At 46.0% G+C, this 71,654-nt stretch overlaps 4 protein-coding genes across 6 annotated transcripts; 2 read left to right on the forward strand and 2 right to left on the reverse strand.

Moving 5' to 3' along the window:
- Positions 1 to 13,112: 13,112 nt before the first annotated feature.
- LOC139832581 (sugar transport protein MST1-like) lies at positions 13,113 to 13,502 on the reverse strand. Its single transcript, XM_071822368.1, has one exon. It carries the CDS (start codon positions 13,500 to 13,502, stop codon positions 13,113 to 13,115), a length of 390 nt encoding a protein of 129 aa, XP_071678469.1.
- Positions 13,503 to 23,265: 9,763 nt separating this feature from the next.
- On the forward strand, positions 23,266 to 24,835 carry LOC127306640 (hydroxycinnamoyltransferase 4). Its single transcript, XM_051337301.2, has one exon. It carries the CDS (start codon positions 23,275 to 23,277, stop codon positions 24,586 to 24,588), a length of 1,314 nt encoding a protein of 437 aa, XP_051193261.1. The 5' UTR covers positions 23,266 to 23,274; the 3' UTR covers positions 24,589 to 24,835.
- Positions 24,836 to 29,203: 4,368 nt separating this feature from the next.
- Positions 29,204 to 35,821, forward strand: LOC127306637 (PH, RCC1 and FYVE domains-containing protein 1). 3 transcript variants are annotated; one of them, XR_007854760.2, is made up of 10 exons: positions 29,204 to 29,564; positions 29,993 to 30,079; positions 31,150 to 31,239; positions 31,342 to 31,428; positions 31,534 to 31,728; positions 32,148 to 34,193; positions 34,326 to 34,472; positions 34,565 to 34,962; positions 35,056 to 35,404; positions 35,507 to 35,821. XR_007854760.2 is itself a non-coding variant. In XM_051337298.2 (9 exons), exons 1-9 carry the CDS (start codon positions 29,514 to 29,516, stop codon positions 35,153 to 35,155), a joined length of 3,201 nt encoding a protein of 1,066 aa, XP_051193258.1. In that variant the 5' UTR covers positions 29,204 to 29,513; the 3' UTR covers positions 35,156 to 35,483. The 3 variants fall into 3 exon arrangements, 2 of the variants coding, with proteins under 2 accessions (XP_051193258.1, XP_051193259.1); XM_051337298.2 differs by lacking the exon at positions 35,507 to 35,821 and having other exon boundaries at positions 35,056 to 35,483; XM_051337299.2 differs by lacking the exons at positions 29,993 to 30,079; positions 35,507 to 35,821 and having other exon boundaries at positions 35,056 to 35,483.
- Positions 35,822 to 35,921: 100 nt separating this feature from the next.
- On the reverse strand, positions 35,922 to 38,760 carry LOC127306638 (uncharacterized). Its single transcript, XM_051337300.2, has 4 exons — positions 38,576 to 38,760; positions 38,231 to 38,426; positions 37,645 to 38,123; positions 35,922 to 37,115 (listed from the first exon to the last, which is right to left on the reverse strand). The coding sequence occupies exons 1-4, from the start codon at positions 38,588 to 38,590 to the stop codon at positions 36,417 to 36,419; spliced, it is 1,389 nt and encodes a 462-aa protein (XP_051193260.1). The 5' UTR covers positions 38,591 to 38,760; the 3' UTR covers positions 35,922 to 36,416.
- Between the last annotated feature and the right edge of the window lie 32,894 nt (positions 38,761 to 71,654).

Genomic DNA, 71,654 nt, shown 5'->3' on the forward strand with positions numbered 1-71,654 from the left:
TTTACCCATGATGGAGAATTTGCAGTGAACAATATCAATCCAAGTGAACTTCCAAATAAAGCTATGCTCCAAGCAACGGCGCTTTAAAAACAGTCTTGATGACCCACAAGTATAGGGGATCGCAGCGGTCTTCGTGGGTAGTATAACCCAATTTATTGATTCGACACAAGGGAGACAAAGAACACTTGGAAGCCTTAACAGCGGAGTTGTCAATTCAGCTGCACACTGAAACAGACTTGCTCGCAAGAGTTTATCGTGTAATGTGAGTTTTATAGCAGTAGCAGTAGTGAAATAACAGCAACAGAGTAACAAAGACAGCAGTAGTGATTATAGTAAACATCAGGATTAAAATACTGTAGGCACGGGGACGGATGACGGGCTTTGCATGGATGAGAGAAACTCATGTAACAATCATAGCAGGGCATTTGCAGATAATAATAAAACGGTGTCCAAGTACAAAGCAATCAATAGGCATGTGTTCCAATTATAGTCGTACGTGCTCGCAATGAGAAACTTGCACAACATCTTTTGTCCTACCAGCCGGTGGCAGCCGGGCCTCAAGGGAATCTACTGGATATTAAGGTACTCCTTTTAATAGAGTACCGGAGCAAAGCATTAACACTCCGTGAACACATGTGATCCTCACATCACTACCATCCCCTCTGGTTGTCCCGATTTCTGTCACTTCAGGGCCATCGGTTCCGGACAGCGACATGTGTATACAACTTGCAGGTAAGACCATAAACAATGAATATCATGATGAAACAATAACATGTTCAGATCTGAGATCATGGCACTCGGGCCCTAGTGACAAGCATTAAGCATAACAAGTTGCAACAATATCATCAAAGTACCAATTACGGACACTAGGCACTATGCCCTAACAATCTTATGCTATTACATGACCAATCTCATCCAATCCCTACCATCCCCTTCGGCCTACATCGGGGGAATTACTCACACATGGATGGGGAAGCATGGCTGGTTGATGGAGAGGCGTTGGCGGTGATGATGGCGATGATCTCCTCCAATTCCCCGTCTCGGCGGAGTGCCAGAACGGAGGCTTCTGGCTCCCGCGACGGAGTTTCGCGATGTGGCGGCATTCTGGAGGCTTTCTGGCGACTTCGACTTCTCCCCGTGCGTTTTTAGGTCGAAGGCATTATACAGTCCGAAGGAGGGCGTCGGAGGCCGGCCGAGGGGGCCACACCATAGGGCCGCGTGGGCCCCCCTAGGCCGCGCCGCCTTATGGTGTGGGGCCCTCGGGCCTCCACCTTACTTGTCCTTCTGGCTCCGTCAGTATTCTGGGAAAATAGGGCCTTCTGCATAAATTCCGAGGATTTTCCCGAAAGTTGGATTTCTGCACAAAAACGAGACACTGAACGATTCTGCACGAAAACAGCGTTAGTCCGTGTTAGATGCATCCAAAATACACAAATTAGAGGCAAAACAATAGCAAAAGTGTTCGGGAAAGTAGATACGTTTTGGACGTATCAGTCACCGGCGTCGTCGTCGTTCCAGTGCAGCGAAGAGGCAAGGGATGGGCTGGTCTGGTTGCTGATGCAATGGTGAAGCTGACGCGCTTGATCGTGGCGCGGCAGGGTCTCTGTGGTGATGGTGCGCTTGATGGGAGTGCTCAGGCCATGGCGGACGGTCGTCGTCGTGGTCGTCGCGCCTGGCGTTCCCGCGGGCCAATGAGCTTGTCCAGGCGGTTCAGGGACTTGTCCTGCGTCGACTGGCGCTGAGAGGAGTGGTCGAGGTGGCGCAGGGACGTGGGCGTCAGCGCGCTCTGGCGCGTCCAGGGTGAACGCCATGCGCGCTCTGGCGCGGCATGGGCGAGTTCTGGGCGTTGCTGGGCGCTCGTGTTCTGGCCGTTGCTGTGCGAGAGAGGGTCGTGGCTTGGACTGGGCAGCATCAGGTGAGTGTGAGGGAGGGGATTGACAAGGTGGTGCATGCTGGAATTGACCAGAGTGAGAGAGAGCATGAGAGAGGCATGCCATGCCACGGCATGGCACGTTTTTGTCAAGTGGGCATGCTCGAGTGCTTGGCAAGTTGATGAGAGGGTGCAGGGAGGTGAGAGGAAGCTCCAGTGCTGCAGGGTTGGCCAGAGTTGGACCAAGTCCAAGGTGAAAATTCAGTATGGGCAACAATCTTTACTCTGCCTGCAAGGTGTTTGTTGTAATGCCCGCAAGAAAAATAATTTCGAATTTTGCAAATCTTTTTGGTGGGTTGTAATCATATTTTAATTGGAGTAGAATGGTGGTGGTTTGGTTCAATTTGGAGTTGGTTTGCAAAATTTCACTTTGCATATGATCTTGCATATGCAACTTTGTTCCAACTTTGCTTGCTTGCCATTTGAATTTGAGACAGAGTTTGAGGTGGGTGTCTTGATCAAACTTGTAGTCCTTGATGAGATCTTGGAAGAGGTACAAAGAGTTGGCCAAGTGTAGAAAGAGAAAATTGAAAACCAGAGGCTCAAAGTGGGTATCTTGCTGAAATTTGCACAAGTGACCATAATCACATGTGAGCTCAAATTTGATTCAAATTTGATTTGAATTGAGTTTGATTGTTTCCAAAAGTGTTAAAAAGTGTTTAGTATCCATTTACAACTAATGGTGCAAACCAAATTGGTCTAGAGTAAAGATTTGCAAAAATGGCATAGGCCATAAGTGAGTGTGAAGTTGATTTTTAGAATTTCCTTTCTATTTTATTTTTATTTGACTTTCGATGATCAAGTGATCATTGCTAGGGTTTTAGAGTGAGAGTAACACATAAGCAAGCATCATGGCAAGAGCACACTCAAATAAATTAATAAGGTGAGCTATATGCATAGTCCTATATGATGAGAAAAAGTTTTTGTTGGCTCTGATTTTTGGATTCTTGAATTCTCTCTCTTGTTCCTTTTATTGAAAACTTGGGATGTTACAAACCCTTCCCCCTTACAAAAGATCTCGTCCCGAGATCTAGAGAAAACTAGGTACTAAAGAGATCTGGGTATTCCTTCTTCATGTCTTCCTCGCGTTCCCAAGTTGCTTCTTCTTCGGTGTGATTACTCCATTGTATCTTCAGGAACTTGATACTTCTGGTGCGGGTGGTCCTGAATGCTTCTTCAAGGATGCGAATCGGCACTTCGCGGTAGGTTAGATCCTTGTTGATATCAATGGCTCTGTGGTCGATGTTCTTGAACACTTCGGTCTTCTCCGGCACTTCTAGGCACTTCCGAAGCAGTGAGATGTGAAACACATTGTGCACGGCGGACATTTCTTCCGGTAGTTCAAGTTGATATGAAACTTCTCCTCGGCGACTCCGAATTTTGAATGGTCCGACATATCTGGGGGCGAGCTTTCCTTTGAGTTGGAATCTCTGCATTCCTTTGAGGGGTGAGACTTTGAGATACACAAAATCTCCGATGTCGAATGTCATCTCTCGGCGTCTCTTGTCGGCGTAGCTCTTCTGTCTTGACTGGGCGGTCTTGAGGTACTCGTGGATCTTGTGCACCTTCTCTTCGGCTTCGCGGAGAACATCGGGGCCGAAGACTTGACTATCTCCGACTTCCGACCAGTTCAGAGGGGTACGGCATTTCCTTCCGTACAGGGCTTCAAAGGGGGCCATCTGTAAGCTGGCTTGATAGCTATTGTTGTAGGAGAATTCTGCGTATGGTAGGCAGTCTTCCCATTTGGATCCATACTCTAGCACACAGGCTCTCAACATATCTTCCAGTATCTGGTTGACTCTCTCGGTCTGTCCGTCAGTCTGTGGGTGATAAGCTGTGCTGAAATTAAGACGGGTTCCTAGTCCTTCATGCACCTTCTGCCAGAATCTTGAGGTAAATTGAGATCCTCTATCTGACACAATTGACTTCGGTGTTCCGTGCAGGCTGACTATTCTGGATATGTATAACTCTGCGAGCTTTGGGCCTTGGTAGGTGGTCTTGACGGGGATGAAATGTGCAACTTTGGTCAACCTATCGATGACTACCCAAATGGAGTCATTTCCTCGGCTAGATTTGGGCAATCCTGTGATAAAGTCCATACCGACAGAATCCCACTTCCACTCAGGAATCTGTAAGGGTTGCAACAGTCCTGCGGGGTGTTGATGTTCTGCCTTGACTCGTTGACAGATATCACACTTGGTGATGTAGCTTCCTATCTCTCGCTTCATTCCGTGCCACCAGAATTGTTCCTTCAGGTCTTGGTACATCTTGGTTCCTCCGGGATGAATGGAATACAGTGTATCGTGAGCTTCCTTCAGAATGACTTGCTTTAACTCTGAATCTGACGGTACGCACAGGCGTTTGTTGTACCAAAGAACTCCTTCTTCATCTACGGTGAATCCTGGTGCCTTTCCTGCGGCTATCTGGTTCTTGATCCCGTCGATGCTGGCATTTCCCTTCTGGGCTTCCTTTATCTGGCTCATCAAGGTGGGTTGGAGCTCAATGCTGGCGAGGAATCCTTCGCTCACTAGCTCTAGTCTGAATTGTTCAAACTCTTGATACAAGCTTGGTTGCTCTATTGCGATCATGGAGTTTAACTGACACGGCAGTCTGCTCAAGGCATCCGCTACCACATTGGCCTTGCCGGGGTGGTAGTGAATTTCCATGTCGTAGTCTTTGATTAATTCAATCCATCGGCGCTGTCGCATATTCAGCTCCTTCTGGGTGAAAATGTACTTCAGGCTCTTGTGATCTGAATATATCTCGCATCGATTACCCATGAGGTAATGACGCCAAACCTTCAGGGCTAAAACTACGGCTGCTAACTCTAAGTCATGAGTTGGATAATTCTGTTCATGTTGCTTCAGTTGCCTTGATAGGTATGATATCACCTTGCCTCCTTGCATCAACACACATCCAAGACCAGTCTTGGATGCATCACAATAGACATCGAATGGCTTGGTGACATCAGGAATGATCAATATTGGGGTTGTGGTTAATCTGAGCTTGAGTAGCTGAAAGCTTTCTTCACATTTGTCATTCCAGTCAAATTTCCTGTCCTTCTTCAGCAGTTGAGTCATTGGTCTTGCGATGCTTGAAAATCCTTCAACGAATCGGCGGTAATATCCCGCTAATCCTAGAAAGGCTCGGACTTCAGTCTGGGTGGTTGGGGCTTTCCATTCCTCAACGGTTTTGATTTTAGCGGGATCTACAGCAATTCCTCCTGCAGACAAGATGTGTCCCAGGAATCCTACTTCTTTCAACCAAAACTCACATTTGCTAAACTTGGCGTACAACTTGTGCTGCCTCAGGGTTTCTAGGACCACTTCCAAATGTTGCTCATGTTCTTCTTCTGATTTGGAGTAGATAAGGATGTCGTCAATGAAGACAACGACAAACTTATCCAGGAATTCCATAAAGATCTTATTCATGAGATTCATGAAGTAAGCGGGGGCATTGGTCAGTCCAAAGGACATGACATTGTACTCATACAGTCCATATCTGGTGGTAAAGGCAGTCTTGGGAATATCTGTTGCTCGGATCTTCAGTTGATGGTAACCTGTCCTCAGATCAATCTTCGAGAATACTTGGGCACCGGTTAGCTGGTCAAACAGGTCTTCTATATTTGGCAAGGGATATTTGTTCTTGATGGTGACATCGTTAAGCTTACGATAATCCGTAACCAAACGAGTGGCACCGTCCTTTTTATCCACAAACAAAACTGGTGATCTCCAAGGCGACGCACTTGGTCGAATCAGACCCTTGTATAGCATATCATCCAGTTGCTTCTTCAGTTCCACTAACTCTGCGGGGTTCATGCTATAGGCTCTCTGGGCTATAGGTCCTGTTCCAGGGATTAACTCGATGATAAACTCGATATCCCGATCCGGGGGCATACCGGGTAGATCATCCGGAAACACATCAGGGTATCGACAAACGACCCTGATTTGATCCAGAGTTGGCTTGGCTACACTTTGGTTGCATGTGAAATTTCTTGGTAGCTTTTCAGACATGTGTTCTATTATTATTCCGGTGCTACTAGTCATGGTGATGGCCTTCTTGGCGCAGTCTATCAATCCATGATGTTTCGCCATCCAATCCATACCCAAGACTACTTCCAATCCTTTTGTTCCCAGAACAATCAAGTTTGCATAAAAGTCTATTTCATGAATTCTGATGGGTACATCTTTGCAAAATTTTCTAGCTTTAGTTGTTGATCCAGGTATTTGAACTATCATGACATGTTTCAAGCTGATTGGTTGAATCTTACTAGTGCACACAAAATCTTCTCAGAATTTAACGAATGCGATGCTCCAGAATCAAACAACACTCTTGCTGGTATTGAGTTAACAGAGAACATACCCAGCACCACGTCAGGTGCTTCCTGGGCTTCCTCGGCGTTCATGTGGTAGAGGCGACCCCCGCGGTTGTTCGGGTTGTTGGGGGCGAACTTCTTGCCGGTGGAGACACGGCGTTGGTGCTGAGCTGGTGGTGCGGGGTTGCCTGCGAGCTTGGCGAGCCTCTTGGGACACTCATTGGAATAATGCCCCACTACACCACACTCATAGCAAGTGATGGTGGTCTTGTCCTGCTTGTTCGCGACGGGGATTGCATTGCTCCCGGTCCTTGGTGCGGTGTTGGTGTTGTTATTGCTGTTGTTGTTGTTGGGGGCTCTCGGTGGAGCGCGGTTGTAGTAGTTGTTGTTGTTGTTGCTGTTGTTGTTGTTGTTGTAGTGGCCTCCTGGCCTCGAGTTTCCTCCACTCCGGTTCTGATAACCGGGGCGCGAGTTCTGCATCGGTGGCTTGTTGTTTCTCGGAGTGAAACCTCCGCTTGAGCTAGGGCGATACTTCTGGGGGTGGCTTGATCCACTTTGATTCATCATGCGGCGCTTGCGGTTCTCGCTGGCTTGGTGCAGTTTGCCCTCCATTTGGATGGCGGAGTCAATAAGGGCTTCGAGGTCGGCGAAGGGGATGTTGATCAACACAGTCTGCATCTCATCATGCAGTCCGTTCAGGAACCTTTCCTTCCTCTTCTCAGTAGTGTCGGTCTCATCCGGGGCGTACCTTGATAGTGTGAGAAACTTGTCGTTGTATTCCACCACGGACATCCGCCCTTGCTTCAGTTCACGGAATTCATCCCTCATCTTCTTTATCAGACCCGGGGGCACATGGTACTTGCTGAACTTGAGCTTGAAATCAGTCCAAGTCATAAACTGTCCCGCGTTCATGGCACGGGTGCTTGTCCACCAAGCTCTTGCTGGTCCTGCTAAGTAGTGCGTGGCAAACAGCACTTTCTCATTCTCTTCAACTCCAGCTACTTCTAGATTGTTCTCCATAGTTTGGAGCCAATCATCTGCATCAAGTGGTTCCTCAGTCTTGCTGAAAACTGGTGGGTTGGTATTCTGGAAGTTTTTGAGCTTTGATCCTGGATGATCATGATGGCCTTGATTGTTGTTGGCAAGCTGTTGAAGTGCTGCAAGGTTGGCTTGTCTTTCAGCTCTTTCGGCTTCTCTACCTTCCAGCATAGTTTGCAACATCTGCATCATTGCTTCTTGAGTCGCGTTGCGAACCGGAGGGGCCATCTGAGCATTGAGATAGATCATGAGATAAGAGGGAAATTCTCTATGGCTTGTTTTGTGTTTTTAGTTCAAAAAGTTTAAAACTTGAAGTCTTTTCATGATAACACAAACATACATTCATTCATGACAAACAACACACATTACAAGCTAACACACTAAGGGTTTTAAGAACCCTTCTTCTCCAAGCTACGATACATGGGGCGGGATACAACTCACACCTACGATAGTGCACTAAGTGATCTACTCCTCATCCTCATCCACATCTATGGCGACATGGTCATCTTCTCCAGCGTCGAGGAACTCGTAGTCTTCCTCCTCGGTGTTCTCGTCCTCCTCGAAGTCATCGTCATCACTCAGGAAGGCACTTCCTCCCTGAATGTCATCTCCATCTTCCTCCATCTTCTTCATCTGCTCCTCCTGGTCCTTGACAGTGGCCTCAAGCGCAGCTATCTTTGCGCGGAGGCGGGTGATGGTGGCATCCTTCTTTGCCCGCTGCTGGCGGAGAGTCTTGTGGTTGTTGTTGAGGAGCTTGATGGCTTCACCTTGCTCGATGATGTGGGCGTGAGTCTGGTTGGCGTACTCACGCGCGTGGTCGAGGTCCTGCTGAGTGTGGTACAGGATGAAGTCCAGGTGCTCCACATGGTGCTTCAGCTCCGGGTGGGGCGACATGTCCATGGGCTCTCCAGCAGAGTTACGCCTCGCGAGATGAGAAAAGCGAGGGCTCCTGAGTGCTTCCCCGCACATCCCGCACAAGCGTGCGAGTGCCCCCTGAAGGGCGCGGGCAAGTCCGTCCAGCCAGTTGCTCTCCCTGAAGGAGAAGAGGATCCTCTCAGAAGTGGGAGTCTCCATCTTGCCCCTCAAGTCAGCGGTGATGATCCACTGCAACTCGCCTCCTGACTGGTCATTGACCTGCACTCCATGGAACTCCGGGTGCGGGCGACCAAGGTGGTCGGAAAGGGCGTTGAGGTCATGCTCAAAGACCAAGCTTCCCCCATTCCCGAGCTGGTAAAACTTCGTGTTCATGGGCTCCATCTGAAAGTGAAGGATTAAGTTAGAGAAGTGAACAAGTGTGGCAAAATTTTAGTGATATTTCTAAGGAAGAGCATGACTTCTTTATTTTTCCAAAGAACTCAAAGAGAAGACAAAGACTAAGTTTTTCAGAAATACTTCATTCATTTTTGAAACTAATCTTTCAGAACGTCCATTTCTAACTAGGGTCTCCTAAGGTCAAACAATGGCTCTGATACCAACTTGTCAACACCCGGATTTTTAAGTCCGGATGCCTATTATGTCATACATCGCAATCCCAGGAAATTGTTGTTGCGAGGCATAATAGTTAAGTATCACAGTCATCATTCATTACAAACCATAATGTCTTACAAATTGGAATCACATGATCCATATTACACGAATAGTTGATCTGATGATCAACGAACAAACACAAGTTCATAGCGGAAGCGTAAGATACAAGGACTCTCTAGTCCACAGGCCAACGCTTGACGTTAGAAGCTCCTAGTTGTGGTAGACGTCCTGCTGATCGTCATCCTCGTACTGCTGCTCGGCTTCATAGTCTGGCCATTTGAATAGCCAGGAACAAAGCCGTGAGTACTTTACGTACTCGCAATCTAGTACTAATGTAAGTACTACCATTACTATTGAGAGTGTTCTAAGCTCTAAGTTTGTTTGCATAAAGCCAATTTTAGTTGATAAACAATTTAGTAAACAACTCCTCATGTGCTAACTAACTCAAGTGGGAACATTAGTGTCATTCCCACAACTCTGTTGTGATTCAAAATCAAAGTCACCGTTCAAGTTCAAGTTCAAATTCACCAGTCACATAGATATAAATTCTGATGACGGAAACAGTATGGCCTTTCCAATTGTCCATATCCGCGGACGCGGCTATTCGAATAGTTCTACACTCTGCAGAGGTTGCACACTTGTGCCACAACATTTGATTACATCCGTCAGGGATAAAACCCCGAATAATCGTAACTCAGTACGCGGATCATCAACCGTTAACCTTTCACTTACACACCCTAGTATAGGCACCTCTCCCCATGAGCTTGGCCTCCCGGTGAAAACCAACTGTTAACCTGGGAACTGCACAGGGTTTGGCCGTACAATTCACCTCAATTCACATCATTTCTCAACAACGGAGGCAGCCTCAAGCGTAACCCCTATGACGTGTGTTCAGAGGGAACCCATACTAAGACACGTAAATTTCCAGCTAAGCCTTACCCATAATCAGGTATTGTGGGGGTACTCAAATTGGAATGGTATCGCATCCAACTCAATCATCAGTTTTAGCCATTTCACCAAGTCAAATTCATGTCATATTCACCTTCAAAATCTTTCAATGGAAATGACTCATCATTCCAAGGTTTTCAACTTCATCATTTCATAAACACATGTTCCCATCTAGAGTAGTCATTTTTAATTTAGCACTAGCATCTAGGTATGAGGGGTGCTAAGTACTTGGCTTTGCTTCTAGGCTAACTTTGATACTCTTGTACTCATCCAATACTATCCAAGTGAATCATAAATCAAAAAGTACCTTGATAAAACAAAAGTAATTAAAACTTGTAAAGTAAAACTGGGAAATAGGATCATAAACATTAAGGAAATGGGGTAATGCCTTGCTCATGGTGAGCTTTGCACTTTGCAAGAGTATTATCTTGCCTTGGTTGGGGAATTGGTCAAAGTGGTCTTCTTCTCCTTGGAAGTAGACCTCCTCCTCCTCCTGGTACTCCTCGGTACTAGCGTCTAAAATACGAATACGGGGTACACAATCATCATACCAAACTAATTTACTAAACTAGACACACTCATGATCTACACACTTTAAACTAGCATCACACATTACTATTGAGTTGGTGGATGTGTTCTTCTTATCATTTAAGAAAAATAATTTCCTCTCATACTAATCTTAAATGTTATTTTTAATTATTCAGAGAAATAATTTCCTCTCATTATCTTATTAAGATTTAATTTCTCTTATGCATAATATGTGACCTAGGTTGACCCAGGTCAACCTCTTCACACTTACCATTTTGAGAAAAAGATTTAAATGAGGTGAGCACCTCATACCATTTAATTCTAGCATAACAAAGATTTAATATCACCAACAATTCCTATGAGACCTAAATGACCAGAGTCTCTACTTCATTTGGAATTGGTGGTGACAAGATTTAAATGAGGTAAATACTCCCATAAGATTTCTTAATAGTTTTGGACAATATCTTTGACTAGAAATAGCCATAAAGTCATTTAATTCAACTAGGCCATGATCATTCAAAGTAAGCATGGCATATTTTTGTAGAAACAATTAATATAAGTGAAATGTGAATTATAGGAGTTGGAATTAACTGAAAAGCATTTATGGTTGATTTTTAAGAATTATTCTAAGGCAGAAAAGTCCCTGCCTTGTTTATTTTGTCACTTTAATTCTACAACAGATCTAGGGTTCAAACCAGTGGCATTGTGTAGATAATTTCACAAGGTTTCCAAATATATAAAATTTGCAAAATTTGGCCTAGTAGATTTCTCCCTATTAAATTTCAAAGTTTGCATCAGATTGGGGTATTTCTCTATTTTTCAAATTTGAATTCAAACCGTGGGCTGGCGGGAGATCTTAACGGGCTAGGCAGAGAGGAAGGGAGTTGGGCCGGCCCAGCTTCGCAGCGGGCCAGCTGACAAGGTGGGAACCACCTGTCAGTGGGTTTCCACGCGCGAAGCGGTACGCGAAAGGAGGGCCGTGCGATTAGAATGGGATCGCACGGTGGAGGAGCGTCATCGTCGACGACGAGAGGTGCACTCACTGGCGGCGGTGGTAGGGGGTCGGAGCGGTCGTCGGAGCTCCGGCGAGCGTCGGAGTGGTGCGCCGCGTCATTGTCGAGGACGAGGATCTCCCTGGTAGCAGCGGCGTGTCCTGGGGTGGCCTCCTGCTCCGGCTTGCTACGTGTACTGGCGACGGCGGCGAGCTTGCGATTGGAGGTCTCCGGCGGCTAATCGGTGAAATTGAGGTGGCGAGGAGTGCTGTGAGGATGAGAGGGAGAGAATGGTGTGCTCAAATCGGTGGGAGAGGTCCTCCTTTTATAGGAGCGGGAGGTGGCCGCGGCGCTCAGCTAGGGTCACCGGCGTCGTCGTCGTTCCAGTGCAGCGAAGAGGCAAGGGATGGGCTGGTCTGGTTGCTGATGCAATGGTGAAGCTGACGCGCTTGATCGTGGCGCGGCAGGGTCTCTGTGGTGATGGTGCGCTTGATGGGAGTGCTCAGGCCATGGCGGACGGTCGTCGTCGTGGTCGTCGCGCCTGGCGTTCCCGCGGGCCAATGAGCTTGTCCAGGCGGTTCAGGGACTTGTCCTGCGTCGACTGGCACTGAGAGGAGGGGTCGAGGTGGCGCAGGGACGTGGGCGTCAGCGCGCTCTGGCGCGTCCAGGGTGAACGCCATGCGCGCTCTGGCGCGGCATGGGCGAGTTCTGGGCGTTGCTGGGCGCTCGTGTTCTGGCCGTTGCTGTGCGAGAGAGGGTCGTGGCTTGGATTGGGCAGCATCAGGTGAGTGTGAGGGAGGGGATTGACAAGGTGGTGCATGCTGGAATTGATCAGAGTGAGAGAGAGCATGAGAGAGGCATGCCATGCCACGGCATGGCACGTTTTTGTCAAGTGGGCATGCTCGAGTGCTTGGCAAGTTGATGAGAGGGTGCAGGGAGGTGAGAGGAAGCTCCATGCTGCAGGGTTGGCCAGAGTTGGACCAAGTCCAAGGTGAAAATTCAGTATGGGCAACAATCTTTACTCTGCCTGCAAGGTGTTTGTTGTAATGCCCGCAAGAAAAATAATTTCGAATTTTGCAAATCTTTTTGGTGGGTTGTAATCATATTTTAATTGGAGTAGAATGGTGGTGGTTTGGTTCAATTTGGAGTTGGTTTGCAAAATTTCATTTTGCATATGATCTTGCATATGCAACTTTGTTCCAACTTTGCTTGCTTGCCATTTGAATTTGAGACAGAGTTTGAGGTGGGTGTCTTGATCAAACTTTTAGTCCTTGATGAGATCTTGGAAGAGGTACAAAGAGTTGGCCAAGTGTAGAAAGAGAAAATTGAAAACCAGAGGCTCAAAGTGGGTATCTTGCTGAAATTTGCACAAGTGACCATAATCACATGTGAGCTCAAATTTGATTCAAATTTGATTTGAATTGAGTTTGATTGCTTCCAAAAGTGTTAAAAAGTGTTTAGTATCCATTTACAACTAATGGTGCAAACCAAATTGGTCTAGAGTAAAGATTTGCAAAAATGGCATAGGCCATAAGTGAGTGTGAAGTTGATTTTTAGAATTTCCTTTCTATTTTATTTTTATTTGACTTTGGATGATCAAGTGATCATTGCTAGGGTTTTAGAGTGAGAGTAACACATAAGCAAGCATCATGGCAAGAGCACACTCAAATAAATTAATAAGGTGAGCTATATGCATAGTTCTATATGATGAGAAAAAGTTTTTGTTGGCTCTGATTTTTGGATTCTTGAATTCTCTCTCTTGTTCCTTTTATTGAAAACTTGGGATGTTACAGTGCCGTACTTGCATGAAGGCGCAGAGCATGGGGAGGAATGACTACGTCTGCACGAACGTCAGGCCGAGGCCGATGGACACGTTCATGGCCTGCCCTGCCGACGACCACCCGAACCCGGCCGCGTGGACGCACGTCAACACCACCACCGCCACGCCGTACGGCCTCGCCATCGGCGCCTCGCCGCCCTTCCATGCAATCGCGACCTGGGCAATGATCATCTGCACGCCGCCGACCATGAACAACACCTTGCGGCCGTAGCGGTCGATGATGAGGGCGGAGAGCATCAGGGCCACCAGGTTCGTGGCGCCCAGTATGACGGCGCCCATCAGCGCCGCGTTGCTGCCGAACCCGACGGTGCGGAACACCAGCGACCGTAGGCATTGGGTCACGCCCGTCAGCTGCAACACGCGCGCCGCGCACACGATCGGCATGCGCACGCGCCGCCCGCGCCCGTAGGCATTGGGTCGAACACCCTGCGGGCGTGACCTGGCCGGCGCCGAGGCGGAGGGAGCGGCGCACCAGCGAGACGGTGTGGCTCCATTTTCGGCGATGCAGGGGACCTAGGCGGCCGCGGGCGAGGGGCGGGACAAGGAGGGAGCGGCGCACCAGCGAGCTGGCGCCGAGGCGGAGGGAGGAGAGGTACCTGCCGGCGCGCGCGGAGAGAGGCGGAGGGAGGGGAGGTACCTGCAGGTGCTGCGCGCGGACGACGGCAACGGCGACGACGTGGTGCTGATGACGGACGGCGACGATGGCGTGGTGTGCGCGACGGCGTGGACGTCCAACGGCGGCGCGATGGCGTGGTGTGCGACGGCGTGGACGAATTAAGGGCGAAGAAATGCGGCTGTGAATTGGGCAATTTTTGCCCGCGCGGCTAAGTGTAACAGAGGGGAACCCCTTTGGTACCGGTTGGTACCACCAACCGGTACGAAAGACCTTTCGTACCGGTTGGTGGTACCAACTGGTACCAAAGGGTTTTTTTTGTTTTTTGTTTTCTTTTACTGTTTTCTTTTCTTTTGCTGTTTCTTTTCTATTTCTTTTTTCTTTTCTGTTTCTTTTTTCTTTTCTTTTCTGTTTCTTTTTCTTTTCTTTTATGTTTCTTTTATTTTCTTTTTATTTTCTATTTCTTTTCTTTTCTATTTGTTTTCTATTTCTTTTTCTTTTTCTGTTTGTTTTCTTTTCTATTTCTTTTCTATATCCTTTTTATATTTCTTTTCTATTTATTTTTTTCTTTTCTGTTTCTTCTTTCTTTTCTGTTTCTTTTTCTTTTCTTTTGTGTTTCTTTTCTTTTCTTTTCTTTTTATTTTCTACGGAGTATTTCTTTTCTTTTCTATTTGTTTTCTATTTGTTTTTCTTTTTCCGTTTGTTTTCTTTTCTATTTCTTTTCTATTTCTTTTCTATATATTTTCTAATTCTTTTTCTATTTCTTTTCTATATATTTTCTATTTCTATTCTTTACTCCCGCCACGACGCCGTCCGCGCGGGAAACTTTCCCGCCACGTACGACGTCACGCGGGAAACTTTCCCGCCACGACGCCGCATGGGAGAAAAAATGCGGGAAAGAAAGGGCGGGAATAAAATTTTATTACGATTGAACTCGAAATAAAAGTACATAGCTAAACTGAAAATTAAGATACAGTGCCAGATTTGACCGTTGGAGTCATTCAGTCATACTTGTGCCTAGCCCTATAGTAGTCGCCACTGTAGTCGTCGTAGTCGCCGTCATCATCGTCGCTGGCATCGGGGTCGCAGTAGTCAAACCTCGGCGGGAGAGCACGCGTGGGCTGGGATTGAGGGTAGCGCAGGTGGGGGCCACGGTAGGCCATGACGCCCTGGAGAGTCCGGCCGCGCCACCACAGCCGACGGCCGGCCTCGTTGAAGTTCGAAGGAGGCGGGCCGCACTCCTCCTGCCTGGCAAGCGTCCTCTCACGCCGATTGATGAAGAAGCTTTCCCAAGTCGGGTTGTAGTCGGGATGCCACTGGGGATTCCTCCGCTGCTCTGGCGTGAGCTCGAAGTAGTAGTGGTTCGTGATGGCCATCTCGCGCGCCACACCTAGAGGGACAGGAGGGACCGGTACGCCTCCGACGCTTAGCAACCAGCCGGTCGGGACGCGGTAGCCCGGCGGGCAGGGGTAGTTCGAGGCGCAAAGCGCCTCCGCCTCCCGGGGGGTTAGAGATACGATGGAAGCCATGGGAGAGAATGATGAGGTTTGCAGATATGAGTCTAGATGTGATATGTAAATGGTGGCCAAGCCTACATATATATAGTGAAAAAATGGCGGGAAGACAGAGGCGGGAACCGGTGGAAAGCGCGGGAAGAAAATAGGCGGGAAGACAGAGGCAAACCTTTAGTACCGGTTGGTGGGTGCAACCGGTACTAAAGGTGTTTTTCTGTCATGTAACAAAACTGTCGGTGGGATAAGGACGCGTGGGTAACCTTTAGTACCGGTTGGTGGGTGCAACCGGTACTAAAGCTGTCGGCAGGAGAAGGACGCCCTGCTCGATGAGATAAAGTATGTAGCACACGACGCCCTGTCGGTGGGATAAGGACGCGTGGGTAACCTTTAGTACCGGTTGGTGGGTGCAACCGGTACTAAAGCTGTCGGCAGGATAAGGAGGCCCTGCTCGATGAGATAAAGTATGTAGCGCACGACGCCCTGTCGGAGGAAGAAGAAGACAAAGTAGAAGCGGCGCCGTGCCTATTAAAGGAGCATCGATACGCCATGGGAAGCAGCTCAACAAGCCAACATGGATGGAGAGTTTCATCACCATGGATGGAGGAAAGGGTTGGGAAATCTCCCGTGGCGGAACTTGTCGAAGATGCCCTTGGTGCACACGCCCTATGGCATCTTCGGAAGTTTCGCCTCGGAAAAATTTCCCTGCAAGCCCGTGAAAGACTCCATCTCCTCTAACAATGTTGGGGAAAGGGTTGGGAAATCTCCCGTGGCGGAACTTGTCGAAGATGCCCTTGGTGCACACGCCCTATGGCATCTTCGGAAGTTCCGCCTCGGAAAAATTTCCCTGCAAGCCCGTGAAAGACTCCATCTCCTCTAACAATGTTGGGGAAAGGGTTGGGAAATCTCCCGTGGCGGAACTTGTCGAAGATGCCCTTGGTGCACACGCCCTATGGCATCTACGGAAGTTCCGCCTCGGAAAAATTTCCCTGCAAGCCCGTGAAAGACTCCATCTCCTCTAACAATGTTGGGGAAAGGGTTGGGAAATCTCCCGTGGCGGAACTTGTCGAATATGCCCTTAATTGGTGCACATGCCATATATATGGCATATTCGGAAGTTCCGCCTCGGAAAATTTTCCCTGCAAGCCCGTGAAAGCTACTTAACTAGTAAAACAAGCCAACCATCTCCATTGTTAATATCTTACATACAATAACATCATTACACAAAAGTGATTTCCATATTGAGATACACAAGTTATGATCCCTATATGTAGCTAGCTAGTCTTCTGAGTTTTCTTCGTCTGTTTCCCTTTCTTCTTACTGCGATGCAACCATGGACAATCTTCATTGTTTAAGACGATTCTTGGGTCAATTTTTACCTTCAAGGGTGGAATATCGTCAAACTTATTATAATCTTCTGACATGTCTGTCTTGTCCTCTACTCCCACGATGTTTCTTTTTCCTGAAAGAACTATGTGCCGCTTTGGCTCATCGTATGATGTGTCCTCTTGCCTTTTTTTTTCTTTTCGGTTTGCTAGACATATCCTTCACATAAAAAACCTGAGCCACTTCACTGGCTAGGACGAATGGTTCGGTGTCGTACCCTAGATTCTTGAAACCCACTGTAGTCATTCCGTACTGCGGGTCTACCTGTACCCCGTTTTTCAGGTTGAACCATTTGCACCGGAACAAAGGGACCTTGAAATTAGGTCCATAGTCAAGTTCCCATATCTCCTCTATGTACCCATAATATGTGACCTTGTTCCCATTGCCATCTTCTGCATCAAAGCGGACACCACTGTTTTGGTTGGTGCTCTTTTTGTCTTGGGCGAAAGTGTAAAATGTGTTCCCATTAATCTCGTACCCTTGAAAAGTCGATATAGTAGAAGATGGTTGCTTGGCCAACAAGTACAGCTGCTCGTCATCGGTGACATTCATGAGACGTGTTTGCAACCAACCGCCGAAAGTCTTCATGTGTTCGCCATCAATCCAATCTTCACGTTGCTCCGGGTATTTAGAGCGTAAGATATCCTTGTGTTCCTCTTTGTACGGAGCCACCAAGATGGAATTATGTAGAACTGTGTAGTGTGCTTGAGTGAAAGAATGTCTGTCCATACACGTTGCTGATTTCTTTCCTAGCGTGCCTTTTCCACGCAGTCTCCCCTCATAGCGCGATTCAGGAACACCGATCGGCTTAAGGTCAGGAATAAAGTCAACACAAAACTCAAGGACCTCCTATATTCCATAGCCCTTGGAGATGCTTCCTTCTGGCCTAGCACGGTTATGAACGTACTTCTTTAAGACTCCCATGGATCTCTCAAAGGGGAACATGTTGTGTAGAAATACAGGACCGAGAACGCCAATCTCTTCGACCAGGTGAACTAGGAGATGTGTCATAATATTGAAGAAGGATGGTGGGAACACCAACTCAAAGCTGACTAGACATTGGACCACATCCTTCTGTAAATTTTGTAGAGTAAGTGGATTGATCACCTTCTGAGAAATTGCATTGAGGAACGCACATAGCTTCACAATGGGTACTCGAACATTTTCCGGCAGAAGCCCCCTCAATGCAACCGAAAGTAATTGTGTCATAATCACGTGGCAGTCATGAGACTTTAGGTTTTGAAACTTTTTCTCCGACATGTTTATTATTCCCTTTATATTCGACGAGAAGCCAGACGGGACCTTGATGCTACTCAGGACTTCAAAAAAGATCTCCTTCTCCTCTTTGGTAAGAGCGTAGCTGGCAGGACCTTGATACTTCTCTGGATTCAGGTTGTTTCCTTCGTGGATACTTTGCTGGTCCTGTCGTGCATCCGGTGTATCTTTTGTCTTCCCATACACGCCCAAGAAGTTTAGCAGGTTCACGCAAAGATTTTTCGTCACGTGCATCACGTCGATTGCAGAGTGAACCTCTAAGAATTTCCAGTAGGGTAGCTCCCAAAATATCGACTTCTTCTTCCATATGGGTACGTGTCCGTCAACATCATGTGGAATAGATTGTCCGCCGGGACCCTTTCCAAAGATCACTTTTAAATCTTTGACCATATCATATATAACTTCCCAGTAGGACGGGTAGGCTTCGTTCGGTTATCTGCCTCACCTCCGAAATGCTTTCCTCTCTTTCTTACGTGATGTTGTTTTGGAAGAAATCGACGATGCCCCAGGTACACATTCTTGTTTCCCAAATAATTACTGTCAGTCTCACCTAAACAGTGTGTGCATGCATTGTATCCCTTGTTTGACTGCACTGAAATGTTACCAAGAGCAGGCCAATCATTGATGGTTACAAATAACAACGCTCGTAGGTTAAATTCCTTTTGTTCGTGCTCATCCCACACAGGTACACCTTCGTCACGCCAGAACTCTAAAAGTTCTTCAACCAATGGCCTCAGGTACACATCAATGTCGTTGCCGGGTTGCTTCGGGCCCTGGATGAGCACTGGCATCATAATGAACTTCCGCTTCATGCACAACCAAGGAGGAAGGTTATAGATACATAGAGTCACTGGCCAGGTGCTATGACTGGAGCTCTGCTCCCCGAAAGGATTAAAGCCATCTGTACTTAGACCAAATCTTAAGTTCCTTGCGTCATCTGAAAATGACTTGAACTCTCTGTCGATTTTTCTCCACTGCGACCCGTCAGCGGGGTGTCTCAGCATCACATCTTTCTTACGGTCCTCTTTGTGCCATCGCAACAACTTGGCATGCTCTTTGTTCTGGAACAAACGTTTCAACCGTGGTATTATAGGAGCATACCACATCACCTTCGCAGGAACCCTCTTCCTGGGGGTGGACTCGCCCTCAACATCGCTAGGGTCATCTCGCCCTGATCTTATACCTCAATGCACTACATACCGGGCATGCATTCAAATTCTCGTACTCCCCGCGGTAGAGGATGCAGTCATTGATGCATGCATGTATCTTCTGCACCTCTAATCCTAGAGGGCAGACAATCTTCTTTGCTTCGTACGTGCTAGAGGGCAATACGTTCTCCCCTGGAAGCATCTTCTTTATTATTTTCAGCAACTTTTCAAATCCCTTGTCAGAAGTACCATTCTCTGCCTTCCACTGCAGCAATTCCAGCGTGGTACCCAACTTTTTCTGACCATTTTCGCAAATTGGGTACAACAGTTTGTTGTGATCCTCTAACATTTTCTCCAACTTCAACCTCTCCTTTTCATTTCCGCAGTTCATCTTCGCATCAAGAATGGCCCGACCCAAATCGTCATCCGGGTCATCAAAAATCGGCTCATCGAAAATGGGCTCTTCTTCAGCTTCGTCTTCCCCCATTCTACTATCACCGTCTTCAGTGAATAAGGGATAGTTGTCACTATCCTCTTCTTCTTCGTTGTCTTCCAATATAACCCCTCTTTCTCCGTGCTTGGTCCAACAATTATAGCTGGGCATGAAACCGTTCTCCAGCAGGTGGACGTGAAGGGTCTTCGAGGTAGAGTAATCCTTCATATTCTTACAGGAACTACATGGACAATACATGAAACCATTCGACCGCCTGTTTGCCTCAGCCACGTTGAGAAAATAATGCATGCCATTAATGAACTCGGGATGGCACCGGTCACCGTACATCCATTGTCGACTCATCTGCATTTTATATGTATATAAAAAATCATTAAGTACACAACATCGTGGATATATGAGTGACCAACTTAATTAATATTCAAGTTCATCACATAAAACTAATTGTTTTTATAAAAAAGAAGAGGGGCTCACCGAGGTGGTACCGTGCCGGCTAGGGGACGACGCTGGCGATCGACGGTGGTAAGGACGGGGATGATACTAATTAAAATCTACAAAACATACCATAATTTCAGCTCAAATTGCATATAAAAAAATAAAATCCCTAACTTAGGCATTTCATCGAACACCTTGCTTGCACTAGAAAAATAGTACGAGTTAAAACTACCAAAGAAATGAGCTAAATTAGGACCGCCGGAAGGAAGGATGATATTGCTAACCCTTGGATAGATGTATGCCGTTAATCTTGTTAAAATGGTGGAGAAAAATGAAGCTAATTGGAGTGTGAGAGGTGCAAAATATTTGGAAATGTGAGAGGAGGAGAAGGAGAATGAGATATGCAGGGGGTCGGGCGCGCGGCGGCGCGCTGATATAGGGCACATACCCTTTAGTACCGGTTCCTTACATGAACCGGTACTAAAGGTGCAACCCTGGCCCCATCATTGCCTGGAAACTGGGCTCAAACCATTTCATACCGGTTCGTAACACGAACCGGTATAAAAGGGTCTTAACGAACCGGTATTGATGTCCCACGCACGGAACCGGTATTAATGCCGCCTTTAGTACCGGTTCGTAAGGGAACCGGTACTAAAGGCTTAGATGGATGCTCCATTTTCTACTAGTGATACTCCATCCCTCTCATGGAATTTGTCTAAAGTTTGTGAAAATTTGGATGTATATATATATATGGATGTTATTTAGTGTCTAGGTACATCCGAAGCTTGACAAATTTCAGACAATTTTCGTGGACTGAGGGGCTATAAGACGTTTTAGACATTTCAAAATGAACTACTCCGTAGATACACACTATATATAGTGAGTGAATCTACACACTAAAAATACACTAGATACATATCAAAATAGATGAATTTACTATACTACTAAAAGCTAAAACATCTTATATTAGTGAATCAGAGATCGGGCTAAGCTAATAAATAAATATATATATACACACACATATATATATATATATACATATATATTCCAAAATCAAACTAAATACAGTTCATAGGCTAGATCTTGCACCGATTCAAACTGCATGTCATATATACATCGGCAAAAAATATGGCGGGTTTAACTATGGTACTTAGCTTACATATATACTATACGACTCTAAGCAACCGTGTTAATCCTCACGTCGATATAGAGTACTCCTTAATATACATAAATAGTTTACACAAAACTATGGTTTCCGAGAACTTACATCAATTGATGCCGGTCGCCTCGATCGAAGTCGAGCGCCGCCATCGTCTAGGAAGTAGCTGTGCCTAAGAGCATCCCCACTCGTTGGCGCTCCCCACGTCCAAATCCGGCGAATTTTTCGTCCGGATTGGAGGAAGATTTGGCGTGGGGAGGAGTAGTTTCCCAGTCGTGTGCTCCCCAAGCGGCGTTTCTCGGGGAAAAAGAGGATGGCTCGGGGAATCCGGACGAAAGAGGAGACACGTGGGCGTGGGCGGTTGGTTTAGCTTCGTCCGGAGTCCCCGAGCGCGCCCCGGGGGGCCGGGGATGGCGTGGGCTCGCCGGATGGATGAAGGGTCAAATCCGGACGAAAACGAGGAACCGGGGGCGCGACTGAGCCGAATTTCGCCGTCCGGATGGAAAAAACGTCGCTCGGGGACCTCGTCGGGGGGACGAGTGGAGATGCTCTAATGCCGCACGCGGTATCTGCGAGGAAAGAGACGCCGCCGTGCTGTGATGTTGAGCCGGCTTGCGTACACGATCGGACACGTGAGGTAAGTGGCAAACTATAAAAGAAGCTAGATGGGGTCGGAGGTACTAGGCAGTAGGCACACATTTCAGTGAAAGGAGTAAAGTCATAATAATTACTACGTCTATACGGGTTTACATGGGTATTACACAATTCGAGAACAAACTTTGACTACAAATTTGGTCAACAAAATGTTATAAATATGCCACAAATATTATACCATTGGAATCATATTCAAAAGAAGTTTCCAATAGTTTAATTTGTGTGACATACATATTATATTTTGTATAAGAATATGAAGTTCTTATGGAAATGGACAATTGTGTAATTAACATGGTGGTTCACGCTCAAAGTAAATAAGCTCATTTCTTCTTTTGGTGGCATTTTGCCCCCATTAATTATGTTTTACGAGAAGTCCGCCAACCTATTCATGATCCAATTTTTAATAGTCGTACGAGAGAATATGTTTATCTTATGGAAATGAACAACTATGTTATTAACATATTTAGCAATGGCCATGTTGCGGAGTCATAGCCATATTTCACCTCGATGCTAACCCGAGTGTTCTGACATATTTGGTCATTTGCAAGTTGTGGCTGCCCTAAGTCGGTTTCAAAAAGTTTTTCTGCATCTGTACGGGCAGGAGCTTGAGTTATTATTTCCAAGCTCTCGAACGTCTAAATATGATCTTTTTTCTTTTAGGTTTTGTGCCAAAATACGGGCTCAGTCTTCCGAAGGTGCTCATAGGGGTAGGGTGTGCGTGTGTGCGTTCATAGGGGTGAGTGTATGCGCGTGTATGTGAGCGTCTGCGTTTGTACTGTGTTTCTCAAAAAAAAAAAAAAAAAAAGTTATTATTTCCAAGCTCTCGAACGTCTAAATATGATCTTTTTTCTTTTAGGTTTTGTGCCAAAATACGGCAGCCCATAGTTAGACAGAACGCTTGCGAAGTCACATGCGAAGACCGAAGAACGTGCTCGTCCGCGACGTCACGCGTGACGTCGTGAAAAGCCCTCTGGTACATGTCATCAATGACGCCGTGGAAAGCCTTCGATCTAGTCCATGTCATCTGCTCGCTACCTCAAGAACTACTGTCCACATACACGGAACGAACAAATCCATGCAACACAAATCCCCGCCAAGTCCAAAAACGGTGTCAAATTCAAAGACAAACACTTCGTATTTGGTGTGGTTGGTAGCTGCATGCATTTACGTGCGCATCCACATCAACGTCTTCAACATCCCTTTTCGATGTCCTCAGGACAAATCAAGGCGCCGCCCGATTGTAATGGTCCCAGTTGGCACTTGGCACGTACTGGACAAATTTCCCTTGTTTGAGATTTGCTTTCACGTTCCCTTATACTCCGTACGGATTAAGCTATCTGAAAATTCCATAGGAGTAGTAGATATAATCGCTGTCATGTTTGCTTGGCGGTAGGAAGAAATGAACAGGTTCTCTTCTCCATTGATTGATGAGGTCCTCCAAAGACATGTGCTATCCAAACTGTGCATGCACCTTCTTCTTCTATTTATTTGAATCTTTCTTGTTTAGCAGAAAAGGAACACGGCATGGGTTCAAGATCATCAGTACGAGTGGTCGACTCCTGCCTCGTACCGCCCAGCGCCGAGACGCCGCGTAAAGCGCTATGGCTTTCCGCGCTGGACCTGGTGCTGGCCAACCGAGGCTACACCCCGCTCGTCCATCTCTACAGCGCCAGTGACCTCGCCGCCGCCGCCACGGACTGGTTTAACGTGGCGAAGCTCAAGAAGTCCATGGCGAAGGCGCTCGTCCCGTTCTACCCTCTGGCCGGCCGCCTCAGCACGGATTCTGACGGCCGTATAGAGGTCAACTGCAACGCGGAGGGCGCGCTGTTCGTGGTCGCCCACTCCGATCACACCGTCGAGGACTTCAGGGACTCGCCGGAGCTAAGGAAGCTGCTCTGTCCTCGCGTCCAGCAGTCGTCCGTCATACTGGCCGCACAGGTGACCTTCTTGAGGTGCGGCGGCGCAGTCATAGGTACGGCGGGGCACCACGCCGTGGTGGACGGCGCCAGCATGTTCCATTTCATCCGGACGTGGGCGAGGTACTGCAGGGACGGCGAGCGCGCCGCGATAGAGCCACCGTTCCACGACCGCCGCCTCCTCCGCGCGCGGTCCCCGCCCATCGTCCGCCCCGAAACCGTCCCCATGTTCTGCAGCAGGCTAGCCATGCACGAGCCGTCGCCGACGTCCGCCGTCGCGACCGAGGTCTTCGCCTTCTCCAAGGACCAGCTTCGCGCCCTCAAGCGTCACTGCGGCGGCGCCAGCACGTTCTGCGCCGTGAGCGCGCTCGTGTGGCGGTGCGTCTGCGTCGCCCGCAGGCTGGACCCGGACACCGTCACCCGCATGAACTTTCCCGTGGACGTCAGGCGCCGGCTTGAGCCGCCGCTCCCGGACGGGTACTTCGGCAACGGGGTCGTCAACGTCTTCGCCACCGCCGCGGTGAGGGACGTCGTGTCGGAGACGCTGGCCTCCGTTGCCAACCGAATAAAAGGCACGACGGAGCGGTTCGACGACGGGCTGCTGAGGTCGGCGGTGGACTACTTCGAGATGGAGGCGGAGAAGGGCGGGCGGCCGGAGCACAGCGGGAACCTGCCGGAGACGGAGCTGCGGATGAACAGCTGGTACCACCTGCGCACGTACGAGGCCGACTTCGGGTGGGGGAAGCCGCGCGTGATGACGCGGGCGGAGGCCGTGCGCGGCGGCTGGGTGTACCTCTTGGATGCGGGCTGCGGCGACGGCAGCGCGCACCTGCTCGTCTCCTTGGAGGCGGCCACTCTCGAGAAATTCCAGCGCGCGATCGCCACATGTGGAGCTCTAGCCAACGCACATGCAAGGCTATGAGCCTAGGCCCTAGGACCATAAGCTTGCACGTGATTAAATTTAGGGAGCATCTATTTTTATTAAGTTTAATTCTTGCTTTGACTCTTCGCTAGGTGCCGAAAATATTCAAACAATTTTCAAATTGGACTCATGGTTCAAGGGATACAAAAGGTTCAAATTTAGTACTGTACCTACATTCTCTAAAGTGAGTAAAGGAGAGAGAAAATCTGACACAAATCTAAAAAGGTCAACGGAGAGCCTAGCTTAACTGGTTAGGGAGTGGATGTACCCACCCAACACCTGAGTTTAAATCTCCACGGATGCGAATTTAGGTTCCTATATACTAACTCCATCCCAAAGCTATATTTTTTTTGAAAAAGTCAAACTATGGCAAGTTTGACCAAATTTTTATCATAAAAATATTAACATGAAAAGTACAAAATCAATATCATTAGATAGATAGTGAAATATATCTTCATATGGTATCTACAAAATATCATATTTGTTCATAGATTCTTCTAAAAGTTTGGTTAAACTTTACTTCGTTTGACTTTTCAAAAAAGCCTGGAGGTACTATACTTTCGGCCTAGACTAGACCTAGTACTCATGCAATTTATCTTCGCGGAGTCCAGCCGCCCTCCCCTCCCTCGCCGCCACTGGAGGTCGCTAGACAAAGCCCGCGTGGCATGGTGGCGGGGGGGGGGGGGGGGGGCTTCCGCACGGCGTAGGGGTGGGATGGCGGCCTCCCAACCTCCACATTATGGTGGTGATGCGCAGCCGCAGCGCCCGGAGCATGGCAGCGGGCAATGGCGGTGTGGCCCGGTCTCGGTCCTTGGGGCTTGGAGGAGACAACGTCGGTTGCCCCTCTTGCGCGTGAAGGGCTGCTCCGCCCGCATCATATGGAAGCTGTGGCGGCGGCGGCCAGGACCGCGTGGCGTGGCGGCACGCCTTCGCCAACGTTCGCCGGGCGGGCCCGATCTAAGACGCGAGGCTCGTTTCCGGGACGCGTGGGTTTGATCTGGGTTGGGTGGGCCTCCGCTGATGTTTGTCCACAGACCTATGTACCTCTTTCGTCGTCGTTGGGCAGCGGATGGCAGCGTGGGGGCCTGCTCGTCCGCATCGAAAAATAAAGGTGGTGGTCCTAGGGTCCCTCTTGTGCGAAGAGGGGGAACTTCCTGAGGCTGGTCCTTGATTTGGCCGGAGTGATGAGTTTTGAAAGGCTCCGCCGGTGAATGTAATACTGCACCTTATGCCTAGAGTTTGCTGGATCGGGTGGTATTCGGTCGTGCACACACATGCTTTCTTGCCATCAAGAGAAATTTTGCTCCCCCATTGTGAAGTTAGAGGCCAAGAATACCATGAATACCGGATTGGAGGTCTAGCAATAAAGGTTCGAGTCTCTGCATTGTTGGGGGACTTGCTTGGTGTTTTGGATTTGGCAACAACAGTATGCAAGTGGGGGCGACAACACACGTGAAGTTCAGAATCTTACCTTTTAGGACGAAAAACGATGGTCTGGCCTTAATTGGTTGTGTCTGGCAATAGCCTTGTTGAAGTAATTGTTTTGAGAGCGGAAACTATCTTCGGGGTGAAAACCTAAAATCTTTGATCAGGTGACAAATGGTGCTTGTGCACTGTTTCCTTCTTCAATGCGTCATTTTTTGAGATCCTAGAGTTCAAGTATTGTCTTAGTGGTGGATGTATTGTTGCTGCTAGAGCTAAAATACCGTAGCGGGACTTTTATTTTCTTAGTTTTTTTTTGTCTATGTGCATCCATACTATTATTAAGAATATTGCGTTGTTGCAGTGCTAAATGTATTTGGTTATATTAATATATTCTCTTTATCGAAAAAGAGAGAGCACGGCAGAACTGCTGCTCTCGTGGAACCACAGCAAGATATGCGCATGTTTTTTATGGAAAGTTTCCTAACCCTCCACTGTTCGTGTATCCAACGGCCCAACATGGCCGGCACCCAATTGCAAGTGGAAGAGGCTAGAAAATTTGGTCCAAAAGTGAGCACAAGACTTTGTTTGGTTGCATGTAGTGTTTTTAACATCTTTGTATGAAGTTTGCATACATTCTGAGTGGAGTCTGGATGGGCTGAGCCTAGTTTACAGCCTACATGCTGGACTATAGAGTCATGATGGGCTTTGCTTGTCTACTATACATGCTGGACTATAGACACTAGCATTATCCTAGTTTAGAGCCTAGTTTAGAGACTCTTTCACCATCGAAGCCGAGTAGAGCTTGTTGTAGTAAATAGACAGGAAGCTGCCGTGCTAAGATCGCAAAGAACTAACACACTAGACTAGCAACTATCACCAATGATGACAATCATAGATTGGAAGATACTGGTCTGAAACCACATCAACGAACACGAAAATCGACCAAAGAACGAGGATAGAGCGAGAAAAAACCCTTATTCTAACTTTATAATATAGACGCACCTCACTACCAAAGAGGGGATAGGGTGGAGAGAAAGTTATTCTGACTTGGGAGTATAGACACACCTCTCCATTCTGAAAAAAGATGATGAAAACAACCTAGATAAAGAACGAAAATCCTCCATGTCTGCCGCACCTTCAAATTCCGCATGTCCCTACATTTTAATGACTGTTTCTGTGTCTACTTATTCTAACTTCACCGTCGTCTCACCGTCCCAAAAAAGGACGCTGAAGAAAAAAACCCTAAACAAAGAACGAAAACTCTCCCACCAGCCACCAGTGAGGGGCCGTGGGCCCCTCACGACTCCAAGGTCTAAGGCCCCTGCATCTTCATGGCTAATTTTTATGTCTACTTTTCTCATTTGTTTCACCGTAAGTTTCAACAAGAACATCCCGAGACGCACACGGGCAGGCAGAAAGCAGCTTCAGACACGTCCCTCAAAAAACGTCCGGCACAAATGATTTGGGACACGTTTAGGACCGCGCCGGACAAAAAGAGACGAAAAATCTGTACAAAAAGAGACCATTTCCAGCCGCGTCCCTCAAACAGCGTCTGGATGCATGCATTTTAATAGAAGGGACCACCCTATGTGGGAAAAGTAGGTGAGAGAAAGTGTGGGAAAAGAGAATGACATGTGGGGAATAGGGGCTGCATGCATGCGTCCGGACGCTATTTTTGTGTCCGACGACCCCGGTAGAGACTTTGTACATAGAGTCTCTACCGGGGACGCCGGACATAAAATGAGGTGCTATTTAACTTTGGAGGACGCGACTGAAACGCGTTTTTCTCCATTTCTTGTCCGCCGTTCTACAAACGTCATTTGGGGACGCGACTGGAGATGCTCTAAATAGGCAGTAAATAGGGATGTCCTGGACAAAGGTTAGTGCAGTGCATAAAGGCACTACCACTCTTGTGTGTGTAGCACTACTACACTACTCCACCACGTACCGGCTGCTGTCAAACATACGCAGTGAACGACACAAGCACGCACACAATCAGAGAGGTAGAGTACAAGATACTCCGTAGGATGGATCAGTTCAGGACCGTAGGCAGTACTCGCTGCTGCTTTCCGCACGTTGGAGCAAAGCATCCGGGGCGACGCCTTCCTTCCATCTCCTTCTGCCGGGCCATCATTTGCTGTCCCGCTAATCTCTGCATATCCTCTTGGTTTACGCATGTCCCAAGCCTAGCTAACATGCTGCGTTCCCTCTTGTGCTAGATCGTCATGACTCCTCTTTTGCGAGAGTGTTGATGAGGATAATCAGAGATCAGATCATCAAATCCTGCGAGATCTTGTGCTAATTAATTGCCGTAGGGAAAGCACGGCAGAGAACGGGGTTTTAGCCTTTTCGGCACCTTGTAGCATGCAAAATCGTGGCAAATCCTGGGATTTGACATGAGTGAAATCCATAAGATCACGAAGCACTTACATGCTACTCCCGTACTCCCTATGTGCACTAATGTAAGATGTTTTAGATATTTTTAAAATAAACTAGACATATACTAAAAGGAGTGCATCTACACACTAAAAGTAAAGTAGATACAAACAAAAGTGAGTGAACCTATAGAAGAGCTAAAACGTCTTATATTTCTAGACAGAGGGAGTACAAAAACTGGGCCTGCCTTGCACAAATGATACACAAATACAACCACACTTGCGAGATCAGATCATCAAATTCTGTGAGATCTTGTGCTATGCCGTAGGGAAAACACGGCAGAGACCAGGGTTTTAGCCTTTACGGCGCCTTGTAGCATCCAAAATCGTGGCAAATCCTGGGATTTGACATGAGATGAAATCCTTAAGATCACGGAAGCACTTACATGCTACAAAAATGGGTGTGCCTTGCGCAAATCATACACAAATACAACCACTTCCTCTCACCCCAGCAGACCAATAGAGAAAGTTCAAGGCCCATATTGGTGGCATGGTAAATGTACTATACTCCCTCCCTTTCATGAAAGTTATCTTAGATTTGTCTAAAATTGGATCAGAGGGAGTACATGCAAACAGGTTCTGCAATACCAGCATAGTACATTACTATACACACAGGACACATAATAATTAGGTAACAGAGCGTGCTGGAATCAACAGGGAGAAATGAATAAGATTTACCTCTGCAACCGCGCTGCTGCCGCGGCAGAAGAGAGTACCAGGAAGCCTTTACTTTTCCCCCAGTGCCTGTGTCTGTCTACGTTTGTCGAACAAAGCACACACCAGGCTCGGTGGCCGGTGCTTCCGCTGGGTCTCTTCCCACATCATCTTTTAGCCACGCTCGGTTACAATCGCCACTGCTTTCTTTTTCCGGGTCCCTGACCTGCGCAGCTCGCCTTCATTCTTCAGTCCCTCCTCAAGCTCTCTCTTCTTTCTCGCGTGCTTGCTTTCTGTCACTCCACGGCCATCTTTTCCTTTCTCCCACTGTTGATCAAAGGAGGTTTGAACTTGACCCTAGGGTGTTGTCCTCACTCCTCAGTTTCTTCTGTTTGATCTTCTCTCCCGGTAATGGCTGGAGGCCTCGAGGGGAGGAGCTCTGCAACTAGAGGAGTCGAGCAGGTATGCTTGCAGCTGGTGTTTTTACCTTGCATTCTCTTCTGAACCATCCTGGTACCTGGTTTCTTGAGATCTATGTGAAGAATGGTTCTTCTTTGGCCGCCTGTGATTTCACTGCGTCCTTGTTAACGTAGATGGATCTGTTCTTCCTCTCTGTTTTAGGCCAGCCAATAGACACTCTGCATTTTCCTGAAAGAGAAGAAGAAAACTACATTAGACACCATGTTTCAGTTTTATAATAATATTTTAAGGCTTGAAACACACGTCATTTGCTTTTGTGCCTGTCCGAACTCTGATCACTCTACGTGGTTGGGCATCTCAAGATTTTCTAGTCTTTTGTGTCTACTTATACGAGAAACAGTAATGCTGGAAAGAGGCACATCTCAGGAGTTCCCCATTACGTGGTCTAATTGCTCTGCCCTTTTCTTCAGGCCATTGTTGCTCTGAAGAAGGGCGCACACCTACTGAAATGCGGGAAGAGAGGGAAGCCCAAGCTCTGCTTTTTCAGGCTATCTTATGTGAGTAGCTCTTTGGCACTGTAATTACTCTTAACAGAACGCTACGATATTAAAAAAAAACATGTTCTTTCACTACCTTCAAAGAATCATAGCGTGGATCATGCAAAGTCATGATAACAAGAAACCTGTATAATTCAATCAAGTAAAATTTTAGACTTGTAGTGAGTAGTATCCATGCGGTGCAGTACTGCTCAGTCCAGATTCCTGATGGCTAGTCGTAAGGGGAATTTGGTCAATGATTTTAAGCTCAATGGTACAAAGCGTTTTAAGGCAAAGCACTAAAGTACAGGTTTATTTACTTTTATCAAGATATTGCACGCAATAGATAAGAAATGTTTCACTTCAGACGCTGAAGTTAATGTGTTAAACAGAAACAGAAATAATTCTGCTAAAACTCACCAAGGTACATCACTGTTAGTCAAGATATTGCTTTAGACTTCTCAATTTTTTGTCATGTACTCCTACCACAGGAATGATCAGCACCATTTAGTGAATTCTGCTGAACTATCCACATGGCCGGCATCAGTCCGTCTGATCCCATCTCATCGTGCTCCTTTATGCCCTGTTACTGCTGAATAAAAATATATTTGTAGTCATCATACGGCTATGTCGACAGATAACTCCAAGTCTAACTTTCAGGATTGCCCCTACATCATTTCTTTTTGTACCAAAAATGCATTCTTAAATTGTACTGCAGCTTCTAATACAATTCAGGTATAAACAAAGTAATCTCACAGTAGCACAAGAACACCTGAAGTACGAGCATTACACATTCTACAAGTGTATTAATGTTCTTTGCTTCTCCCCAATTCCTACTATCTAGTTATTATTATCATTTGTAGGTAACATGGTACTGCCATATCCACATGTGTCTTAAATTTCATTAGTTGAAATCATCCAAAATTGAACTCATAACACCTCTGACCCCCTTTCATATTCAGAAAACCGTTCTATTGTACTGTCAAAAATTTCCAAATTTGGAATATCCGCTTGATATAGTTTGGCCAAGTTTAGTATTCTGAACTTCTAGATAACGAAAATTCTGCAACATAACCTTTCTATGTCTGCAGGATGAAAAAATGCTGGCATGGTTTTCCAAAGGGAGGGAAAAACGTTTGAGCTTGGATTCTGTGTCTAGTGTAGTTCAAGGACAGAAAACGGTATGAGGTTTTCCTTTCCAGGACACATATTACTATCATTATTATTTACCCATAAAATATATATGAGGGCGCCCATATTCTGAATATGTCTGTATTTTACAGACAAACCTATTGCGTTTGCATTGGCCAGAAAAGGAACCTCACTCCTTGTCAGTCTTATATGAGAATGGTGAATTCTCACTGGACTTGGTATTTCCTTACTAGGCCTCATATTGCTGAGTTCAGAATTCTCTTAATTCCTCGTATCACTGCCTTTTTAAAATTTATTTAGTATTTACAATCATGTGTACCCAGATCTGCAAAGACAAGGATCAAGCTGAATGTTGGTGTCTAGGTCTATCAGGGCTAGTATCTGCTCTATTCGGACCTCTTCTTCTGGTTGATTCAACAAGCAGCCGCCAGATACACAGTTGCACAAATAGCCCTCCTAGCTATATTCAGCAAAGGACTAGGCTATTTTCATTGCATGATACAAGAAATTACACCCAGGTTCGTTTTTGAACTCATGCATGCTGTGGTTTCTATATCAGAACATGATAGCTTGTTCAAGTATGAGTTTACATGACATGTGGCTTTTCATGGATTACACGAAATAAATATTCTGGTGATTTGCTAATCAGTGGGCATCCGCTACTAGGCTCAGAACTGGTTAAAGCTGTGAAATTAATCCTTTCCATACATAAAGATAATAGTAAGGAAATTTGATAATGCACTTTGTGTAGTTGCCAAAAAAATCACAATTCACATTAAATAAGGTTATCACATACTCCTTCCATTCCATAATCCTTCCCGTGGTTTTAGTTCTTGAAGTAACCATGACAAAAATTATGGAACGGAGGGAGTAGTATTTTTAATTGTTAGATTCCAATTATAACTTATGAACTTATCTACTTAACTTGTTCGTGAAGGTACACTCACTATATGGCAGTCCTAGGTTGGTACAGAACAAAGTATCGAACAGCAGTCTGGATTGCTCAGAATCATTCGTCTCTCCAAGGCAGAGAACATTGTCAGACCTAGATTTCTATTTGGAAAGGATTACCCCTGAAACGGCAAACAAAGATAAAAACAGTTTGAGGGATACAGGGGATGCCGATAAAATTAAGGAGCAAAGAATTACCCAAATGCCTAAACTAAAATCATCTGAAGGATCACATGTGGCATATGGAACAGATTCTAGGAAGGACATCTTTTTCTGGGGAGACGTTCTTGGCAGTGTGTTAGACCATGGAGATGCATCAAAAGCCAATGTCTCACTTCCAAGGTTATTGAACTCAACCCAGATTCTTGAGGTGCAGAATGTCGCCTGTGGAGAAGAACATGCAGCAATAGTTACTAAGCAAGGGGAGGTCTTTTCCTGGGATAAAGAGAGTGGTGATAGATTGGGACACAAAGTAGGTGTCGGTGTCTCACATCCCAAAATTATCGACTCGCTTGCCTTTACCCCTGTGAAGACTATTGCATTTGGGGCAAAGCACACCTGTGCACTTGCAGTTTCAGGAGAACTTTATGAGTGGGGTGAAGGGGCTCACAGCTTGTGTTTAGGGGATGATCAGTGTCACAGAAGCCAATGGTTCCCACACAAACTGTATGATCCTTTGGATGGCATATCTGTGCTGAAGATTTCATGTGGTCAATGGCACACAGCTATCATATCCTCCTCTGGTCAACTGTTCACATATGGCGATGGAACATTTGGTGTTCTTGGACATGGTGACACCAAGAGTGTTGCCCGGCCCAAAGAAGTTGAGTCTCTGAAGGGGGTAAGAGCCAAGGCTGTTGCATGTGGGCCATGGCACACAGCTGCCATTGTGGAAATATTAGGTAATGTCAAGAGCAATGCTCCTAGTGGGAAGCTGTTCACCTGGGGCGATGCAGAGAGAGGAAAGCTGGGCCATGCCGATGATAAAATGAAGCTTGTACCAACATGTGTCAAGCCACTCACTGATGTTGATTTTGCTCAGGTATCCTGTGCGAAGACACTAACAGTTGCACTTACAATAACGGGTGTTGTTTTCACCATTGGAAGCAAGCAACATGGAAAATTAGGGATTAACCACCAAACCGATGACGCGTCTATTTGTACAGTTGAAGGGCCTCTTAAGACTGAGTTTGTCCGAGAGATATCAGCAGGCTCTTCCCACGTCGCAGTTTTAACAATGAATGGAAGGGTATATACTTGGGGCAAAGGCACAGAAGGTCAACTTGGTTTAGGTGACTATGCTGACAGGTGCTCCCCAACTCTAGTGGAGTCATTGGAAGAAAAGCAAGTGGAGAGTATAGCTTGTGGTTCCAATTTCACTGTTGCGGTTTGTTTACATAGGTCAATCTCAGGCAAGGATCAATCTGTATGCCGCAGTTGCGGGTTGTCATTTAGCTTCACAAGGAAGAAGCACCACTGCTACAACTGTGGTTCCATGTTCTGCAATTCCTGCAGCAGCAACAAGGTTTCGAGGGCAGCTCTTGTACCAGATAGGAGCAAAAGGTACCGCGTTTGTGATGTGTGTTTCACTCAACTGCAGATAAATGAAGAAAATGGCACACTAAGTTCACGACTGACGACCCGAAAGGAGGAGCCATTTCCAACAGAAATAAGAGCATATACACCAAAGTTGTCACGTATAATCAAGGAAGCAAATTCAATCATGGAAAAAATGTCAATGTCACCGGGTTCCAATCAGAGAAATCAAGACATGGCTCCTCGGGATCAAGTGAGAACACAGAGATGGGGGCAAGTAGAGTGCCCAAGTCAATTCAGATGTGCACGAGACAACATTCCATGCTGTTCCACATCAAGTAAACAGAGAGTCAATGTTTCTCTTACACAGAGAATGCCTGAATCAGTGCCATCAAAGTATACCAGCTCTTTTCCACAAGCAGCTAGTAATTTGAAAGCAGAGTCAGATTCGGCGGAAAAGATATTACTAAGAGAAGTGAAACAGCTTCAAGCACAGGTAATTCATATAGTATGTAATGTTGGCCTTTTGTTGGCCTCCTTTTACATCATATATTTTTACTAACTACTGTCTTATTTTTAAACTGGGATGGAAGTATTGATCATAGTTATTGTGTTCTTATCTAAGCAGGTGACCACCCTTGCAGAACAATGCCGGCATAGGAGTCTGAAGGTTCAGTCGTACAAACGAAAAGTTGATGAAACATGGCTAACTGTCAGGAATGAAGCAGCAAAGAGTAAAACTGCAAAAGACATTATAAAGGTTTTAACCAATCAGGTATAAGTCTAACAACCTATGTCAATTTCCATCCTTTTCAGATACTGTGTGACTACTGATGTAAAATCAGTTGTCTGGGGCAAAATGTGCAGAGGAATGCTTTGTCAAAGAAGATTTCAGCTGGTCAGCAATCATACAACTCCGAGACTATTCCTAGCCGCATCACTAGTGGAGTAAAAGCAGAATTACCAGACCCACCGGACGAAACCCCAGTGACAGTCAAATCAAAGCCAAGCGGCATCAGAGATCACCATGAGCAATTAGGCAGGGAATGTATACATTCTAAAAACACAGCTACGGTCAATGACTCCACCGTGCGTAGAAATGGCAGAAAGGAACCCAATAACAGCTATATTTATGCCAGCGAAACAGTTGCCACTGTTCATCCTATTGATTCCTATGGCACAGTCGAGCAAATCTCTCGTGGGGTGTATGTCACAATTGTCACATCCCCCGGTGGAAACAAGGGCCTCAAACGCATCCGGTTCAGGTGAACTCCGGAAAAAGATACTTGTCAGTCGACACACGAATTACCTAAAGAGTTTACTTTTTCAATAACTTGCTTTTTTGATCAATAATGCAGCCGGAAACACTTTGTCGAGAAGGAAGCACAAAAATGGTGGGAAGCGAACAAGAGCAGACTGTTTGCAAAGTACAGCAGCATGGAACAATTGACAGAGTAATCAGCTACGACAGCAGATTTACATTGTAAATAGTAAGGGATTCCAGATGGTTACACACAGAAAGATGCTACTGTTCTACTCCCTCCGTTCCAAAATATAGGCCATTTTGGAAAGTTAGTTAGCTTTCTAAAAAGGCTTATATTTTGAAACCGAAGTAATAGTAAGGTAGTAGGTCCCCATGGTTAGCCCCTACATGGCTGTGCAGAGGGTTGGTTTGAGTTGGATTAGGGTTAGATCTCCCCTCGAGTGGTATGATAATTCAGAACTCTGATGCAAGTTTGTACTAATGTGCAAAGAGCAAATACATACCTGGATGGCTCGTTTTGAAGCTCTGCGTGTTTGTTTGGACAGGAGCAATGGCGACTCGGGGTGCCGAGGGCTTTCTTTGAAGCTGCCTCTGCGCTCCCCGTAGATCGCCGCATCCCAGCCGCCACCGCTCCTGCTCCTCTAGCCCCCATTGGGCCGCCGCAACAAAATTTGTGTTTCGGTGGCAGTTTGACACCTCGGCCACATCGTACTCCTCGCCCATGCTTACCACGCGGGCCTCCACTCGTCCGCCACGCCTTACCTTCATCTATGTAGGAGCGGTAAGGGCAACCGATTCAATTCTCTTTTTTTCAGTTCATTGTATGTTCCTGCTTATACAAGACGAAAGTTCCATTTGTCTTTCTCGAACCGGAAAATCATCTTGACATCCAAGAAAGTGGAGTACTAGTAAGTAACAAAACGGGCTTCCTTATGGCAAACTGAATAGCTCACACAACTGGAAGGCTGAAGCTGCAATTTATATCAGATTCCAAGTAATGTTATACTCCAATTTACAAAGCATTCGACGTTTGTTCGTCTTGTGCTCGTCATATGTATGTTTCACAGAATGCAGACTAGAGAGTTATGATACAAGCCTAGCTTACATGCAGTCAGACTATGGCAACCCTCTCTCGGGTCCAGGCTGCTACAGGCAACAACGCTGGACTCCGAACCTCCCGATTTGGGGGAAAATTGCAGACACACTGTAGAAAAGAAAATCATGGATGCTACAGATTCCATCTATAAATATTCACGAGCAAGAACCAGAATTGCTCAATCTAGTGTGGCTTCGAGCTGCTTCAGAGAAGTGCAACATACCGACGACAGGTAAAAGCAGCAGGATGAGGAGTCGCTTCTTCCCACTGCAGATCAGCTCTCTGAACCACCAGCTCAAGAATCCAGAGCAAAACTAGCAAACATCTAAAATGTGAAGAGCGCGTTGAAGCTTCGGGTGTCACAAGCAGAGCCTCGTCAGCTCACCGTCGGCCTCCTCTCTGGGCGCCTCAGATCGCAGCGACTCGCTCTCAACCGTGCATCTCTTGTATGGCACAAAACCTCTCTGCAGGCTGACAGAAACCGAGCTCTCACACTTTGTTAGCCGTGGCAGAGGCGTCGTGTCGCTCTCGCTGCTGTTTCCTCGCCCTCGAGAGTCGGTAGCATCCGAATTCTGAGCTGCTGATCCAGTGCCTGTGTTTGAGCCTGTCCAGGATCCTTCCCTCTGCATGATTTTGTGATCAGCACCCTCGGAACGATGGCTGTGGTGCTGACTTGAAGCCACGGCCTGCTGGTAGAACATCGCGCCAGGCAGGGTCCCGTTGTAGCTGAACCATGGCATGGCAGATTGCGTGGTGAAACTGTCCGATTGAGGAACAAAATACACAAACTGCTGCATGTTACTCGGCCACGGATTCCATGAGCTTCCTCCTGCAGCCCCACCAGAAGGTAGGTTTCTGCTTCCTTGCGTAGTTGTATCATCTGCTGCAGCTTCAGTTTCGAGGTCCCCGCCGTTCTGCGGGTTACCCGTGCTAGCTTTCGGCTTCTGATACGAATCCTTCACCGTGACACTCTTACCAAATAGCTTAAGGACTGATGTCTCTGATCCTGCTGGACATGGTACTCCTTTGACATCACTGTTTCCAGTGTACTCTGACGCCTGAAATTGGCATTTCAGATTATTAGAATTTAAAGGTACCAGTCGGGTTACACCAGATAACGTAATTGCTACCAAGAACAGCAGATGAGAATATCATATTCACAATCGGGTATCTAAAATAAAAATCTTCTTCTAATATGTTTTTGTTTCATGAAAGTGATGTCAGCAACTCAGTATTGTTTATGTCTCAAGCGGTGTAGACTTGTCTTGGCTTGCTGAAATGATTGGTTCTTGTATTGCAATATATGAGGAGCTGAACCCAACTCAGCTCGAATTTTGGTTCCGTTCATCCTAATTAAACTGATACTACATCATAGATAGTCTAGTCAAATTTCTTACACACTGGTCAATTTCAACCACCCTCTGATCCACATGCATGGTGCATCTCCCAACTGAGTAATTTCAAGGCGAACTGAAGTCTGATGTTTGACTGAATCTTAAGGAACTTTCAGGCGAGTGAGTAATTATTATTTTTATTGATGTTCTTATCATATCAAGAGAAAATATGCCTTAGGTAAGGAATAGGTACCTTGGTATTTGGCGAGAGGGACCCGTCCCCTCTGTCCGCCGACGAGGCCAGCGAGCCGTAGCCGGAGCCGGAAGCGGCGGCCGACGGAACCAGCGAGCTGCTGCCGCCGCCTGAATTATTCTTGGAGAACCGGCCACCCGAGCCCCCCGCTCCAGCCCGGGGAGCGGCCAGCACCGACGTCGGCGATCCCTCCTCCTCCTGAGACTCGCACAGCGACTGGGTCCGCACGGGAGGCCTCTCCAGCCGCGTGAGCCCCGGCACGTGCTTAGTACCGCCACCGGCCGCCGTGCCGTCGTCCGCCTTTCGCGGGTACGGGTGCGCCGGCTTCCTCTTGGGCCGCGGCGGCGGGATCTGGATCGCCGCCGTCGGCGCCGCCGCGCCCGAGCCGGTGCTGTTGCCGGACGACTCTCGGGTGACCTTGGTGAAGAACTTCTGCGCGTGGCTCCGGATTTGCACGGCCGTCTTGGTGCCGATGTGCTCTGCGGTCGCGGAGAAGAGAGGAGATTGTTCTGTTCAGTTGAGTACTTGAGGTGAATCCAGACAGTGTGTGGTAGCTTTTAGTGGACGCGCGCGCGCGTTGGCGTACCTTGTATCCGGCGCCATGCGCGGCCGTGCAGCTGCAGGGCTTCGAGGAACCTTTTGTGCTCCTCCTCGGTCCACTTCTCCCGCTGCTTGGTGATGGTGTAGGGCTTGCGCGCCTTTGGCACGTGGTCTTGGCCTGTGCCGTGGGAGCTGAGATGGTTGTTGCGATGATGATCCTCGTCGGTTGCCATCGCGTTCTCCTGCAAGGATTGGTGGACCGCGGGGAAGAAGAAGAATAAGCATGCCATAATCAGTTTCCGAGGGGGAACCTCAAGATAGATGGTTTCCCAGAAGGATCTGACCGTGAAAAGAAGAAAGAAGGAATACGGAGCAAAGATGGATGAATTACCTGCAAAGAGGCCATCTCCAGGCAGCTTCGAAATCTGACTCCCCAGAGAAGGAGAAGGCCGCTACAGCAGCAGCTGTACGGGAGCCACCAGAGCCCAAGCTCTCTTCCTAGAGCTCGTCGTTGAGAGAGGGAGGCCAAGGAAGGAGACGAGACGAGAGGTCAGGACGGGACGGGGGGAGAAGAGGAGAGTGGAATAAAAGAGAAGGCTGGGCGTGGGGCCGGCGAGTGAGGGGACGAGAGAAAAAGAGCATGGTGGGGCGCGCCACGTCGGACGGGATTTTTCCGGGTTATCCTCCTGCTGTGGGAAAATGTTTTATTAATCCTTCGTGTGGAGTGGAGAGACGAGGGAAGCCGCTCGTTGCTACTCGTGGCTGTGGCTGCTCCTCCGCTTCCGTCGCTCTCATTCGGACTCATGTGCTCCATTTCTTACGGCACCACCGTAAAACTTGGAATTTCCTACTCCCACGCTCGCACGAGTGTCTCCCTCCCTCCCTCCCTCCTGATGAGTGCATGCAAACGTGTGCTCACGAGGCGACAAAATCACAGGGCCGCCGTAACCATAGGCCTCCATGCCCAACTCGACAGGCCTGTGATTTTTCCCCTCAAGAAAAATCCCGACACCACAAAATATCTCAGCCACAAATCTGGAGCGGCACGTACGGTGGAAGACAATTTTTGACACCGTGACTGTGCGTGTGCGTGGACGGATTAAAGAAAGCGGCAGGGAAACGAAGGTTGGTTGATCTTTCCATGCGCTTTATGACACGTCGGCCGTGTGGCGGGGGTCCATGCAGGAGCGCTGCCGCGGGCGGCCGACACGCGGCGTGGCGCTAGAAGCGGCAAGTAGATAGATAAACGCGGTTGGGCGGCTCCTGGCCACAAGCTGCGAAATGTTCCTGGCCATATGTTTCCGGGGGTGCTCCTGAGCCGCCTCCTGTCCAGTCCAGTTCAGTCCAGCCTCCAGTCCAGCGGCGTGATGAATCGTGATCCATCCACGCCCACGCATCACGGATTGACAGGGAGGGGCAAGACAGAAATGCTCGAGCCTCGTGGACCTCGTTCGGTCCGTGTCACCGGGCATGTTGCTTGTTCCCCGTGAAGATACTTCTGGATATTTGGGGCAGTGTGAACCCATGAACTTAGACCATGTACTATGTGTGTCAAAGGTGATTCAAAGTGGTCTAAGAACCGGTTCTATACATAGCAGCAGACAAAAGAAGTGAACCATCAAGTTGTTGCGGTTCAAACAAATCTTTTGCTAGGACCATGCACACCGGGGCCACTTGCAGAGAGAAAAGGAAAGAATAGAGGTAGAATGTAGTGGATAAAATAGCTCTGCATGTTGCATAGTTTGGAAAATGGTTTACACGAACTAACACATAGTTTGAACCATGGTTGACACAAATATAACATTTTAAAAAAAGAAACCAGTTGTGTTGATTTCTGTATGTTCGCTGCCAAGAAAGAACATTCGAGGGCACACCCAATCACCCAAACTGGAAAATCCAGCGGGAGGAGACTGTGCCCTTGTTGGTTCTACCGAGGAAGAACAGACAGAGACCTCCACTACTGGCTTCGACTGGCCCATAGCCAGATTCACTGCAAAGAAAGAACATTCTAAGTTCTAAATATCGGTGTCCGAGTCGGATTCACCGGTGTGGTAGTGCCTGCGGCAGGCTGTGTCGTCGAACACCTTGACGATCATCTCGCCGTCCCCCCTCGTAGAGGAAGGTGAGCTGGCAGCCGGGCTCGAGTGCGAGGTCACGGGTGAACTTGTCCCACCCCGTGTGCAGGTACATCTTGCCCTGCCCGTCGAACAGAACCTCCACGGTCTAGCGGCAGAAGTTGCAGCTGGCCTCCCATAGCTGCAAATGCGCCGGCTCGTCGCCATCGACGAACTCGGCGAACTTGTCCGGGAGCCGCTTGATGCCGAGTGGGTCGTCGTCGATGCGGAGGAGGAACTCGAAGCAGCGGTAGTCCTGCGAAGACGAGGAGGGCGCAGGAGACGGCGAGCGTGGGGCCGTAGCTGCTCCACCACGGCGGCCCTTCCCCGGCCCCGGGGGCGCCCAGGGCCGCGGCCTCGACCGCCTCGCCCGCCACCAGGACCGGCCATGGACTTCCTCGTGGGCCTGGCTGCGTCGCAGGAACACCTAGGCGGCGCTACGGTCGAGCTTTGTGGCGGCTAGGGTTTCTTTGGAGGAGTTGATGAGGAAGAAGAACGCGCGCCCCTTTATATAGGCCGGAGGCATGCGGTGGCCGCGGGATGCGTGGCGTCGCCATTAACGTGGTTGGCAGAGGTGGGCTGCGGCCGCTCGGCAGCTGAGGCATCGCCATTAACGTGGCGCAGGCTGCCGAAGCGACGCAGCGGCGTAGTCGCTGGCGCGTTTGAGAAGACGCGTCGACGCAGAGTCGCTGCCAGGCGGGCCCGACGAAACGTCCGCTAGACGCGAGCGGACACTTTCCGCGTCCGCGGAGACGCATCCAAGACGCATATTTGGGCCAGGTTTGCGTCTCCGCGGATGGCCCGGTCACTTTGCGTAGCCCCGCTGGAGGTGGTGCCAGACGCATTTCCGGTCACGGCGGCGACCATTTTTGTCGCGCCGCTGGAGATGCCCTTAGACTAGGAGTAGAGCTACATGCATTGTCAACTAGGCAAATTGATGACATGGTATGATATTAAATGAAGAAAGATATGATTGTGGTAACTAGTTATGTTAGACTAGTCATAGTGGGGAGTAACATAGAGTAGTAACATGCACATGTTATTAATCGATGTTACTACTTTCATAGTGGAGAGTAACATATGTATGGTGTCATGCAAACTCATATTTATTATGTTGTAGACTCATCTTATCTTGAAAAGTGTGATGTTATGGTAACATAGCTAGTTACCACACCACTCTCTTTCATCATTTATTGTCATGCCATGTCACCAAAATGTCTTGGGGTATGTGATGTTACTACCTATGTTACTCCCACTATGAGGCTGCTCATAGTGGGGAGTAACCTAGACTAGTAACATATGTCATGTTACTAGTCTAGGTTACTACCTTCATAGTGGGTAGTAACTTATATGTGGTGTCATGCATTGTGTCATTTATTATGTTGTAGACTCATTTTGCCTTGGGGTGTGTGATGTTATGGTAACATAGCTAGTTACCACCTCACTCTCTTTCTTCATTTATTCGCATGCCATGTCACCAAAATGCTTTGAGATGTGTGATGTTACTAGCTATGTTACTCCCACTATGAGCAGTCTGAGTAGTCTTACCGTAACATCACATTTTTCAAGATAGAATGAGTCTACAAGCTAATTAATACACTCATGCATGATACTCCCTTCGTATCGGTTTAACAGGCACACACGTAGTTCAAGAAAACAATTTGACCATTATTTTGGTCAATAAAATATGGAAAATATGTCATACAAATTATATTATTGAAATATAAATCTAATGGTATAAATTTTATAGACATATAATTTATACTAGCAAAGTGCCCGCGTGTTCCTGCTGCTCGACCAAAGTTGCTTCAAAATTTACAGCGTTTTCATCTCCATCCCCAATGCTGATCATTCTGCACCCTTAGCAATATTCCTACCTAGAACTAAATATCAAAACCTTCCATTATCAAAGCTTGGAGTTGAGCTCAATATATGTGGGTTACTGACATGGGTAAAACGAAAATAAATGTCCTTAGCCAATGATTCCAAAAATGTTATTTTAAGGAAAAAAAAATTAGCTTTTACGAATAAACAAAGTTGAGATACACTTTCCCTAAAGAAGAGGGATATACTCATGTTAATCCAGGAGTACACCAGTATCAGAGATTCAGTTGCACGCAAAACAATCCCAATACGAACAAAAACTACATGACATCAGTATTTTGCAGTAGTATATATCCAAGTAGTTGCGGCTAAGTACAAGTATTCCTAGCACACATTACTGTAAATGGAAAATACCTTGACCTGAGTACCTGACGTAGATTTCCAAGATGAAAACAAATCACCAGTTCAGAAATGGTAGTAGATGCAGTTGCGCTGAAATTTTCGAAACATGCGCTTATTCTAACTCTTTTGTGTTGTTTTCATGTGACATGATCATTGAAACAACAACAAACGAAAATCCCTTTCCTTTTGTTCAGTTGCCGCCAACAAAGCAAAAAGACATGAAAGAACTTCTAATTAAGACTTACGATGACTGCATATCCCACTCTAGTGATGCCTTTCCAGCTTTGTTCTTATGGGATTTGCAGTAGATGGAGAAAGGTTGCCGCGCAAAGAACTGCAGATAGATCCTCAACGATTACGGCATGCCTACAGTATTTTCTTGCGGCAAAAAGGCATTGCATGAAACATAAGCAATCTGAATATCTGATACATCAATACAGTTATGACTTGTAATTTAATGAGAGGAGAAACTTGACCGCCGGGAACTTCGACGGAGCTGTATGGCAGATTGCCGATTAGGTAGCCGCACGCAGATTTTTCTACTACCAAAGATTCAGAGTGGTCATCGTCAGTTTTTGCACAAGAAGGATCCAAAGTAACTCATGAGCAGACCTCAAATTTTGCCCGTCAATTCATGAACCACGCCGATCTGCAAGGAAAACCTTACGCGCTTGCTATCCATGCGGCGTCAGCAGGTCGCGCGTGTTCTGCTCCGCGTGTGCGTCGCTGTCACCCTGGCTAGCTCTTCGGACGCTCCGGCGACAGCGCGCTTCTCCCGCTGAAATCATTGTCATCGGCAACATCGTGATGCTCTGCGTTCGCGTCGTCGGCGGCCTGCCGGACGCGATCCGCCGATAGCACGCATCCGGCACATCATAGGAAGGGTTATGTTGGTTGTAGACACAGGATGCATCCGCTCCCATGCCGGTGCGGGGTAGCCGGCCGGCCGGGGGCACCGCACGTCTCTCCTGGGGCCCTTTTTTTTAGGTAAAAAATGAAAAAAAAAACGCGAATTTTTTACACTCCAATTAATTGGATTGAAGCGTATCTGGAAGGAATTCTATCGACGTATCTGGAAGGGATTCTAACATGGCGATGGATTGGCGACGTGCCAAATTTGGAGATCGGCTGCCTGGTTTGGTTGCCTGCCAGTTTTGCTCTTTCCATGTTTTTTTATGCGGGACGGGAGGTGGGTCGGAATCGGACGAAGGAATCGTGTGTGTGGTTCATCTGGATTCTGGTTTTCTTCGCTTGGTGCGGAATGAATTCTGGTTTTCTTACATGGTTTTTTTGGGCGGGAACACACTAACGAGGCAACAGGGTCTTTTTGACGGGTCCTACTCCGGTGCTCCCCCCTAACACAAGTTGAGAGGTTTTTTTTTTCCAAGCTTAGGCCCGCTGACCCATATCCAGCCAATGTATGTCCGCCTGTATACATAGTTATTTCCGTTCCTGATTTGGTGGGGAAATTGGTGGGGCGACATACGCGGATACGTCTACGACCCTTTTATATGTCTTGCCTATTCGGTACACGAACGTCACCGTAGTAGTACACTATACTTACAGAAAATAATTGTACAAGATAACACAGGCCATACGGGCCTCTAGAGGGTCGTACATACATATCAGATTTTTAAATTTTACGATCATAACCCCGCTTACGAAGGGGTATTGGAAGATCTCAACCATTATTGTTTCTGACGCAGCCTGACATTTGCCAAGGGGGGAGCACCGGAGTAGAAGTGCTTTTTGACGTACCATGGTTTTTGGATGTACGGACACCACCGATTTATACCTAGTAAAGAAGATTTTGTTCACCAAATTAATGGTCCCTTGAACTATGTGCGTGTCTGTTAAACCGATACGGAGGGAGTACTACATCTAAATTACTATGCATTATGAAGGTAGTAACATAGAGTAGTGTCATATGCATGACACTACTATATGTTACTCCCCACTATGACTAGTCTTAGGGCATCTCCATCCAAAACGTCCCCTAAAGGGATTTGGGAGGCGTCAGACAAAAACCGTTCTCAGCCGCGTTCCTCAAAGCTTCTTTTTATTCGGCGTGGTCTGAAATGATGTCCGGTGCCCTGAGCCCGTCCCCGCAACACAAGGGACACTCCGGGGACGCCGGACACAACGAAAAGCGAGGCGAGGCGTGGCGGGCCCGATGCGTCAGCGGCACATTGAAGTTTGACCTAACTATCGCCTACCTCGCGACAGAAGTTATTGGCTCGCAGCGACGGTGCAGTTCCCGGAGAGGCGCAACAAAGCGTCTCGTCGCGCCTAGCTCTGTGTGCCGGCGTTAATGAGCGCCACCGCTCCCCCACCTCCCTCCGGCCTATAAAAAGGGCCGCTCTCTCATCGTCTCTCTCACACACAAACCCTAGCGCCTCTCCCCCCAACCCTAGCCGCCACCATCTCAAGAGTCGACGCCATGGCTGGTAGAGGCGGAGGCCGAGGTCGCGGCTGTGGTCGTGGTCGTGGTTGCGAAAGAGCTGCAAGCTCGTCGTCGCCTGCAACGCCTTCGTCTTCATCGTCGGACCTGCAGGAGGTGGAGCGGCAAGTGTTGTTCGTTGTCGTCCTCAAGGGCGACCCACACAACATCTAGATGCTACCGTACACGTTCGCCGACTTCGTCGTTGTTGACGAGCCGGGCTCGCTGCATCTGCGGGAGACTGCCTGCGGCAGCTACCGGTGGATTGTGGACGTAATCTACGACGTGCGCGGCAAGATCTACACATCGGCTGGGAGAAGTTCGCGCGCTACCACCACCTCCAAGCCGGCTTCGTGATCATGTTCTCCTACCTTGGTGAGGGGGACATGAGCATCAAGGTGTTCGACGAGATGCGCTGCCACCGGCACTACCACGACGACAACGCCAAGGAGGATGCCGACTGAGTGTTGTTTCTTCGCAGCGAAAATAGGCACGGAGGTTTCTGGTTATTCTTGATGGGTTCGTTGCATGGAAAACAAAAAATTTCTACCGTGAACATGAACAAAAACCAAGATCCAATCTAGGAAGAAGCAAGATCTAATCTACGAAGATCGAAGCAACGAGATGTATGTGAGACTAACCCTCGAAGATTCCAAAGCCTACGAGAATAGATCTCGTTGTTGATGTAGTCGATCGTCTTGTGCTGCAATCCGGCAGCGCTTCCATACTCGATCGTGCGTACGGTGTCGATGAAGCCCGTCCTCTCCCCGTTCCAGCTAGCAGCGGAGGTGTGGTAGATCCCCTCGGAATCCCAGCAGCACGACGGCGTGGTGGTGGTGGTGGTGGAGGAAAAAATCTGCAGAGGTTCGCCAAGCTGGAGCAGATGTGTAGTGGAGGAGAGAGGGGGCGCGAGGGCTAGGGTTTCAAGGGGTGTGCGCCCCTGCCCCCTCCCCTCTTTATATAGGGGGGAGGTCGGTTTGGGGTGGCCCCCCATGCCCCAAACAGATCTAGGGCCGGCAGCCAAGAGGGGGAAGTTTTCTTCCCCCCAAGTTGATCCCCTTTAGGGTTTTTGGGAACCGTAGTGGGCTGGCCGACTTGGGCCTTGAGGGGCATGTGCCCCTGGCCCATTAGGGCTAGGATGCACCCCCTCGGCCCATTTTGTCCCTCCTAGGTCGTGGGCCCCATGGTGGACCCCCAGAACCTTCTAGAACCTTCCCGGTCTTCCACCGCAAAAATCCCGAACTTTTCCGAAACCTAGAAATCAACTTCCCTTATATGAATCTTATTCTCCAGACCATTCTGGACCTCCTCGTGATGTCCTAGATCCCATCCGAGACTCTGAACAAACTTCGGTCTCCATCTCATATTCGTAATCTACTTATGCGACATCGAACCTTAAGCGCGTCACCCTACAGTTCGTGAACTATGCGGACATGATCGAGACTCCTCTCCGATCAATAACCAATAGCGGGACCTGGAGATCCATAATGGCTCCCACACATTCAACTATAACTTAGTGATCGATTGAACCATTAACATACGATACCGATTCCCTTTGTCACGCGATACTTTACTTGTGCGAGGTTCGATCATCGGTATCTCCATACCTAGTTCAACCTCGTTACCGACAAGTACTCTTTACTCGTTACCGTGGTATGTAATCTCTTGTGACCTTGTCACATGCTTGCAAGCTAATTAGATGTCATTCCACCGAGAGGGTCCAGAGTATATCTATCCGTCATCGGGATGGACAAATCTCACTCTTGATCCATATGCCTCAACTCATACTTTCCGAATACTTAATCCCATCTTTATAACCACCCATTTACGCAGTGGCGTTTGATGTAATCAAAGTACCCTTCCGGTATAAGTGATTTACATGATCTCATGGTCAAAGGACTAGGTTACTATGTATCTGAAAGCTTATAGCAAGTTGAACTTGATGACTTGATCTCATGCTATGCTTACTATGGGTGTGTGTCCATCACATCATTCACCTAATGATATGATCTTGTTATTAATAACATCCAATGTTCATGATCAGGAAACCATGATCATCTATTAATCAACAAGCTAGTTAAACGAGAGGCTTACTAGGGACTCTGGTTGTTTACACAACACACATGTATTAATGTTTCCAGTTAATACAATTATAGCATGGGGTTTAAACATTTATCTTGAACACTAAGACATAACACTAACTAATTTATTATTGCCTCTCGGGCATATCTCCAATAGTTCTTCCTAGAAAGAACCAACAAGGGCACCGTCAACAGCTGGATTTACCAATTTGGATGATTGGGAGTGCCTCAGAGTGTTCTTTCTTGGCAGCGAACACACGAAATCTTTGATGCCAACACTAGTTAGGTTTAGTTATTTTGCAATGTTTTATATTTGTGTCAACCATGGTTCAAACTATGTATTAGTTTGTGGAAAACCATGTTCCAAATTATATCTTCGTGTAAACCATGTTCCCAATTATGTATTAGTTTGTGGAATGTTTCTTCTCTTTATTGAAATAAAAAGGCAAAAAAGCAAAAAAGAGAGTATTTTAATGTTTGGGGGCGGCGTTTTGGGGACGCAGCTGGGGAGCGACATCCCCAAACGCGGCACGAACGAAACACGTCCCCCAAATGCTCGATTCAGCTCCGTTTGGAGGACGGTTTAGGGGACGTGACTGGAGATGCTCTTAGGGCATCTCCAACGCGGCTACCCAAATGGACGCATTGAGTCGTCCGTTTTGGGTCGTTTGGGTGGCCGCGTGGACACGGGGATAGCGCCCCGCATCCGCGGGTCCGTTTGGGTCGCACGCTGCGCCCAACGCAGCGGCCACCCATTTGCCCATTTGGCCTATTTCTTTGGAAAATAGGCCATTTGGCCACACATACTTATAAATAATATCTAAAAATATAGAAGAATATCAAATAAAATGTAGCATGATCAAGAAACTAAATGTGTCATAGTTTGAACAAATATAAAATTGTAAATTGAGATTGTCAACTCAATTTGTGCGCTCTAGGATCTTCTTCTGCCTCTTCTTGAACCAAGCTCTCTTCACCTCGTTCATGGTGGTCAAGTCGGCATTCATGATCATATGGTCATCGTCTTGCCCTTTCAGCTCAACTTCCTTCTCCTTCAACTTCACCTATTTGGCCCTTGACGTTGCAATGAGCTCCAATTGTTTCTCTTTGAGCTCAATTTACCTAGCCTTCGTCTTGGCCTTCACCTCTTCAATCTCAAGCTTCCTTTTTTGGACATCGAAGTAGTTCTTCATGTCCTCTTCCTTGTCCTGGCGCCTCCTCTCATCCCCCTTGTCCGTGGACACCTCTTTGTCAACATACATCTCCTTCAAAGTGCCGACCAGATGCATGGCCGAAGCGTCACGCTTCAAGTCGGCCTTGGTTCCCTTGTGGACTCGTGGACGGCTTGCACGAGAAGCGGAGCTACCGCAAGGCTGACCACCACCAAGGTCAATGACCATGGCATCTTTGGCATTCTTGTTGCCAGTCAAGGTCACCATGTACCCCGCGTACCCCTCCTGGAAGTTGGGGGTGGCCTCGAGTTCCGTCCAACAATGAGGGAAGCCAAAGGTCTTTCATTCATTCACATTTTTGAAGAAATCCAAAGCTTGCCACACCTAGAGCAAAGCGAGACAATAATGACAAACATATGTGCAAACAACGAATGAACAAGTTGAGCTTAAGAATTATACCAAGTCCTTCATGCCGAGGCCGCTAACGGGAATCCGCTTGACGTGATCATACACAGCCTGGAACTTGTTGCATTCCGTTTGAATTGTTCCCGGCCACTTTTGGAGGAAGCACTCGTTGCAGTCGTTGTCAAATCGCTCCTCTCTGTACCGGCGATGTTCATGGAAGTAGTCATGGATCTGGCGCCAGAATGCGGTCCCCTTCTGCTCGGCACCTATCACTGGATCTTGCCCAATGGTCAACCATGCATCAACGAGCATTTTGTCCTCCAGGTGCATGTAGTTGCTAGTTCTTTTGCTAAGCCGGCGACCTCGGGCTTGTGTAGCTGCGGCTTGTGTGATCTCATCACCGAACAACGGCTCCTGGTCGATGTTCATGGTGCTGGGATGGCCAGTGGTGTCCTCGCTATGTCAATGGGAGGTGGGGGGCCTGCTCGGTTGATAGATATGGCATGGTTGTCGGCATCATCAGCTTTAGATGAGTGGTGCAACCACTTTGGCTTTGAGACCAGTGCCACCGCCAACTGCTATGCATGCTTTACTTTGAATCCCTCACCTAGCATGTATTTTTTAGGATGAGAGTATCTAGCACACTCCCCCGGGGAAATTATATTGAGTGCCCTGCTATTTGCTATTTTACTATGTTATTGCTAACACCTTACAGGAACGAGGTGATTTCACAAGACTTAATGAAGAGGACATGGTGATTCTCGCAAAGGCTATGTTCCCAAAAAGCAACCTCCGCCCAAACTTGGGCGCAATTCTCATTCTGTACCTAAACCACCAAGAACTTGAAGCTCGGGGCCCTATATGCGGAGGTGGAGTCATCACCGTCTTGGCAAGAAGGCTTAATATCAATGTAAGTAATTTACGAGCATTGGAAGGCCCTCGCCGTCTTGGTTTTACTACTCTAGATGCATGTGGTATGGTTAGAAAAATAGAAGGTAGATATTAATTCAATATATCAGGAGTTGATCACTTGATTGCTGCCCCTCTGTTTAATGGTATATTCTCTCTCAAGGATAGACGTTTGCATTATGATGCACAGGTTGAGGAAAATCTACCTCAACAACAAGATGAACCCGAAGGAGAAGAAGTTGAACAAGAATCTCAATGACCAGAACAGGAGCAGCAGCCACTTCATAACTTCACCACCTACCAGGAGATGTACGCGCTCGAAGCAAGCATTGAGAAATTGAGCAACCTCTCCATCAACCTTTGAAACAACACCACCGCACTCAATTCCCAGTTCACTCATTGGACCAGCCAATGTAACTATGGGAATTATCCTCCACCACAATGAGCTCACCAAGAGGCCTTGCAAAAGCCTAAGCTTGGGGATGTGTTCCTCAAGCATTTTTATTTGTGTTGGATAAATTTGTAGTCCAGCTCTTTGAAAGAGCTTTGAAACACTCGTGTTGGTTTGTTCCAACACTTTGTTTTTTATTTGCTTTTCGTTTTAGTCTGTTTTCCTTTTTATTTGTTTTATTTTAGTTCCTTACTTTGTCGCCAATATCTTTTCTTTTTCCCTCTCTATCCCAATTCACAAAAATATAAAAATATTTTTCCTTTTATCCTTGTTCTTGAAAGAGATAAATTCCTATTGCCTCTTTGCTTGATATTATTTATGAGAGAGATCTACCGAGAATTTTGAAGGAACGCATCATAAGGAAGATAAATATGAAGCCACCTACAAGAGGTATCCCACTTTAGAAGTTTGAATTGTTTATGCTAGACAGTAGACTTGTTAAGATATGGTACCCGTGGGAGTGATTTGAAGCAATTGGAGTAGATTTTTTGTTTGTATGTTTAGTTAATTGTGAAAGCTCTTACTCTAGTTCATTTAGTTAACCGAGTCTTGTCTTGGAAATAATATTGCCAAACAAGTACAACAAGAAGAAGTCCAAAATTATGACTTGTATGATGACCAATTGTCTTAAGGGTTTACATTTGAAGATACTTAACTCAATAGATGTTGTGATAGACTTGATAGCACTATTGATATGAGTTGTTTGATGGAATTCAAGTGTAGTGGTAGCTGAGACACATGCCAAGATGTAAGCTTGTATATAAGTATGAGATATTGCTTTACGTGTGTCAACATATGCATTAATGTATGATATTGCTTTATGCGTGTCAACATGAATATTGTGCACACTCTTGGGATACTAGCACCACTAGCCCCATGATTGTCACAATCCCTACTAAAAGGTCATTCATGACTTCTTCTTGGAAACTGTTAAAGGAATCTGAAAGATATCACTTCTCAAGTCTTGACAAGGACTCGCTACTATTAGATGAATATATTCTTGAAAGGCAATGTATGGATAGTAAAGTGTTTTGATAGCCTTGATCGATTGATGTGGGCATAATTAATATACTTCATTTCTTATACCTCTTTTGACATGAATGCTCATACTTGATTTGATGATAATAAACTTCCAGTGTTCCTTGGCTAATTGAGAGTTAACTACTTAAGCTAGAGTGATTATTTACACAACTAGCTATTCATACTTATAATATTTATTGTGATTGTCCCGAGTTACCAATGCTTGTATTATATTCTTGGTACTTCTCTAACTATGCTAAGCTTTCAAATGGAAGAAGTGCTGGACTCATAAGGCTACCACCTATAAGTGGCTTTGCTTTCTCGTTGTTTTCGTTTAAACGCCAAGTTCCTTATGGTTCTTTGTTTCTTGCTTGAGGATGATCAAGTTCAAGCTTGGGGAAGTTGATGGCTGTGAAATACGTCATATTTTCTCCCGTTTAAACCCTTAGCTAAGTCAAGAAATTGACTAAGTTTACCGATCAACTTGCCACTAATGACTAATCAATGCAAAGATGTGCAATCTCTTCTATTTTTGGATGTTGTGCAGGAAATTATGTCATAATGACAAATGGACCTGCAATTACTGAAGGAAATCACGTCAGGAGCATGGCAAAGTTGACTACGCTCGAAAAGGTGGTTCCAGGGGCTTTAACGGGCATCCAAAACTCCAAAAACAATCAATCTTTTTACAATTTTTTTACTTAGTTATTTCATCTAGTTTAGTTTCTACTTGTTTTATTACTACTTGTGTTATTTACTTACGCGAAACCTTGTGCTTGACAACCACACGAAGGGGTTAGGGACACAAGGCATTTATTTTACTTGCAGGATTGCTTGAAGAAGAGAGAAGAGAATACTTTTCCATCCAGTTCCCTGAGAGTTTGATATAAACCCTCGAGTGACCCTTGTGGGAAAAATACTTCGCTGAAGCAACACTCTGCACTTGGAGTCCCAACATCATCAGTACCTAGTTAATTTTCTAAACTACATGCATATCTAACAAAGTGGTGTCACTTAAATTGGATCGGAGGGAGTACCTCCATTCCAGTAAGTTCCTTTTTTTAGAAGTCAACCAAATTGAAGTTTGACGAAACATTTACGATTAGGCAAAAGTACCAGTAACGTGAAAACTACACATAAATCACATAATACCCATGTCTCCATTTTCCAGCAATATAGCAAGGTCGGTGAACACCGACCTGACTAGACTGTGTAAGATTAGGTCTATAGCCGCCTCGCAGCATCTTAATTTGCAGGTCGCATTAGCAGACTGTATTGTCATGCCGAACCAATGTTCATGTCAGTACGACCAAGCGGCCAATGGAGAGAGAGATGAAGACATTATGGAGATTTTTCTCCACCCCCGCTCTAGCTCACCATTAGGGTTCCCCACCACAAACACACAACCCCACACCCACGCCCCCACCACCATTAGGGTTTCCCGCCTCGAGGGGCTATAGGGCCATGGACGTACGGGTGCATCCCGGTCGAGGGCTCCATTTTTGTTGTTTTCCTCGATTGGTTAGGCTTCTTTGATTTGGAGTAATGTTCTACACCTAGTTGAATTTTTTTGGAGGAATGTCAGAGGGAAATATCCGAATAGGATTCTTTCTTGCGTGAAACTATTCATCCATTTGATTCAAATGAATGGAGCATAGCAAAAGTGTAGGCATATTTCCATTTGGTTTCGGTTTCAAAAGTGAACAAAGGAATTCTATAATACACTCAGGGCTCATTTGATTCATACGATAGTAAAAACATACGAATAGGAAAAGTATAGGATTGAAATGTCATGACTAGTTGAATCCTATAGGAAGATAAGTTCTCTTTTGTTGTACCAAAGAAATTTATCATGATGTATGACAATATTTTCTTACTATAGGATGAGAACTATATTTCTAGTATAGGATATGTTCCTAGCTATGAATTAAACAACTATAGGAAAATTTCCATAAGATCTAAATCCTACACAATTCTGGCTTCTTTAATTCGTATTATTCGTATTGGAATTAATTGTGTAGTATTTAGATCCTAAGAGAATTTTTCCTACACTATAGTTGCTTGATTCACGGGAACATATCCTATAGGAACCTTGTAGTTCAAATCCTATAGGAATCTTGTAGTTATACCTCATGGAAATTTTCCTTTGGCACAATCAGACACAACTCATCTTAATTCCTATAGGATTCAACTAGCCATATATGAAATCTCAATCCTATGTTTTTCCTATTCCTACGATTTTCCCTATATGAATCAAAGTAGCCCCTAAAACCCTAAACCATAAACCCTAGTTCCTATGTAAATGTTGTAAATCAAAGAGCCCCTCAAATCTATATTTTCCAATCCTATGGACAAAAAACGATGCAAAGGTCTTAATATAAATTGCATGATGATGACATAATTTTATGTTTACATTTATTTTAACAATAATAATTTGATTGTTGTTTTAGGGATTCCAGTGTATTTCCTATTCCTACGAAACAAACACCTAATTTTGTAAATGTTTGTGCTATTACAATTATGTGTCTCTGCACATGCATTCATATCATATATATTTTTATATGTGCTTCCAATTCCTACACCCTAACCCTAAACCCTAAAATTAACCCTGCACTACTAGGAAAACACATATAGGTGGCAATTATACTGCAGGCGCACAAACTTTAGGATGCGCCAGTGGCAAATATTGCCGGCGTGCCAGTGTGTCGCCGCGCTGACGCTGAGGCGTTACTGCCGGTGCACCACCTGGTAAGATGCGTCGACGGTAAAATGCGGCTGTGGCATGCCCGCTCCGGGCCAGGCCCAGCAAATACTGCCGGTGCACCTAGTCCTTGGCGCGCCTGTGGTAATTTGCTATTGCCGGCACGACCCTGGCCTGGTGCGTCGGCAGTATTTGGTGGGCCTGGCCGGGACCAAATAAAGACGAACAATCAAATTACTGTCGGCGCACCCACACCCTGGTGCACCGGCAGTAACCTGGGCACTTATTGCTGCCAACCCACTCACCCCACACTACTCCTCCCACACAACCCAACCATTCTCCCAACCCAGCTAGTTTTTGCCCTTTTGTACCCCAAATTTAGCCATTTACCAAAGAAATTAACATTTTTTGAGCAAATCTTCCCTTCCTACATGCATCTCCCACATCCCTATGTAGATTAGATCTATCTATCCCGCATTGACAGCTCAATCTAGATCTAGATATAGATCTAGAAAATAGGAATCCATACATCGTGGTCGGCGTGACGTCTCGATCTCGTCTACTAATATATCAACCAAATAGGTGATTAATGAAGAAATTGAGGAATGAAATCGTCGTATATTGGAAATTTGAAGCAAAGCGTGTGTGGCATATATATGTTGTTTTTGTGTTTGTGTCGGCGACCGAGCGATTTGATGAGATGAAAATGAGTTGCCAACATTGCGACAAAATGTTGATTCGTTAATTTTCCGTTTCGCCACATTTCTGGCGCTCCTAAGTCCTAATGTGTAGGAAGGTCATGCCAAAATTTTCCGCGAAAACTACCGACGGATGCATGGTTCTAATCAATTGTATATCTTGTCGTGCAGGCGATAATGGTCATCAAGATGAGGGAAAGCGTCGTGATGAGATATCTCAAACACGCGATCGCCGACATGTATGAAAATAATCTCACAGAGGTATTGTGTCTGTGTAAAAAATGCAAACTAGGGAAATAGGTTGACCCCTATTCAGGCAAAGTGCAGGGGCACCTGCTCACTAATGGTTTTATGCATGGACACACTCAATGGATGAGTGATGATGATGATGGTGTGGAGGTCAATGGGGCGACTGCAGCATGTGGTGATGGCCGACAAGAAGGAGGGCGTCATGATATTGATGACGACGAAGAGTTTGTCGCACACGATGATGCCGATTAGTATCATGATGAAAAAAATGTTCAAGACGCGGAAAATAACATTGACGATGACGAAGAGGTGCCTCTAGCTTCAGTCATGCGGGACCCTCATCTTCAAGATCTGCTTCTTGAAAAGATGAAAAGCGTTAGGCGTAAATCAAAGCTTGAGCAACTGGAGACAGACTTGAATACTCCTTTGTACGACTCAGGTCGCAGGTTGGAGGAGTCCCGCTTGAGAGTAGCGCTGGATGTGCTGCAGATGAAGGCGAATCACGGATGGACGGACACAAGCGTCGATGACATTCTGGAATACTTGAAAGATATCCTTCCTGCTAGGAACACGTGTCCTGGTAGTCCAACCGAGGGCAAGAGAATCACGTGCCCTCTCGATTTAGCCCACGAAAAATATCACACCTGCATCAACGAATGTATCATTTATCGCAAGGAGCACGTGGACAAGACCAAATGTCTGTTGTGTGACGCTGATCGACACAAGAAAGGGAAAAAAAGCTCCTCAAAAGTTGTGTGGTACTTCCAGCTCGCCCCCCGGCTGCAATGGTTCTTCGCGGACCGCAACGAAGCAAGGCTCATACGCTGAAAGAAAGGAGGCAGTGCTGAATGATGTAGAGCGGATTGAACACCCACTGCTGACACACCCTTCGGATGCAAGCCAGTGGAAAGCATTAGACATTTAATTCAAAAGTTTCGGGGTAGATCCTAGAAACATCAGGTTGGGTGTGGGCACAGACGGATTCAATCCATTTGGAAACTAGAGCAACACACATATCACCTGGCGTGTATTTGTATGGATCTACAACCTCCCCCTGGTTGTGCATGAAGAGGAAGTACATACATATGAGTATGCTAATTCAAGGGCCGACACAGCCAGGAAACGATATCAACATGTTTCTGGAACTATTAAAGGAGGAGATTGAAACATTGTGGGCGGAGGAAGGGGTAGCTACATGGGACGCTGTCGCGGAAGAATATTTCCCTTTGAGAGCCGTGTTGATCAAGACGGTGCAGGACTACCTAGGATACGGTTATATTGTGTGTCAGGTGTGCCATGGACAGAAGGCATGTGTCAGGTGCATGGAAGAGATGGTGTTTTTGCGGATTGGTAAGGATCCCGCCTCTTCGAAAACCGTTTACATGGGGCATCAAAGGTGGCTACACAAGACTGACCCGTGGAGAAAGCGTGGAGATCTGTTCGATGGTACAGATGAGCCCCGAGGACCTCCACGCAAGAAGAGCGGCGAAGAGATCGATACATTACTGAAAGGTTGTAAGGAGTGCCCTGTGCCGGGAAAGATTCGTCAAAAGCCCGGAGAGAAGAAAAAAGGCAACAACGCCACTCATGGGTGTATGGAAAAGGAGGTCCGTGTTTTGGGACTTGCCGTACTGGAAAATTCTCGATACACCTCACTACCTTGATGTCATGCATGTCACAAAGAACGTCTGCGAGAGCTTGCTTGTCACTCTTCTCATCATGCCGGACCGGACCAAAGATGGGCTGAAAGCAAGACACGACCTGAAAGTTTTTGGCATCAGGGACGAGCTTCAGATACCGCCGACCCAAAACGGACAGTCGGAGGAGGAGACAGACAATGGTCAAAAGCGCAAAAGGATTAAGCGGCAAGACTATTACTGCGCCCCCTCCTGCTTCACTTTTAGTTCGGATGAGGTCGATCAATTTTTCAATTGCCTTGTAGGAGTCAGAGTGCCCTTTGGTTACTCAGGGCTGATAAGCAGATACATGGACCCCAAGAAATGAAACTTCAGCGGCATGAAGCCTCATGATTGTCACGTGATGATGATGCAGATTCTTCCGGTTGCAATCCGAGGTAGAATGGATGACCATGTATGTGAAACGCTGACTGGGCTATGTAACTTCTTCGATGTCATAACTCGGAAGTCGATAAGAGTGAAGAAACTCGCAAGGCTCCAGGAAGAGATCGTGGTGATCCTATGTGAGCTTGAGCTTTGACGTGATGGTCCATCTGTTAGTCCATATCATGGATGATATCACCAATCTAGGGCCATCATTCCTACACAACATGATGTCGTTTGAAAGAATGAATGGGGTCATTAAAGGATACGTTCGTAACAGGTCGCATCCGTATGGAAGCATCATCCAGGGTTGGCTCACCGAAGAGTGCATCTCTTTCTGCATGAATTATCTAGACATCGAGGACCCTGTTGGTTTGCCTCGAAACAAGCACCTCCACAGGTTTGAGCGAGCATGCCACAAAAATGGAAGGACGGAATTGCACGTTCACATGTCTGGTCGGACTTCTGACGTTGACATGGCCAACTTAGTAGCACTACATCACATTGAATTGATCGATCCTTGGTTCACATAGCAGAAAACCATGATAGAGAACAGTGGCAAGCCGATGACGGAAGCAGAAATATTCAGAGAACACAACTCCTCTTTCGCGCGCTGGTTCAAAGACCACATTGATGCTAATCCCCCACAAATGGATTGTGATGATGATAAACTAGTATTGGCCTTGTCACATGGCCCTGCGTCCAACATCATAACTTACCAAGCGTACGATATCAACGGGTACACATTCTACACGGAAGAAAAAGACAAGAACAGTGTTTACCAGAACTCAGGGGTAACGATGGAATACTATACGGGTGACGTAAAGACCAGATACTACAGAAGGATTGAGGAAATTCGGGAGCTTAGCTACGCTGGGGTGAAAGTGCCGATGTTCCGTATCAGATGGGCTAAGAGCGTCCCAAAAGAAGACCGGTATTTCACCACCATGTTTCTACCTGAAGCCAACAAATCAAAGTCCATGAACACCACTGCGCAAATCAAACTGGGTATTGGCTAAACACGTGGACCAATGCTTCTTCATAACCGACCCATCCAAGCCTAGCCGTGTTGTCGTGAGGAGAGGCAAGAGGACCATCTTCAGAATGGATGGTGTCGACAACGAGGAAGACTTCGAAGGATAGATCGGAGACCCAATGATGGAAGAATCCGAGGACGAAGACACAACATACACCACAAGAAGAAGCAAGACCACACTACCTAGGTCAGGTCGACCCTTCAAAACAAGAAATCACGACATGGGGCTAAATTATTCAACGACGAGCAAGAAAATCAAGAAGAAAGTGAAACACTCTTCTCGATCATATAAAACTTTATTTGCAATGTATAACTCATATTTTTGTGTAATACATAACTCATATTGTGTTGGCCAATATTTTATGTATAACTAATATTGTGTTGGTCAATATTTTATGTATGTATAACTCATTTTTTGTTTTGTTTTTGCATAACTCATGCATATTGCTTTGTTATTATTGAAAAGATAAGAAAATAAATATAATAGAAAAAGCCAGAAAAATAATGAAAAATAAAAGAACCAGAAAAGAAAGATAAAATAAATAAAGAAAAAGAAAAGAAAATATGAGTTGGGACAAAGTGCCCAACCTCATATTGCATGATCTAGGCAAAGTCCCAGGTATAGCCGCATATACTTACTGCCGTCGCACCAGGGCTTTGGTGCGCTGGGGGTAAATTTATCCCTAGTGCACCAAAGCCCTGGTGCACCGGTAGTAAGTGTAACATCCCAAGATTTCAAACAAATGAAGAAAAGAATTTCACTTGTTCAAAAATGAGAACCAACAAAAACTTTTATTAGTTCATGTGCTATGCATAGTGCTCATACTTAATCCTTGTGTTTTTGCCATGATGATTGTTGTTATGCTTATCCAATGTGCTAAAACCCTAAACCATCATGAATGTGATCAAAGAGAAGAAAAGAAGAAGAATAGAAAAATGCACACCACCTCACATATGTGCAAATAGCCATTTTTGCAAATAATGCACTATGCCATATTTACTTTGCCAAAATGGTTGGAAACCATTAGTGAACTTAACCTAACCCTCAAGGAACCCAAAACAATGACCTTTGGTCAAAGGAAAGGAAAACAAAATAAAAACATGAATTCACATGTAAGGCTTATGGCCAATTTTGCAAATCTTAACGTAGGCCAATTTGACTTGTGCCATTGGTTGGAGAATGTTACTAAACACTTAAGAACACCTTTTGAATTAAAGAAACTCAAATCAAATCAAAATAGAATTCAATTTGAGCTCACATAAGATAATGGTCAAAACTGCATTTTATATCATGACACCTACTTTGAGCCTTTGTATTAAGAGATTTATAAACCAAACAATCTCAACTCTTTGCACCTCATCCAAGACCTCATTAAGGTGAACAACTTTTGTTGAAACCACCCCTGCAAATTCTTTCTCAATTTCAAATTCTCATCAAGCAAAGTAGCAACATTCAAACAGATTCTAGATTGTGCCATTTTTGAAATCTTGCAAATCAATTCAAATTTGCACACCACCACCATCATTGTGTGCCAAATATTATATGAATCAACTCCACCAAAAATCATTGCAAAATTCCAAAATTTGCTTCATGCGGCCATTTGGTCGAGCACCTGGTGTGCACCATTGCTGCCAACCCAACACATGCATATATCCAGTGGATTATTGCCTAAACCATCAAGCCTCGGTCATCAAATGTACTCTCCTGTACCCCCTGCACCTTGCCAAGCACCAGAGACACCATGTGGTACATGATATCATCACCAATGAACCATGCCGTGCATGACATGGCACACACCATGCCCTTCCTCTCTCCTTTCTTTTCCATCATGCACGACCGTGTCAGCCACCTTCCTCTCACTCTCCTGGACTTGCGGGTACACGCCATCGACAGAGGAGAGCACCACATGAGCCAGCACGCACGCACCCAGTGACGCCCAACACATGCCAGGACGCTCACGGACACGCACAGGAGCGTGCCAGAGCGTGACGTCGCCCCGCTAACCTAGGCCACCCCTCGCTCTCTCCACGCGCCAGCAGCTTCGCCACTCCACCGGGAGACGCCCAGACATGCCCATTGGCCCGCGGGAACGCTGTAGCCGACGCCATCGTTGACAACCTCCGCCGGTACCCACGCCAGTACGTGACATCGCCAACACTCCCTCGTCCACCATTTCCACCGCCGTCAAACACTGCGTGACCGCACTGACAGCGCCAACTCGCCTGCGTCAGCGCCCATCCCTCTGCGCCCCTGTAGACGCGTCGCCATGGACGACCTGAGCCCTGCGCCTCGGCCTCGCCCAGCCGCTATAAAAGGGGCACTCCTGCGCCTCAAATCTCAACACCACCTTGCTCCCCTCCTCTCACTCGATCTCCTCGACCATCTCCACCACCACATTAGCCACCGTAGCTCGCAAATTTCACCACCGGAGCCTGTGGAGCCGCCGCAAAAGGAGGAGAAGATTGGCGCCACCTCCAGCGACGCCACCAGTACCAGGCGAACCGCCGTCCTCGACAACGTCCCTGCGCACATCGCCGATCATCGCCGAAGCGCCGGTGAGCTCTCCGACCCCCTGCCCACGCCACCAGTGAGCTCGCCTCTCGCCGGAGATGACGACGGCTGTGCGCCGTTCGATCTGATTCTAATCGTGCGTTCCAGAAATAAGCATACCGTTTCGGGCGTTATGAGCCGCTGACAGTGGAGCCCACTGTCAGGCATCCCACTCACGCGAGACGTGCAGTTGGGCCGGCCCGTTTCTTTTTCTCTGTTTGGCCCAATTTCGTTTCCCGCGCTGGCGCAACAATTCAAATTGGAATATTCTAATTTAATTCAAAAACCTTGCAGAAGCTATGTTCAAAACTAAATGGAAATAAATCTACTGAGCCAAATTTAATAAATTTTATATATTTGGAAAGCTTGTTAAATTATCTAAACAACTACACTGGTCTCAACCCTAGATTCATTGTAGAACTTGTATAGTAAAAATAACAAGGCAGGGCCTTTTCAAACTTCCAACATTTATTAAAAATCAACCATAATGAATTATGAGGTGATTCAAATTCTCATAAGTCACATTTCAAATACTCTAATTGTTTATGTAACAATATGATATGGTTGTTTCATATATCATGGGCTAGAACAAAATAATGGCTATGTGGCCATTTCTAGTCCATTTAAATTACCCAAAATTAAGTGTTAAATGGTATGAGAGGTTTCCTCTCATTTAAATCTTTGTCTCAAGTGATTCAATATGAGGAAATGATCTTAGCTATAGCACCTCATACTTGATTACTTTGAGATATTAAATTGTTGCAATAGTAGTGTTTAAATTGCATGAGGTGTAATATCTCATTTAAATCATTTCCCAAATGATAGATATGAAGTGTTGACCTTGGTCAACATGTGTTCATAACTTATTATTGGAGGAGATTAAATCTTAACAAGATTCAATGAGAGGAAATTATTTCTTAAAGAGTGTAAATAGCAACCCTAATAATTATTTCAATGAAAGGAAATTATTTTTCTTAAAAAAAAGAAAACAAAGTCAACCAACATGTTAATAATGTTGTGATGCTAGAATAGCTTGTGTGAACCATTTGTGTGCTTAGTCTAGCCTTAAGATTTGTTTGGTGATTGTATACCTCGTATTCGTTTATAGACGCTAGTACCGAGGAGTACCAGGAGGAGGAGGTCTACTTCGAGGAAGAAGAAGAGAACTTTGATCACTGTACCACTCAAGGCAAGCTAATATTCTTGCGAGTTGCCCTAGTGCAAATCTGTACAAGAGCAAGGCACCATTACCTACTACTTTATGCTTAATGATCCCATCCCAAGTTTTTACCTTACAAATTATCTTTTGATTTTGGTTTATCAAAGTTTACTTTTTTTGATTCATGATTCACTTGGTCTAGATATAGAGTAGAACAAGAGCATCAAATTTAGCCTAGAGCAATACAAGCTAGTTAGCACCCCCCATGACTAGTTGCTAGTGCTAACAAATAAAATTGACTACTCTAGATGGGAACATGTGAAATGAAATGACTTTGAAAACCTTGGAATGATGAGTCATTCTACTGAAAGATTTTGAAGGTGAATATGACTTGAGTGACATGATGAATTTGATAAAAACTGATGGTTGGGTTCGGATGCGATACCATTCCAATTTTATAAGTACCCCCACAATACCAGATTATGGGTAGGGCTTAACTGGAAGTTTATGTATCTTAGTATGGGTTCCCTCTAAACAAGCGTCATAGGGGTTATGCCGAGGCTGCCTCCGCTGAAAGTGAAATGATGTGAACTGACGAGAAATGAGGTGAATGTCCGGCCCAAGCCCTGTGCAGTTCCCAGGTTGACGGTTTGTCTTCACTGGGAGGCCAAGCTCATGGGGAGAGGTGCCTATACTAGGATATGTAAGTGAAAGGTTATGGTTGATGATCCGCATACTGAGTAGATTATTCAGGGCTATCCCTGACAAAAGCTCCTCAAAAGTTGTGTGGTACTTCCTGCTCGCCCCCGGCTGCAATGGTTCTTCGCGGACCGCAACGAAGCAAAGCTCATACGCTCGCACACTGAAAGAAAGGAGGCAGTGCTGAATGATGTAGAGCGGATTGAACACCCACTGCTGACACACCCTTCGGATGCAAGCCAGTGGAAAGCATTAGACATTGAATTCGAAAGTTTCGGGGTAGATCCTAGAAACATCAGGTTGGGTGTGAGCACAGACGGATTCAATCCATTTGGAAACTAGAGTAACACACATATCACCTGGCGTATGTTTGTATGGATCTACAACCTCCCCTGGTTGTGCATGAAGAGGAAGTACATACATATGAGTATGCTAATTCAAGGGCCGACACAGCCAGGAAACGATATCAACATGCATCTGGAACTATTAAAGGAGGAGATTGAAACATTGTGGGCGGAGGAAGGGGTAGATACATGGGACACTGTCGCGGAAGAATATTTCCCTTTGAGAGCCGCGTTGATCAAGACGGTGCAGGACTACCTAGGATACGGTTATATTGCGTGTCAGGTGTGCCATGGACAGAAGGCATGTGTCAGGTGCATGGAAGAGATGGTGTTTTTGCGGATTGTTAAGGATCCCGCCTCTTCGAAAACCGTTTACATGGGGCATCAAAGGTGGCTACACAAGACTGACCCGTGGAGAAAGAGTGGAGATCTTTTCGACGGTACAGATGAGCCCCGAGGACCTCCACGCAAGAAGAGCGGCGAAGAGATCGATACATTACTGAAAGGTTGTAAGGAGTGCCCTGTGCTGGGAAAGATTCGTCAAAAGCCCGGAGAGAAGAAAAAATGCAACAACGCCACTCATGGGTGTATGGAAAAGGAGGTCCGTGTTTTGGGACTTGCCGTACTGGAAAATTCTCGATACACCTCACTACCTTGATGTCATGCATATCACAAAGAACATCTGCGAGAGCTTGCTTGGCACTCTTCTCATCATGCCGGACCGGACCAAAGATGGGCCGAAAGCAAGACACGACCTGAAAGTTTTTGGCATCAGGGACGAGCTTCAGATAGCGCCGACCCAAAACGGATAGTCGGAGGAGGAGACAGACAATGGTCAGAAGCGCAAAAGGATTAAGCGGCAAGACTATTACTGCGCCCCCTCCTGCTTCACTTTTAGTCCGGATGAGGTCGATCAATTTTTCAATTGCCTTGTAAGAGTCAGAGTGCCCTTCGGTTACTCAGGGCTGATACGCAGATATATGGACCCCAAGAAATGAAACTTCAGCGGCATGAAGCCTCATGATTGTCATGTGATGATGATGCAGATTCTTCCGGTTGCAATCCGAGGTAGAATGAATGACCATGTATGTGAAACGCTGACTGGGCTATGTAACTTCTTCGATGTCATAACTTGGAAGTCGATAAGCGTGAAGAAACTCGCAAGGCTCCAGGAAGATATCATGGTGATCCTATGTGACCTTGAGCTTTGACGTGATGGTCCATCTGTTAGTCCATATCATGGATGATATCACCAATCTAGGTCCAGCATTCCTACACAACATGATGTCGTTTGAAAGAATGAATGGGGTCATTAAAGGATACGTTCGTAACAGGTCGCATCCGTATGGAAGTATCATCCAGGGTTGGCTCACCGAAGAGTGCATCTCTTTCTGCATGAATTATCTAGACATCGATGACCCTGTTGGTTTGCCTCGAAACAAGCACCTCCGCAGGTTTGAGCGAGCATGCCACAAAAATGGAAGGACGGAATTGCACGTTCACATGTCTGGTCGGACTTCTGACGTTGACATGGCCAACTTAGTAGCACTACAGCACATTGAATTGATCGATCCTTGGTTCACATAGCAGAAAACCATGATAGAGAACAGTGGCAAGCCGATGACGGAAGCAGAAATATTCAGAGAACACAACTCCTCTTTCGTGCGCTGGTTCAAAGACCACATTGATGCTAATCCCCCACAAATGAATTGTGACGATGATAAACTAGTATTGGCCTTGTCACATGGCCCCGCGTCCAACATCATAACTTACCAAGCGTACGATATCAACGGGTACACATTCTACACGGAAGAAAAAGACAAGAACATTGTTTACCAGAACTCAGGGGTAACGATGGAATACTATACGGGTGACGTAAAGACCAGATACTACAGAAGGATTGAGGAAATTCGGGAGCTTAGCTACGCTGGGGTGAAAGTGCCGATGTTCCGTATCAGATGGGCTAAGAGCGTCCCAAAAGAAGACCGGTATTTCACCACCATGTTTCTACCTGAAGCCAACAAATCAAAGTCCATGAACACCACTACGCAAATCAAACTGGGTATTGGCTAAACACGTGGACCAATGCTTCTTCATAACCGACCCATCCAAGCCTAGCCGTGTTGTCGTGAGGAGAGGCAAGAGGACCGTCTTCAGAATGGATGGAGTCGACAACGAGGAAGACTTCGAAGGATAGGTCGGAGACCCAATGATGGAAGAATCCGAGGACGAAGACACAACATACACCACAAGAAGAAGCAGGACCACACTACCTAGGTCAGGTCGACCCTTCAAAAGAAGAAATCACGACATGGGGCTAAATTATTCAACGACGAGCAAGAAAATCAAGAAAAAAGTGAAACACTCTTCTCGATCATATAAAACTTTATTTGCAATGTATAACTCATATTTTTGTGTAATACATAACTCATATTGTGTTGGCCAATATTTTATGTATAACTAATATTGTGTTGGTCAATATTTTATGTATGTATAACTCATTTTTTGTTTTGTTTTTGCATAACTCATGCATATTGCTTTGTTATCTATTATATTATTAAAATAACAAACAACCAATGGCTAAGATTTACCACAATCTAATGCTAGGAAGGAGCGGCTGAGATTAGAAAAAAACTAAAAGAGAATTCACGCATGTTTTTTTTGAAACAAGAGAATTCACGCATGTCACGTCTTGCACAAAGGAAAAGGAGCGCGCACAATTAGGATCGTTGAGAATAACTGAATGCATATCCCCACGTATAATAGGAGCCGTACACAACCATGATTACTTAGGAAAACAGAATCCACACATCCGCATGCATATAAAAACTGATTCGATATGACTCTGATTTACGTATCACATCTGTTCTGTGCGGGCGGACGGACATAACAGGACTGCTGCAGGTCATACATCGTCCATGGCTCCATGCAACCGAGGGTTTCCAACGAGTTCACAATGACGGCGATTGGTTGCCGGAGTGCCGCCGACGTACAAATACGTCTTCAACGGTCGGCTGCATGCATGCGAATATCTTCTCCGATGAGTCAATGATATTACAACGGTCGGTATGATTGATCAAACCGTGTTTTATTTGCAAATATGCACGAACAAGGAGTTGCAGATCTCGACGCTTGATTGTTATTGCTTGATTGCTTCTCATCCACAGAAGAAAAGTACGGTCGAAAGACATGTCAGTTGATCTACCAGGTTGAGGTAAATTAGAAGATTATAGGAACTTATGAAACAGCTGTTACGTTGGGAAGTAAGACAAGAAGACGATCAATTAGCAATACGGGGACCATGAGCCATGCAGCGATTGATGGTTTGTTGGATCACCAGTAACACCCCCTATCAGCGAGTATATTCCATCTGTCCTGGAGTTGATCTATTACAAGGTACAATCCCATCTACCACTGAATCTTACTTTCAAGTTCTAGCCATATTGCAATCTTGCAAGTATATTCCAGTACAGAGATATCCCACAATGTTTGATTCAGAAGAGGAAGAGGTGTGCCGGTGCTTTTAGCATATTTGGTGGCCGACGCCTTACATGAGCCTGCTGCGAGGAAAACTGTGGCGGACTCGAGATGCAGCTATTCAGTATTTTAGTGCCTTGACGGCGTCCAAAACTTACTACATCTAACCAGCAGGCAATAATCTGTGTACATTCAATTGTCTATTGTAGATATTCAAGAGGCTGTCAATGCGTCTCATGTGAAAGAGATTAATACGAGCACGGAAGCACCTACGCTCACACATGGCATTGAACAAAACTGCATGTAGCATGGTTGGATTTCCTTTAAGGAAAAAACGAAATTTGTCACTCAATTTTCTTACCCTTGAATATCGGGATTAAAATAATTAACAAATTAATTGTTTTTCTTTTCAACCCTGTATCAATTCAATGCAAGAAAGAGTTTTAATTAGCTTTGTATGAAATTAAAAATGTTGTAAGAATAAAAAGCGGTGTTCATACATGGAATTAATATCGACAAAGAAAAAAAGAGCAATCAGATTAATAATTTATGTACTTCATATTTAAGAAATGCCTATATTAAATATACACAATTCTGAATGAGCAATAGAGGATTTACCAACAAATATGTAATATTTATGAACTTTATATTTAATAATCATACTTAAAATGAATTAGTTCGTGCTGCTGGATCGACCGACCCATTGGCGATCGTCGGGTTGATTGGGGGATGCTCTGGACGTCGTTGTGCAGCCATGTAGAAGGCATGAAATTACACAAACAAATACGACTGCATTATGGTTGATGAGGTGGGCGGGGAACAGAACATAAGGTGTTAGTACAATCTACAGTTATTTGTATCTAATTTGGGATGTAAAGTTCTGTACAATACTCTCATAATAAGGTAGACGGTAAGGTAAAGTTTATCCAAAAGATATCATGGGAAAATAGTTGGGATGTAAAGCAATAACAAACTACGCTTCACGGGAATATTATTGTTACAAGGCTTTGTTATGCTATTTTTCTATCTAATAGCCCACACCGACATCCAAAAAAAGCTCCACAAGACATATACTACTACTAAACAAAATAATATCAAACAAATCTAGCCGCACGAATGTGCGGGTCAGCATGCTAGTTATCTTGAAAAGATAAGAAAATAAATATAATAGAAAAAGCCAGAAAAATAATGAAAAATAAAAGAACCAGAAAAGAAAGATAAAATAAATAAAGAAAAAGAAAAGAAAATATGAGTTGGGACAAAGTGCCCAACCTCATATTGCATGATCTAGGCAAAGTCCCAGGTATAGCCACATATACTTACTGCCGTCGCACCAGGGCTTTGGTGCGCTGGGGGTAAATTTATCCCTGGCGCACCAAAGCCCTGGTGCGCCGGTAGTAAGTGTAACATCCCAAGATTTCAAACAAATGAAGAAAATAATTTCACTTGTTCAAAAATGAGAACCAACAAAAACTTTTATTAGATCATGTGCTATGCATAGTGCTCATACTTAATCTTTGTGTTTTTGCCATGATGATTGTTGTTATGCTTATCCAATGTGCTAAAACCCTAAACCATCATGAATGTGGTCAAAGAGAAGTAAAGAAGAAGAATAGAAAAATGCACACCACCTCACATATGTGCAAATAGCCATTTTTGCAAATAATGCACTATGCCATATTTACTTTGCCAAAATGGTTGGAAACCATTAGTGAACTTAACCTAACCCTCAAGGAACCCAAAACAATGACCTTTGGTCAAAGGAAAGGAAAACAAAATAAAAACATGAATTCACATGTAAGGCTTATGGCCAATTTTGCAAATCTTAACGTAGGCCAATTTGACTTGTGCCATTGGTTGGAGAATGTTACTAAACACTTAAGAACACCTTTTGAATTAAAGAAACTCAAATCAAATCAAAATAGAATTCAATTTGAGCTCACATAAGATAATGGTCAAAACTGCATTTTATATCACGACACCTACTTTGAGCCTTTGTATTAAGAGATTTCTAAACCAAACAATCTCAACTCTTTGCACCTCATCCAAGACCTCATTAAGGTGAACAACTTTTGTCGAAACCACCCCTGCAAATTCTTTCTCAATTTCAAATTCTCATCAAGCAAAGTAGCAACATTCAAACAGATTCTAGATTGTGCCATTTTTGAAATCTTGCAAATCAATTCAAATTTGCACACCACCACCATCATTGTGTGCCAAATATTATATGAATTAACTCCACCAAAAATCATTGCAAAATTCCAAAATTTGCTTCATGCGGCCATTTGGTCGAGCACCTGGTGTGCACCATTGCTGCCAACCCAACACATGCATATATCCAGTGGATTATTGCCTAAACCATCAAGCCTTGGCCATCAAATGTACTCTCCTGTACCCCTGCACCTTGCCAAGCACCAGAGACACCATGTGGTACATGATATCATCACCAATGAACCATGCCGTGCATGACATGGCACACACCATGCCCTTCCTCTCTCCTTTCTTTTCCATCGTGCACGACCGTGTCAGCCACCTTCCTCTCACTCTCCTGGACTTGCGGGTACACGCCATCGACAGAGGAGAGCACCACACGAGCCAGCACACACGCGCCCAATGACGCCCAGCACACGCCAGGACGCGCACGGACACGCACAGGAGCGTGCCAGAGCGTGACATCGCCCCGCTAACCTAGCCCACCCCTCGCTCTCTACACGCGCCAGCAGCTTCGCCACGCCACCTGGAGACGCCCAGACATGCCCATTGGCCCGCGGGAACGCTGTAGCCGACGCCATCGTCGACGACCTCCGCTGTTACCCGCGCCAGTACGTGACATCGCCAGCACTCCCTCGTCGACCATTTCCACCGCTGTCAAGCACTGCGTGACCGCACTGACAGCGCCAACTCGCCTGCATCAGCGCCCAACCCTCTGCGCCCCTGTAGACGCATCGCCATGGACGACCTGAGCCCTGCGCCTCGGCCTCGCCCAGCCGCTATAAAAGGGGCACTCCCGCGCCTCAAATCTCCACACCACCTTGCTCCCCTCCTCTCACTCGATCTCCTCGACCATCTCCACCACCACATTAGCCACCGTAGCTCGCCAATTTCACCGCCGGAGCCCGTGGAGCCGCCGCAGAAGGAGGAGAAGATTGGCGCCACCTCCAGCGACGCCACTAGTACCAGGCGAACCACCGTCCTCGACAATGTCCCTGCGCACATCGCCGATCATCGCCAGAGCGCCGGTGAGCTCTCCGACCCCCTGCCCACGCCGCCAGTGAGCTCGCCTCTCGCCGTTGATGACGACGGCTGTGCGCCGTTCGATCCGATTCTAATTGTGCGTTCCAGATATAAGCATACCGTTTCGGGCTTATGAGCCGCTGACAGTGGAACCCACTGTCAGGCAGCCCACTCACGCGAGACGTGCAGTTGGGCTGGCCCGTTTCTTTTTCTCTGTTTGGCCCAATTTTGTTTCCCGCGCTGGCCCAGCAATTCAAATTCGAATATTCTAATTTGATTCAAAAACCTTGCAGATGCTATGTTCAAAACTAAATAGAAATAAATCTGCTGAGCCAAATTTAATAAATTTTATATATTTCGAAAGCTAGTTAAATTATCTAAACAACTACACTGGTCTCAACCCTAGATTCATTGTAGAACTTGTATAGTAAAAATTACAAGGCAGGGCCTTTTCAAATTTCCAACATTTATTAAAAATCAAACATAATGAATTTTGAGGTGATTCAAATTCTCATAAGTCACATTTCAAATACTCTAATTGTTTATGTAACAATATGATATGGTTGTTTCATATGATCATGGGCTAGAACAAAATAATGGCTATGTGGCCATTTCTAGTCCATTTAAATTACCCAAAATTAAATGTTAAATGGTATGAGAGGTTTCATCTCATTTAAATCTTTGTCTCAAGTGATTCAATATGAGGAAATGATCTTAGCTATAGCACCTCATACTTGATTACTTTGAGATATTAAATTGTTGCAATAGTAGTGTTTAAATTGCATGAGGTGTAATATCTCATTTAAATCATTTTCCCAAATGATATATATGAAGTGTTGACCTTGGTCAACATGTGTTCATACCTTATTATTGGAGGATATTAAATCTTAACAAGATTCAATGAGAGGAAATTATTTCTCAAAGAATGTAAATAGCAACCCTAATAATTATTTCAATGAGAGGAAATTATTTTTCTTAAAAAAAGAAAACAAAGTCAACCAACATGTTAATAATGTTGTGATGCTAGAATAGCTTGTGTGAACCATTTGTGTGCTTAGTCTAGCCTTAAGATTTGTTTGGTGATTGTATACCTCGTATTCGTTTATAGACGCTAGTACCGAGGAGTACCAGGAGGAGGAGGTCTACTTCGAGGAAGAAGAAGAGAACTTTGATCACTGTACCACTCAAGGCAAGCTAATATTCTTGCAAGTTTCCCTAGTGCAAAGCTCTACAAGAGCAAGGCACCGTTACCTACTACTTTATGCTTAATGATCCCATCCCAAGTTTTTACCTTACAAATTATCTTTTGATTTTGGTTTATCAAAGTTTACTTTTTTTTATTCATGATTCACTTGGTCTAGATACAGAGTAGAACAAGAGCATCAAATTTAGCCTAGAGGAATACAAGCTAGTTAGCACCCCTCATGACTAGTTGCTAGTGCTAACAAATAAAATTGACTACTCTAGATGGGAACATGTGAAACGAAATGACTTTGAAAACCTTGGAATGATGAGTCATTCTATTGAATGATCTTGAAGGTGAATATGACTTGAGTGACATGATGAATTTGATAAAAACTGATGGTTGGGTTCGGATGCGATACCATTCCAATTTTATAAGTACCCCCACAATACCTAATTATGGGTAGGGCTTAACTGGAAGTTTATGTATCTTAGTATGGGTTCCCTCTAAACAAGCGTCATAGGGGTTATGCCGAGGCTGCCTCCGTTGAAAGTGAAATGATGTGAACTAACGAGAAATGAGGTGAATGTCCGGCCCAAGCCCTGTGCAGTTCCCAGGTTGACAATTTGTCTTCACTAGGAGGCCAAGCTCATGGGGAGAGGTGCCTATACTAGGAAATGTAAGTGAAAGGTTATGGTTGATGATCCGCATACTGAGTATGATTATTCAGGGCTATCCCTGACGGATGTAATCAAAAGTTGTGGCACAAGTGTACAACCTCTGCAGAGTGTAAACCTATTCGAATAGCCGTGTCCGCGGTTATGGACGGTTGGAAAGGCCATACTGTTCTGTCATCTGACCATTTTCAAAATGTGACATGTGAAGGGTGACTTGTGACTTGAATTGGAAAGGTGAATTTGACTTGATCACAACAGAGTTGTGGGAATGACACTAATGTTCCCACTTGAGTTAAGTTAGGCAAATGAAGAGTCTTTTATTGCTAAGTGCTTATGAAATAAAACTGGCTTTATGCAAATAAACCTAGAGCTTAGAACCCCCTTACTATAGTTGATAGTGCTTACATTAGTATTAGTTTGCGAGTACTTTAAAGTACTCATGGCTTTGTCCCTGGCTATTCAAATGGCCAGACTATGAAGAGGAGCACCACTACCAGGAAGACGGACAGCAGGATGTCTATGATAACTAGGACTACTCCTGACGCCAACAGTTGCCTGTGGAACAGATGGACCGCAACCGCTAC

Source organism: Lolium perenne, chromosome 6, assembly GCF_019359855.2.
Source record: "Lolium perenne isolate Kyuss_39 chromosome 6, Kyuss_2.0, whole genome shotgun sequence".
Classification (NCBI taxonomy): domain Eukaryota; kingdom Viridiplantae; phylum Streptophyta; class Magnoliopsida; order Poales; family Poaceae; genus Lolium; species Lolium perenne.

Coding starts and splice junctions, on each gene's coding strand:
- LOC127306640 (XM_051337301.2), top strand. CDS start 23,275: ATGGGTTCAAGATCATCAGTACGAGTGGTCGACTCCTGCCTCGTACCG.
- LOC139832581 (XM_071822368.1), bottom strand. CDS start 13,502: ATGCCGATCGTGTGCGCGGCGCGCGTGTTGCAGCTGACGGGCGTGACC.
- LOC127306638 (XM_051337300.2), bottom strand. Junction 38,124..38,230: donor CGCATGGCGCCGGATACAAG/GTACGCCAACGC, acceptor CCGCGACCGCAG/AGCACATCGGCACCAAGACG. Junction 37,116..37,644: donor CCCTCTCGCCAAATACCAAG/GTACCTATTCCT, acceptor TGCCAATTTCAG/GCGTCAGAGTACACTGGAAA.
- LOC127306637 (XM_051337298.2), top strand. CDS start 29,514: ATGGCTGGAGGCCTCGAGGGGAGGAGCTCTGCAACTAGAGGAGTCGAG. Junction 31,240..31,341: donor TAGTTCAAGGACAGAAAACG/GTATGAGGTTTT, acceptor TGTATTTTACAG/ACAAACCTATTGCGTTTGCA. Junction 34,194..34,325: donor TGAAACAGCTTCAAGCACAG/GTAATTCATATA, acceptor TTATCTAAGCAG/GTGACCACCCTTGCAGAACA.